The 72,089-nt window shown below is 45.2% G+C and overlaps 1 protein-coding gene and 1 long non-coding RNA gene across 40 annotated transcripts; both read right to left on the reverse strand.

Annotated features, from left to right (window-relative positions):
• Positions 1-9,109: 9,109 nt before the first annotated feature.
• On the reverse strand, positions 9,110-30,247 carry LOC142907054 (uncharacterized). 39 transcript variants are annotated; one of them, XR_012930697.1, is made up of 11 exons: positions 29,767-30,247; positions 24,108-24,210; positions 23,241-23,398; positions 18,265-18,393; positions 15,661-15,737; positions 15,345-15,397; positions 14,614-14,687; positions 13,978-14,082; positions 13,134-13,738; positions 12,091-12,248; positions 9,110-10,256 (listed from the first exon to the last, which is right to left on the reverse strand). XR_012930697.1 is itself a non-coding variant. In XM_076055982.1 (7 exons), exons 4-7 carry the CDS (start codon positions 18,330-18,332, stop codon positions 10,075-10,077), a joined length of 444 nt encoding a protein of 147 aa, XP_075912097.1. In that variant the 5' UTR covers positions 18,333-18,393; positions 23,241-23,398; positions 24,108-24,210; positions 29,767-30,088; the 3' UTR covers positions 9,110-10,074. The 39 variants fall into 39 exon arrangements, 9 of the variants coding, with proteins under 9 accessions (XP_075912097.1, XP_075912098.1, XP_075912091.1 ...); XR_012930699.1 differs by lacking the exon at positions 15,345-15,397 and having other exon boundaries at positions 29,767-30,245; XR_012930698.1 differs by lacking the exon at positions 15,661-15,737 and having other exon boundaries at positions 29,767-30,244.
• Positions 30,248-46,944: 16,697 nt separating this feature from the next.
• Positions 46,945-52,576, reverse strand: LOC142907055 (uncharacterized). Its single transcript, XR_012930720.1, has 2 exons — positions 49,809-52,576; positions 46,945-49,384 (listed from the first exon to the last, which is right to left on the reverse strand). It is a non-coding gene; the product is annotated as an uncharacterized LOC142907055 (long non-coding RNA).
• Positions 52,577-72,089: the final 19,513 nt, after the last annotated feature.

Here is a 72,089-nt window from a genome sequence, read left to right on the forward strand (position 1 = left end):
CACACGAGTGTTACACTCACACTAGTGTTACACTCACACTAGTGTTACACTCACACGAGTGTTACACATACGAGTGTAACACTCACACGAGTGTAACACTCACTAGTGAAACACTCACACTAGTGTTACACTCACACGAGTGTTACACTCACACTAGTGTAACACTTACACGAGTGTAACACTCGCACGAGTGTTACACTCTCACTAGTGAAACACTCACTAGTGAAACACTCGCTAGTGAAACACTCGCTAGTGAAACAATCGCACTAGTGAAACACTCGCACGAGTGTAACACTCGCACGAGTGTTTCACTCACACGAGTGTTACACTCACACGAGTGAAACACTCACACGAGTGTTACACTCGCGCGAGTTAAACACTCACACGAGTGGAACACTCACTAGTGAAACACTCCCACTAGTGTTACACTCACACGAGTGTTACACTCACACGAGTGAAACACTCACACTAGTGTAACACTCACACGAGTGTAACACTCACTAGTGAAACACTCCCACTAGTGTTACACTCACACGAGTGTTACACTCACACTAGTGTTACACTCACACTAGTGTTACACTGACACGAGTGTAACACTCACACGAGTGTAACACTCACTAGTGAAACACTCACACTAGTGTTACACTCACACGAGTGTTACACTCACACTAGTGTAACACTTACACGAGTGTAACACTCGCACGAGTGTAACACTCACACTAGTGAACGTGACACAAACACGAGTGTTACACTCACACGAGTGTAACACTCTCACTAGTGAAACACTCTCACTAGTGAAACACTCTCACTAGTGAAACACTCGCACGAGTGAAACACTCGCACGAGTGTAACACTCGCACGAGTGTAACACTCGCACGAGTGTAACACTCGCACGAGTGTAACACTCGCACGAGTGTAACACTCGCACGAGTGTTTCACTCACACGAGTGTTACACTCACACGAGTGAAACACTCACACGAGTGAAACACTCACACGAGTGTTACACTCACACGAGTGAAACACTCACACTAGTGTAACACTCGCACGAGTGTAACACTCACACTAGTGTTACACTCACACTAGTGTTACACTCACACGAGTGTTTCACTCACACGAGTGTTACACTCACACGAGTGTAGCACTCACACGAGTGTTACACTCACACGAGTGTTACACTCACACGAGTGTAGCACTCACACGAGTGTTACACTCACACGAGTGTAGCACTCACACGAGTGTAGCACTCACACGAGTGTTACACTCACACGAGTGTAGCACTCACCCGAGTGTAGCACTCACCCGAGTGTAGCACTCACACGAGTGTTACACTCACACGAGTGTTACACTCACACTAGTGTTACACTCACACTAGTGTTACACTCACACTAGTGTTACTCACACGAGTGTAGCACTCACACGAGTGTTACACTCACACGAGTGTAACACTCACACGAGTGTAACACTCACTAGTGAAACACTCACACTAGTGTTACACTCACACGAGTGTTACACTCACACTAGTGTAACACTCGCACGAGTGTAACACTCACACTAGTGAACGTGACACAAACACGAGTGAAACACTCACACGAGTGTTACACTCTCACTAGTGAAACACTCACTAGTGAAACACTCACTAGTGAAACACTCGCTAGTGAAACACTCGCACTAGTGAAACACTCGCACGAGTGTAACACTCGCACGAGTGAAACACTCGCACGAGTGTTTCACTCACACGAGTGTTACACTCGCGCGAGTGAAACACTCACACGAGTGTTACACTCGCACGAGTGAAACACTCACACTCATGTAACACTCACACGAGTGAAACACTCACACGAGTGGAACACTCACTAGTGAAACACTCACACTAGTGTTACACTCACACGAGTGAAACACTCACACTAGTGTAACACTCGCACGAGTGTAACACTCACACTAGTAAACGTGACACAAACACGAGTGAAACACTCACACTAGTGAAACACTCTCACTAGTGAAACACTCGCACGAGTGTTTCAATCGCGCGATTGAAACACTCGCACGAGTGTTACACTAGCGCGATTGAAACACTCGCACGAGTGTTTCACTCGCGCGATTGAAACACTAACACGAGTGTTACACTCACACGAGTGAAACACTCACGCGAGTGTTACACTCACACGAGTGTAGCACTTACGCAAGTGTTACACTCACACGAGTGTAGCACTTACACCAGTGTTCCACTCACACGAGTGAAACACTCACACGAGTGTTACACTCACACGAGTGTTACACTCACACTAGTGTTACACTCACACGAGTGTAGCACTCACACGAGTGTTACACTCACACGAGTGTAGCACTCACACGAGTGTTACACTCACACGAGTGTTACACTCACACGAGTGTAGCACTCACACGAGTGTAGCACTCACACGAGTGTTACACTCACACGAGTGTAGCACTCACCCGAGTGTAGCACTCACACGAGTGTTACACTCACACTAGTGTTACACTCACACTAGTGTTACACTCACACGAGTGTTACACATACGAGTGTAACACTCACACGAGTGTAACACTCACTAGTGAAACACTCACACTAGTGTTACACTCACACGAGTGTTACACTCACACTAGTGTAACACTTACACGAGTGTAACACTCGCACGAGTGTTACACTCTCACTAGTGAAAGACTCACTAGTGAAACACTCGCTAGTGAAACAATCGCACTAGTGAAACACTCGCACGAGTGTAACACTCGCACGAGTGAAACACTCGCACGAGTGTTTCACTCACACGAGTGTTACACTCGCGCGAGTGAAACACTCACACGAGTGTTACACTCGCGCGAGTTAAACACTCACACGAGTGGAACACTCACTAGTGAAACACTCACACTAGTGTTACACTCACACGAGTGAAACACTCACACTAGTGTAACACTCGCACGAGTGTAACACTCACACTAGTAAACGTGACACAAACACGAGTGAAACACTCACACTAGTGAAACACTCTCACTAGTGAAACACTCACTAGTGAAACACTCGCACGAGTGTTTCACTCGCGCGAATGAAACACTCGCACGAGTGTTACACTAGCGCGATTGAAACACTCGCACGAGTGTTTCACTCGCGCGATTGAAACACTCACACGAGTGTTACACTCACACGAGTGAAACACTCACGCGAGTGTTACACTCACACGAGTGTAGCACTTACGCGAGTGTTACACTCACACGAGTGTAGCACTTACACGAGTGTTACACTCACACGAGTGAAACAGTCACACGAGTGTTACACTCACACGAGTGTTACACTCACACGAGTGTTACACTCACACTAGTGTAACACTTACACGAGTGTAACACTCGCACGAGTGTAACACTTACACGAGTGTAACACTCGCACGAGTGTAACACTCACACTAGTGAACGTGACACAAACACGAGTGTTACACTCACACGAGTGTAACACTCTCAATAGTGAAACACTCTCACTAGTGAAACACTCTCACTCGTGAAACACTCTCACTAGTGAAACACTCGCACGAGTGAAACACTCGCACGAGTGAAACACTCACGCGAGTGTTACACTCACACGAGTGTAGCACTTACGCAAGTGTTACACTCACACGAGTGTAGCACTTACACCAGTGTTCCACTCACAGGAGTGAAACACTCACACGAGTGTTACACTCACACGAGTGTTACACTCACACTAGTGTTACACTCACACGAGTGTTACACTCACACGAGTGTAGCACTCACACGAGTGTTACACTCACACGAGTGTAGCACTCACACGAGTGTTACACTCACACGAGTGTTACACTCACACGAGTGTAGCACTCACACGAGTGTAGCACTCACACGAGTGTTACACTCACACGAGTGTAGCACTCACCCGAGTGTAGCACTCACACGAGTGTTACACTCACACTAGTGTTACACTCACACTAGTGTTACACTCACACGAGTGTTACACATACGAGTGTAACACTCACACGAGTGTAACACTCACTAGTGAAACACTCACACTAGTGTTACACTCACACGAGTGTTACACTCACACTAGTGTAACACTTACACGAGTGTAACACTCGCACAAGTGTTACACTCTCACTAGTGAAACACTCACTAGTGAAACACTCACTAGTGAAACACTCGCTAGTGAAACAATCGCACTAGTGAAACACTCGCACGAGTGTAACACTCGCACGAGTGAAACACTCGCACGAGTGTTTCACTCACACGAGTGTTACACTCGCGCGAGTGAAACACTCACACGAGTGTTACACTCGCGCGAGTTAAACACTCACACGAGTGGAACACTCACTAGTGAAACACTCACACTAGTGTTACACTCACACGAGTGAAACACTCTCACTAGTGTAACACTCGCACGAGTGTAACACTCACACTAGTAAACGTGACACAAACACGAGTGAAACACTCACACTAGTGAAACACTCTCACTAGTGAAACACTCACTAGTGAAACACTCACACGAGTGTTTCACTCGCGCGAATGAAACACTCGCACGAGTGTTACACTAGCGCGATTGAAACACTCGCACGAGTGTTTCACTCGCGCGATTGAAACACTCACACGAGTGTTACACTCACACGAGTGAAACACTCACGCGAGTGTTACACTCACACGAGTGTAGCACTTACGCCAGTGTTACACTCACACGAGTGTAGCACTTACACGAGTGTTACACTCACACGAGTGAAACAGTCACACGAGTGTTACACTCACACGAGTGTTACACTCACACTAGTGTTACACTCACACGAGTGTAGCACTCACACGAGTGTTACACTCACACGAGTGTAGCACTCACACGAGTGTTACTCTCACACGAGTGTAGCACTCACACGAGTGTTACACTCACACGAGTGTAGCACTCACCCGAGTGTAGCACTCACACGAGTGTTACACTCACACTAGTGTTACACTCACACTAGTGTTACACTCACACGAGTGTAACACTCACACGAGTGTAACACTCACTAGTGAAACACTCACACTAGTGTTACACTCACACGAGTGTTACACTCACACTAGTGTAACACTTACACGAGTGTAACACTCGCACGAGTGTAACACTCACACTAGTGAACGTGACACAAACACGAGTGTTACACTCACACGAGTGTAACACTCTCACTAGTGAAACACTCTCACTAGTGAACACTCTCACTAGTGAAACACTCTCACTAGTGAAACACTCTCACTAGTGAAACACTCGCACGAGTGAAACACTCGCACGAGTGTAACACTCGCACGAGTGTAACACTCGCACGAGTGTAACACTCGCACGAGTGTTTCACTCACACGAGTGTTACACTCACACGAGTGAAACACTCACACGAGTGAAACACTCACACTAGTGTTACACTCACTAGTGTTACACTCAAACGAGTGTAGCACTCACACGAGTGTAGCACTCACACGAGTGTTACACTCACACGAGTGTAGCACTCACACGAGTGTTACACTCACACGAGTGTTACTCACACGAGTGTAGCACTCACACGAGTGTAGCACTCACACGAGTGTTACACTCACACGAGTGTTACACTCACACGAGTGTAGCACTCACACGAGTGTCACAATCACACGAGTGTTACAATCACACGAGTGTAGCACTCACACGAGTGTTACACTCACACGAGTGTTACACTCACACGAGTGAAACACTCACACGAGTGAAACACTCACACGAGTGAAACACTCACACTAGTGTAACACTCGCACGAGTGTAACACTCACACTAGTAAACGTGACACAAACACGAGTGAAACACTCACACTAGTGAAACACTCTCACTAGTGAAACACTCACTAGTGAAACACTCGCACGAGTGTTTCACTCGCGCGAATGAAACACTCGCACGAGTGTTTCACTCGCGCGAATGAAACACTCGCACGAGTGTTACACTAGCGCGATTGAAACACTCGCACGAGTGTTTCACTCGCGCGATTGAAACACTCACGCGAGTGTTACACTCACACGAGTGAAACACTCACGCGAGTGTTACACTCACACGAGTGTAGCACTTACGCGAGTGTTACACTCACACGAGTGTAGCACTTACACGAGTGTTACACTCACACGAGTGTTACACTCACACTAGTGTTACACTCACACGAGTGTAGCACTCACACGAGTGTTACACTCACACGAGTGTAGCACTCACACGAGTGTAGCACTCACACGAGTGTAGCACTCACACGAGTGTAGCACTCACACGAGTGTTACACTCACACGAGTGTAGCACTCACACGAGTGTTACACTCACACGAGTGTAGCACTCACACGAGTGTTACACTCACACGAGTGTAGCACTCACCCGAGTGTAGCACTCACACGAGTGTTACACTCACACGAGTGTTACACTCACACTAGTGTTACACTCACACTAGTGTTACACTCACACGAGTGTAACACTCACACGAGTGTAACACTCACTAGTGAAACACTCACACTAGTGTTACACTCACACGAGTGTTACACTCACACTAGTGTAACACTTACACGAGTGTAACACTCGCACGAGTGTAACACTCACACTAGTGAACGTGACACAAACACGAGTGTTACACTCACACGAGTGTAACACTCTCACTAGTGAAACACTCTCACTAGTGAAACACTCTCACTAGTGAAACACTCTCACTAGTGAAACACTCTCACGAGTGAAACACTCGCATGAGTGAAACACTCGCACGAGTGTAACACTCGTACGAGTGTAACACTCGCACGAGTGAAACACTCACACGAGTGTTACACTCACACGAGTGAAACACTCACACGAGTGAAACACTCACACGAGTGAAACACTCACACTAGTGTTACACTCACACTAGTGTTACACTCAAACGAGTGTAGCACTCACACGAGTGTAGCACTCACACGAGTGTTACACTCACACGAGTGTAGCACTCACACGAGTGTTACACTCACACGAGTGTAGCACTCACACGAGTGTAGCACTCACACGAGTGTTACACTCACACGAGTGTAGCACTCACACGAGTGTTACAATCACACGAGTGTTACAATCACACGAGTGTAGCACTCACACGAGTGTTACACTCACACGAGTGTTACACTCACACGAGTGTAACACTCATACGAGTGAAACACTCGCACGAGTGTAACAGTCGCACGAGTGAAACACTCACACTAGTGAAACACTCACACTAGTGAAACACTCACACGAGTGTACAGCCTTAGCGCCGGCATTCCTAGCATCGGCTGGCCATAGCAAATGTTGTGGTAAAGCGGTGTCTAGAGTTGTGCGGTCGTGGTGGAAGTGTACAGCGTGTTAATTAATAGTCGTGTGGTAGTGTTGTGGTACAGTGCAGTCGTGAGGCGGCGCGCAGTTGAGCCAACTTGAAATTGATGTCGCCTGAAGCTTGACCCGCCACCGCACTTTCACCCGCCCCTCGATGTCCGTCGACTCCACTCGAGGCTCAAACCGCGTGCGTGCGGAGAGACGCCCAGAGACTTGGCGCTCTGCGCCGCGACGTAATAAGAGGGCGTGGTAGACGTCGTCCCCTTCCTTCACGCCCATAGACGCAAAGGGCGCTGTACGAAACGTTGCAGCGCAACAACCACACGAGCAGACGTGACACAAACACGACTGTATTCTTAGTTTTTTCGGTAAAGTCACGTTGAAGGGAAACAACAAAATAATAAAATATATAAAAAATACAAACACGACTAACGTACGGAGCCCGCCCGTCGCTTGACCGTTGGTCCAGCCTTAGCGACGGCGTCCCTAGCAACGGCCGGGTATAGCAAACGGCGTGGTTAAGCGGTGTAGAATGTAGTGTATTCGTACAACGTAATAAGTCGCACTGTGGTAGCGCGATTGTAGCTACTTGTAATTGATGTATCCTTCAACGTGACCTGATTCACACGTACTCACCCGCATCTGCTCCGCCACTTGGATGTCTGTCGTTTCGAATGTCGACAGAGCTTAAAACCGCGTCCGTGCGGCGAGACGACTGCGTGCTGCCGCAGCTGCCGCAACTTCCGCCGTTGTGCATTCTGTTGCTAGGCGACGGGTGACGTAGTAAGGGGGCGTGGTGAACAAGGCCACGCCTATCGACTCGCGCAAAGGTCACGTGCCCGCTTATGAACATCGCCAGTAAACGATGCACGCACTACCGCCATTCACCACTAGGTGGCGGCGACCGTAACCACGGCGAAGTGCAGAACATACCCAGGTGCCGTGGGCTGAGATGACTGACTGGAAGACGCACCGTGGTCCCAACCGCTAACCTTCTGGGTTTTAGCCGTATAGCGCTCTGCTCGTTGTCACTGGAGGGCGACTGCCTCCAACTCCCCAGCGGCGTCCTTCACGAACCTCCTCCACAGTGGCCGATCTTGACACCGCTGGTACCAGTAATCGGCAGTCCAATCAGCTCCGCATCCTTCTGCACCACTGTATTCCATCTCCCTAGTATGTGCCACACCCATTTAGCCCTATCTATCCGGCCAAACAGAAGCTGGCATGCAGGAGCTAGGTATGCAGGCTACATGTCACCGATGGAAGTGTCCAGATCTTTCAAGGTTCTGTGGGTTCCTCGCACAATCCAGTCTGGTTAAATCCAGAATGGATCGTATGGCTAGCCTGAAGGTTTAAAAGTTATGCAGATGTTCCATTAAGAGGGCTACACGTTTCACAAGCATAGAGGGCATAACAAGCCAGGTAGCTTCTACATAGCGTTACACAGCTGATGAAAAGATGTCACTCGACTGATTCAGAGACCTCGGCTTCCAAACCAAAGCTGGTCATAAGCACACTGCTCAAGTACAGAGACTTCTCTACTCTCCCCACAACTATCCCATCACTTATGAGGCGTTAATGGAGGGGAGCATGTGATGACATAAAATACCCAGGCAGGTACTTTGTTTTTGTGGGGCCAATGGCAAGGCGCTATTTCTGAAGTAGCATGCTCCAGGTTCAGCAGTAGGATCTGCAACTCTTTCTCAGTGGGAAGCAATCGCCAGATAATCCGCATACGTAGTATGGTTGACACAGACATGTAAAGATTCCCCCAACTCATGTACTGTACCACTAGGACTGCACTAAACAGCATCTTGGATGAAATACAATTTTATACAAAATTGTGTTGCCTTTAAGGACTAGCCTTATTCAAAATCACTCAAATTCACTACGGGGTTGCACAAAACTTTCAACATGCAAACCATAGGTTATCACATAATCCACATTCATAATTCTCAATTAATACTCAATTGAAAGTGTGCACTATTGACTTTTTAGGCTGAATTTGAAGAAATATCCTGACACAGCAGGTTGCTGGACGTATGTGGAACGTCTTTCGTACCATACATATCCAACCATGCTAATAAGTACTTAAATCAGTTCTAAATAATGTTAGTTAATGCTGGAGCACCTGGATGTAACATCTTTCAAAAACAGATATCTTGGGCCGTCATCATCCTCTTCCACACAAAACAGAGAGAATAGTGCGTGAGCAACATCTTCCATTTTTAAACCATGAGACTTTCTTTAAAGTAGCAATCACGGTACAAACGTGAAGGGACTGTGTTGGATACCGTCTCCTTTACTAAAACAGATGCTCCCGGCTTCCCCATCTCAATCTCTCCAGTCAAGTGGTTCAGGTGGACAAGCCTCTGAAGGAACCGGAATGACGCAAGGGTCACGTGCGGCTGCACCGAGCCCTGCTCCAGAGAACATGGGAGAGCCCACGTCTGCATAGACTGGCTGCTCAACACTTTTAAGATGCCCGGCGCTTGCTGTACACCTTTGTGATCACGCCATTAGTGCGGGTTCCATCCAAGGGTGAGGCGATGGGGGCGATCGCATCCCCCTTGAGACGCCAAAATTGATTTTCTAGTGTTATTTCTTCTTTCTACGTGGCTTTCCCAAAAGACCTAAATAATCTTTTATTGATATTTACCAGTAAGACGTGTTTTAAGCAGCTTAAAATGTCGGCGCTACCGTCTCTCCCGTTACGAAGTTTATAGACCCGCCTCTGCACTACTGTGCACTGCAACTCTAATCCAGTGTTGTTGCGCTGCTAGGTGTCATTCAGTGGGCAGGCAGGAACATCGAGACGTCGCTGCTGGGGTTCACTCGACACGTGGCTCGTGTGCAGCGCGTGTGGTCCTCGGTGGAGAATGGGGGTCTGGGACAAGTCCGTCGTCCACATCTTCACAGAAGAGGAATACTGTTTGGAATCGGAGACGTCCACATACGAATCTGCCAACATCACAAAACAAATATTGGCGATGAGTAAAATTCCATCTTTGGTCACAAATTTTCTTTTGAAATGTGAAAATAAGTACATTTAACTTCACATTGTTTTAGTGTAAGTGCTCATCTCAGAAATATCCACATGCAGCTGATTGCTCACACCACTGCCGGCGGAAGGAACTCAACTGGGGGAGCTCTGAAGAGCTCCTCGAGGATTATCAATTATCTTTCAAGATGGACAGGCGTCTTGGAAAGTACCCACATGCGTATTGCCGATAAACTCGTTGCAGTGCGCCTATTTTACTGCTGGGTGGACAGGCACTGTGAATTTAGGAAACTTGCTTTCACCTTTAGGTCAACCCAGCCTTAAATTAGTCTGAACCTATACTAGGTCTCCCCTAGGTCAAATCAGCCTTAAGTTAATACAAACCTATATTGGCCCTCCATTATGGTTTACTTTGGATACATACAAGGCACAATTATTACAACTAATACTCATAACCAAACTATCCACCCTACCCCTAAATCTATTCCGAACATTTGCTCCTGTCTGTAGCCGGAAGGTTACACTTCCTATGAAAGTGTATGTGCTTGGATTTTAGATGTAAATTTGCAGCATGGGTCTTGCAACGTTGTCATGTACATTCAGTGGGGAGAAAACTCGCTACGCAGGAAGTTGCCCATGGTGGAAATGGAACGATGAGATGGGCTGTGTGCAGGGGACGGGTCCTGGCATCACAGGACAGTGCAGGGTGGTAAGTAGCCTTGATCAGTGACCATCATGGCTGCTGATTGAGAGCATAGAGTAATGTTTCACGACGGATTACCACAACATTTTTTCTTATTAGTAGAGTTTTGTTATGGGTATAGTGCAACAAAACATTCCGTAAAAGTAATCTTCCTACAATATATACATTACAAGCAGTATTTGAACATGACTTTCACTAATTTTGTACAAACTTATTGTGTTTAAAAAGGAAAACATTTCATTTCAATGTTGTTTGCAATCTGTCCCTTTGAATATTATACGTATGGAAATTAACCAGAGAAAGCCCACAGAAACCACGGGATAACACTCAAGCTAAGTCATTCAGTACTACGTCGCATATCCGACTTGCTGGGGAGTGTGGTATAGGCAGATCGGTGAAACGTTTGTATATGTGACTGAACATCTATATACAATGACAGTCAATACATGCAAAGATGCTGCACTGGGTGTGGCCGGTGAATTGATCAGGACGAACATGCAACGTACTCTATGTCAAGCATACTTGCTGTACCAAATCCTACAGGTACCATCCCATCACCCTGCAGGCGCGTGCCCCCAGCAAACACGATGGCTCCATCTCCACAAATCCCACCAAACCCCAACTTCAAACCACTGCTTCACAGGCTCATGTCACAGTGGTTATCATGCTGATTTACCCAGCAAAGCGTCACTGAGCACAGTGACTATTTTTCAGAAGGGTCTTGCCAGGTTCTCACAGGAGGGGGTTACGATTGCTATGTATATTCCCAATTGAATCATTCGGGCACAACTGTTCATGAGAATAACATGACTCATGATGCCGCCACACAATGGCCTAACCTTGCGAATGACGTCACGGGATCTTTAATGTCCACTCTGAAGCAGACCGAGTGTATGTTTACAGTTAATAAACCCGCAGTATCAAATCCGAGCAGCCGCTGGATTCTAACCACGCACCTTCGTAATAAGCGGCAAACGCACGACTGCTAGGCGGTCACCGCCCATTTGATGATTTTCGACCTCCCATTATCTTTGCATGAAATAAAACAAGTCACTTTGTTGACGTTTGTTTTCGCCACTAATTTCACGAACCAAATGAACCGTGGCCCGGTGAATGTCACCGGAGCGCAGTGGCGACAACGGGGCCTCCAGACGGCGCTCTGCCAGGAGAAGCGCGGAGCGAGTCCCGTGAGCCAGGCCGGCTCCAGTGCCATCACTTTCCTCACGAAGAAGCGAGACGTCTGCACCATCTCGTTCAACACCACCCAAACGCGCGTGCACACAAGCACGCAGAGAGTGACCTTCGTTTAGAATTAAATACTGGAGGGGGCTGCTGTGGTGCAATGCCTAGCACGCTGGCCTGGCAACAGAGAGGTTGCTCGTTAGACCCTCTGGCACAGCAGTTGAAACAAATGGTCAAGTAATCTTAAATTCCCCTGCCTATCTACCATGCAGTAAAACATATGACCAGTGTGAAAGAGTAGACCAAATATTTTGTAAAGGGGCTCTCACACGAGCATCCTCGTGGAAATTCTGCCAGCAGAGGCATGAGAAAAAGCAATATCATGACTGTGCCACAGCTCCGCAATCCCAATTGTTTTGGCAAAGTGTTCAAAGAATGTTACTAATTAAAAAGGTTGCTTATGTATTTAACACGTGGGTGTTTAGAGGCCAGAGCACTGAACTGGCACCACCGAGTACCTGAGTTTGAATCCAGGCAGCTGCCTGTGATTAAAGCGGGTTCTCAATCGAGTGAGTTAATGGTCTCAGTCCGGTCGTCATTGACTACACAAAATAATGCATCACATTACTGTCATTCTGCACTTTATTGGGATATATTTCCAGCTATGAGAAGTCACAACATTATTACGACTAACATTACTCCCATATGAGGAACGGGTGGAAAAGTCCTGCCATTTACTATGTGGACGAAAGGTCAATTTAAAGGGTACAAAGTAGCTCTGTGATATCAGATTTAGTGGGCTATGATCTAACACAAGGCTTGTATTGCTCTGTAAGACACGAATGAATACTTGGGGACCCATGACATGATGGCGAGAGCACAGTCGCGGTAAATTGGGAAAATATGGAAAAAAATGCAGGTTTACAAATAAAAAACATTGCGGGTTTATTACCAATACAGTGGCTTCTTGGCATTGAGCACGGAGGTGGGTGTGGATGTGGAGCTGAAAGTCATCTCATACCTTCCTGTTCCACTAAAAAGTGTAAAATCAGAGTACTAGTCAACAGACGTCTACTGCCATTAATATCAACAAAAAATATATAACACGCACATTTGCATGAAATTGTCCACGTCTACAACATGGCCATGATGAACCCAGTGAGACAGTCAAAGCTGGGGACGGCATGAAGAATCTCAGCACTGTTAGATCAGTTTCTCTGACAAAGACACTGACCCAGAAGCATGTACACATACAAAGACAAAGATACTCCATATAGCCTTTACCAAACTTTTGGAACAAGTGGTGTTTGCAAGAACCCATGAAGTCCGGCTGGCATACTTGGAGCTGGGTGGCCAGCACCACGCCCGGCCGCCTTCGTCTCCCAAGTGGTTATGTTTACACACCGCACCAGGTACTGATTTCAGGTTGAGTCGACATAGAGGAGGCCGAAGACCGGTTCGGATAATCGTCACTGGTGTTGGCCATGAGCGGGACCGAACTCGGGTCACCAGGTTCGTAGTGCAGCTCACTAAGCGCTACAATACCACTCCCCACCACTGCACACATACGTACACTCACACACAAAACAAAAACACAAAGAGTCACATCGTTTATACAGGCTGCCAGGCAAGTGCTGCTGGCATGTGCCTATTAAGACTGGCAATGTGCACAATGGGGTGATGGGGCCAGTTCCAAGCCTAGCTCCCTTTGCTGATGTTAATACACGCTGAAACATGCACTTATTTGGAGCTGAGTCTACATACAGGAGACTCGAATTGGTTCAGACATCACTCACCACTGATGTGAGCCATGGCACGGAATCAAACTTAGGTCGCTGGATTTGTAGCCACTAGCCTCCTGCAACACATACGCCAATTTCTACACACGTACACTCAGACCCCTGAAAAAACAAACAGAAATTACCAGGGATCCAACCTCAGGTGTCAACAGTCCCAGCGTAGTGTATCTGACCCTGGACATTGTGAACTCTTTCAGAGCAGCAGGTAGATACCCCTCTTAATCCAGGAGCTCAGCAGTGCTCACTTCATGTAGGACATAGCCATTCTGATTGCCCTGAACCACACAACCAACTTTTCTTATTCTAAGCCAAACGTTCCATTATTGCATGTAGTCAGCTGCTTCTCTTTCCTTTCTCCGTGAGCTTCCATTCCGTGCCTCTTTTCTCGTCATATCCACCGTCCTCGTGTCTCGTGCCACCGCAGCCTCCCATCTCCCCCTCGGTCGCGCTGTACTCCTTTGGTGCTGCATCGGCAGCATCTCCATAGCAACTTTCCCTTACACCTCCTTTGTCTCTTCTCAACACATACCATCAAAGTCTAACCTCTCTAACCTTCGCGATAATCTCAATAACCCTTAAGGCACATGACCACTTCGTCACATTAAAACATGAGGCAGGATGGAGAAACTGCACCTGTAAGATTCACTGTGGTGCAGTTTTGCAGCATTGGTGAAGAAACCGGACACAATGCACGGGGTTGGCATCTCCTACTCACGCAGATGGAGCGGAAAACAAGACACACAACACACACATTGGGAATAGTGACTCAAATCCAATTCTTTGGTTCTTTCAGTAAAGTCACGTAGACAGAAAAATAAAACAAAAAATAATATATCACGACGTTAGGATCGCAACACAAGCGCTGCTGCAGCAGTTCCACTGCTGGATTATTTTTTACGCCTGAGGACGACCGCTTGTGTTGCGATCGAAACGTCGTGATATATATTTTTTAATTTTCTACCTACGTGACTTCACCGAAATAACCAAAGAGTATGGATTCCTGCAGTCACGAAAGACTCAAATCAAAATCCAATTATCTGTGATTCAATTTTCGCCTTATCTGTATTTGTCCACGGGTAAGAGCAGATAATGAGAAATTTGGCAATGTGGGAAATATCCTGGGTCAGCTGGGGATTTGATGAAGATAACGCTGCAAATAAAAATGGAAAGGAGAAGGGGAAGAGGGAGGAACTGATCAGTTGGTGGAAAAATGTGAACAGTTAGACGGGACTCTCCATGAGAAGAGCCTGAAGATCACGAAAGATGAAGAGCATCGTTCTTGGGCATCAACCCTCGGTTATGACGACGACAAGAGATGGACAGGAGCAATGAGATAAGAGTTGTCATGCAACATGTAACATTACATTTGGTTTTGCACTTCAGCCAGGCAGAGGTGGCGCAAGCCTGTGATCCAGTACTGTGGAGGCAAGAGTTGGCATCACACAAATGTTTGTTAGAATGCAGCACAGCACAAATCTTGACGCCACCTGTTCCATCTGTATGGGAAGGAATGTTGCACTCCTCCGCACTCAGAGACTGATCTAGGCAACCATACTATAGGAAAGTGTGCTACTTGAAGGTGAATTGCGATTAAAATTACGATGAACGCTTACAAACCACTGCATTGACATAGTTGGGAACCCAGGTAACCGCAACTACCGGTCAACCCGGTATGTTTACCTGTGACACTTGGATCGGACTCGCACGAGTTCAGCCCGTGAGTCTGTCACTCCACATGGTCTCAAAGTGCCCCTAGCCTGGGCAGAAGCAGACATCGTCGGGAAGTCATCTGTACTTGTAGAACATCTCGGAGAGATGGTTGCATCCCTCCACGGTTAGGACGGTGCTCGTGTACTTGTGGTTGAAGAGCTTTGGAATTTCTGGATTAAAAGTAGTTCTACAATTATTTGCTCGTGTCACTGCTGGCAGAAGGGCCTCCACTCGAGAGACCGTGCAGTGGCTGGTGCACCAAGCAGTGGCGAGGCCTTTGTGTTTCTGAGGTTGGTGATCATCAGTGTTGATTTCGTCAGCATTTCACTCGTTTAGTATTCGTCTACAATAACCTGCAACATTTTAGTCAACCCATCATCTGTTTTATTTAGACATTAAAATAAACATGCCAACTAAATGAAATCCACAGAATAAGACGTTACGTAAATTCCACAGGTATTTGGTAACTAACAAAATTAACGCTCCTGTTGATACATCAGAAGCCACCGACTACTTTTACTCAGAGTTGACCTACAATAATGGGAACAAAGCAGCATGGGTCAGTATAACCGTAGCACTGAGAACCAACACCGCCTGCTCATCACATGCAATAGCACGGCATCGATACTTGCATTTTAAAGCCACGCTAGCATCAACCACACAATCAACTCAAACCTCTATATCAAAAGTAGCAGATGTAATAATCCTCAGCTCTTCTCTCTTCTTCTTGATTTGCCAAGAAAAAGAATACCATGTGTAAGTATGTATGTTGAAACTTCTTTTGCACCATTCAAAGTCAACTGTGCTAATCGGAGGTGTGGAAATTTAAGGTGAATTGTGAATAAAAGTATGAAATAAAGACAATTAGGGCAGGAGATAGTGCTTTTGGAATATCGATTTGATCATCAAAAGCAGCATGACAAAGTGCCTGAACAATAAAGGTGGTTTCCAATCGGTACACATTACCCACTGTGAAAATGATCAGAAAACAATGACACTAAGCTGAAACGTATGCAAAGAACAGAGTTGCATTCTTGGGATTGCAGTGAAAGACAGATAGGGGAACATGTGATTCAGGGAACAAACACAATCAGAGAAATCTTATTGTAGATGTAGAGGTGCTAACTACTCACTGTTCGGTAACCTGCATTGCCACTAGGTATCAAAGGGGCAGTGCAGCGCTACCTCTGTGTGAATAACGGTTGGGGTCAGACGAGGTGAACTGGATCGTAGCCACAGTTTGGTAACAACCAATCAGACAGTTCCACGTGGGAATGTAGGATTGGTTACACCTGGCCACAAGCTGCTATAAGAAGGGTGAGCGCGCGAAGCGCGGGGAGTTCTCTCCCTACACGAAGACCGAAGCCCGGGCTGAAGATAGCCAGGACCCTGGACCCAGCCTTCCAGCCCTTCTGAGGGCTAAGGCTCGGCGTATCCAGTGGTCAAGACCCACCGGGCCAGCGGTGGGTCAGATAGCCTCCCCTAGGTCCCAGCCGGAGGACTCTAGGATAGCAGTAGACTCGAGAGTAAGTCCCGCCAAGACAGGAAGCTGTACCTCCTTAGGTTTGCAAGAGACCTGTGTGTAGGTCTCGCTAAGTCTGGAGGCTGTACCTCCTTAGGTTAGGAAGAGACCTGTGGGTAGGTCACGCTAAGTCTGGAGGCTGTGCCTCCTTAGGTTAGCAAGAGACCTGTGGGTAGGTCACGCTAAGTCCGGAGGCTGTAACTTCTTAGGTGATGGGACTGTATACCCCTTTGTGTGTTAAGGACTGTGTAAGAGAAGAAAGACAATAAAGAGTGTGCCTCAAGAAGTGTATTCATCATTATAAACACTACATATGTATGTACAACTTCTTTCGTACAGTATAAAGCCAACCACGCTAATCAAACTGTTAAGAAAAGCAAGGAGGGGCTTAGGCTGGACACCACTCGATGGGATGATAGCCGATGGACAAAACCGGTGCCGGAATTGCAGCCAAAGAAGAAAACAAGGGCAAGACAGAGCGATGAGATCAGTTCAATAGCGCAATGGATTGTGGCACCGCGCAGGGCAATGAGGGATGCCGATGGCATGGGGATCTGTTCATTCAGCAGTGCAGATACCAGGGCTGATGTTGACAATGTACATTTACATATACAGTACATTGACGATTTATTCTGTAGAGGGAGTACAGCTGTTCCATTACAATTACTGTCAATATTAGCTCATTACACCGAGGTTAAAACGTTCCTATATAAATAAGATAAATTGTTCTAACTTTCTCAGCAACCCAAGAGTAATGAATATTGGTGTAGTGTCCATTCATGTGCTTCATCGAATATAATGGCATAGTGGGCACAAAAAACAAAACTCAATTAACCCTCGCACAGCACTCACTAAACACTACACCAGGAAGCAGAGTGCATTAGACATTGTTTAAGGGAGGATGAGATACAATCCTGAACTGTATGACTGAAACCACTGCTGGCTGCAGGGCCTCAACTAGAGGGAACCCTAGAGAGGTGAGTGTGACAGTGAGACAGACCAAGGTGAGTGAGCAAGCGCGTGAGTCGCGAGCGAGGCAGCGTCCCTCTCACCGTTGCGTGGGTCGGGCACGAGGCTGTGGCTGCCACTGCAGGTCGTCAACCCCCACGCGTAGCTCCATCGTGTGGCTGGCAAAGATAGTTGTCACCGATGGTGGCCGTGAGCGGGAATCCACCTACACCCTACACATACATAGACCGAGTTGTCACTAAAATGGATCCTCGAGTTGTATTGATTTTATGGTTTCAGCACAGCCACCAATGATTTACATCGAGACCCAGTGTGTCGCACAAGACACCCATAGGTGCACATAGAGACACAGACTCCCAATGAGTTGTGATTAAACCTGATTCTCCATTTCAGTGAGTTGATGGTCTCAGCTCAATCACCAATGACTTACGTAGAGAACAATAGACTATTCTGGAGATACAATGACTCCTCTACTTAGCCTGGCACCATCAGTAAACCTCATGGCACCTGGGTTTCCCCCGTGACCTTCTGCACCTAGCATGGCACCATCAGTCAACTTCATGGCACCTGGGTTTCCCCCGTGACCTTCTGCACCTAGCCTGGCACCATCAGTAAACCTCATGGCACCTGGGCTTCCCCCGTGACCTTCTGCACCTAGCCTGGCACCATCAGTAAACCTCATGGCACCTGGGTTTCCCCCGTGACCTCCTGCACCTAGCCTGGCACAATCATTAAACCCCTTGGCACCTGGGTCTGTCATATGACCTGCTGCACATTGCCTGGTAACATCAGTTAACCCATAACACCTAGGTCTGTCACGAAACCTCCTACACCTAGCCTGGCACCATCACTCAAACCCTTGCCACCTGGGCCTGCAGAATGACCTTCTGCACCTTGCCTGGCATCATCAGTAAACCCCTTGGCACCTGTGTCTGTCCAATGACCTCCTACACCAAGCATGTCACAATCAGACAACCCAAAGTACCTGGGTCTATCCTGTGATCTTCTGCAGCACATAGCCTGGCATTTTCAACAACCCCTTGGCACCTGGGGTTGTCCTGTGACATCCGGTACTTAGTCTGGCACCACCAGTTAACACCTTGACACCTGGGTCTGTAGCGTGACCTCCTGCACATAGCCTCGCATAATCTATAAACCCCATGGCACAAGGATCTACCAGTTACATCCTGCACCTGGTCTGGCACCATAAGTCAACCCCCTGACACCTGGGTGTGTCCCGTGATATCCTGCACATAGCCTGGCACCACCAGTCAGCCCCATGGCACAAAAGTCTGACATGTGACCTTCAGCACCACTCTCCTGCCTGTACCCTCTCATCTCACTCTACCCCCCTCCACACACTCACCTGTCTCTCTTCTCTCATCTCACTTTACTCCCCTCCACAAAGTGACTTGTCTCCCATTCTAGATTTGAAGTTTGTTTTGACTGCAAGGATCCATACTCTTTGGTTCTTTCGGTAAAGTCACGTAGGTAAAAAATGAAAACTAAATCAAATCACGACGTTTCGGAGGCAACACAAGCTTCCGTCATCAGGTGGCAACAGTCACAGCAAAATTACTGTGGTGAGTCGAGAGAGCTGTTTGTGACAAGAGATTATATCGGGTAAGAAGGGGGGAGGAGCCAGGGAGGATGGATGCAGGGTGGGGGGGGGTGTTGGGGGATGGAGATTAGAGAAGTTCCTGGGCATGGTACTCATGTACCACAGATGGGGGGGGGGGGGGAGAGTGGGATGGGCGACAAATTTGCACGACTGAAACATTGCACGTCAAATTTCATAGTGATGGTAGTGTGTAAGGCTGGGAGTAAAAGACCGGAGATATGAATATAAACTATAAGGCAGCTAAAGTTTAACTCGGTTAATAACATCCTACCAATGATTGCTCAATTGCTCAACACTCTCGTCCACTCACCTACCTCTCCCCTCTCATATCACTCTAGTCCACACACTCACCTGTTTCTCTCCTCAATCTACTTCCCTCCACAAACTCATCCGTCTCTCCCCACTCACCCTACTCAACTCCCCTCCACACTAACCTGTCTCTCCCCTTTCATCTCTCTACGCCCCTCCACACACTCACTGTCGCTCCCCTCTAATCCGACTCTACTCCCTCCACATACTCTGCTGCCTGTCCCCTCTCATCTCACTCTACTCAACTCCACATACACAACTATCGTCCACTCTCATCCCATTGTACTCCCCTCCCCACACACACAATCACTCCCCCCTCATCTCACTCTAGGCCACAATCACCTGTCTCTCTCCTTTCATCTCATTCTACTCCTCTCCCCACTCACTGTCACTCCCCTCTCATACCACTGTAGTCCCCTCCACACACTCACCTGTCTCACCCCTCTCATCCCACTCTGCTCACCTCAATACACTCATCCATCTCTCCCCGCTCATCGCACTCGAAACCCTCCACACACTCTCCTGACTCTCTCCCCTCTCTTCTAACTCTACTCCCCTCCACAAACTCACCTGTCTCTCCCTTATCGTCTTAACTATACTACACTCCACACTCACCAGTCTCTCCCCTCATTTCCATGTACTCCCCGCCACACACTCACTGTCGCTCCTCCTGAATCCCCCTCTACGCCGCTCCACAAACTCCGCTTCCTCTGTACTCTCTCATCCACTGTGCTCCCCTCCCCACACTCACTAGGCTCTCCCCTTTCATCTCACTCTACTCCCCTCCACACACTAATCCATCTCTCTCCCCTCATCTCACTCTAGGCCACACTCAGCTGTCTCTCTCCTCTCATCTCACTCTAGGCCACACTCAGCGGTCTCTCTCTCCTCTCATCTCACTCGAGGCCACACTCAGCTGTCTCTCTCCTCTCATCTCATGCTACTCCTAACCCCACACTGTCACTTCCCTCTCATACCACTGCAGTCCCCTCCACACACTCCCCTGCCTCTACCCTTTCACCTCACTCTACTTCCATCCACACACTCACTTGTCTCTCTCTCTGATCCCACTCAAATCTGCTCCACACTCACCTGTCTCTCCCCTCATCTCAATGTACTCCCCTCCACACACTCACAATCACTAACCTCTCATCCCACTGTACTGCCCTCACGAACTCCCCTGCCTCTCCCCTTTCACCTCATTCTACTCCACTCCACACTCACCTGTCTCCCCCTCTCATCCCAATCTACTCCCCTCCACAAAGTCACCTGTCTCTCCCCGCACATCTCTCTCTACTCCTCTCCACACACTATCCTGCCTCTCTCCCCTCTACTCTTGGGTTCTATTCGGTAAAGTCACCTAGGTAAAAAATAAAACAACAAAAATCACGACGTTTCGGCCACAACACAAGCGGCATTCATCAGGTGAAAGGACCAGACTGTCTCGAAGACTGCGCTGGAGTGAAACAGAGCCAAGCTCAGACTACGACCTTTAGGCTGTGTGAGAGGGATTGAGGTGCCTTGACAAAGGAATAACCATAAAAAATTAGCATTTGATTGGCGGACTTAGCATGATGAAAGGTGTAGCACACGGCAGTGCACCTTTAAGCTGTGTGAGAGGGATTAAGGTGCCTTGACAAAGGAATTAGTGTAAAAAATTAGCATTTGATTGGCGGACTTAGCATGATGAAAGGTGCAGCTCAGTGATCGGCACCGGCAGTGCAACTGCCTGTGCTGTGAAAGTTTGAGGTACCACTACTTGAAAAAATATACTGTACCAATGAAAATTAGTTTAATGTTTGGTTCGATTTAGAACATCTTTCCAATGGTTGCTTAATTTGAAACCATCTTCTCGGTTGAAATTGTGTCTGTGTTTGTAGATCTGAATTGCCTCGTGATAAAAACCTGTGGGTTTGCAAAGAACCTTGGTATCGGAGAAAATTATATCGTGATCACCCACAGCGTTGTAACAGTGATCAGCCAAGGCAGAAGAATTCGTTCTGCCGTGTTTCAAATCAGGTTTTTATCAGAGATTTGTTCACGAGGCAATTCAGATCTACAAACACAGACACAATTTCAACCGAGAAGATGGTTTCAAATTAAGCAACCATTGGAAAGATGTTCTAAATCGAACCAAACATGAAACTAATTTTCATTGGTACAGTATATTTTTTCAAGTAGTGGTACCCCAAACTTTCGCAGCACAGGCAGTTGCACTGCCGGTGCCGATAACTGTGCTACACCTTTCATCATGCTAAGTCCGCCAATCAAATGCTATTTTTTTACGCTAATTCCTTTGTCAAGGCACCTTAATCCCTCTCACACAGCTTAAAGGTCGTAGTCTGAGCTTGGCTGTGTTCACTCCAGCGCCGTCTTCGAGACAGTCTGGTCCCTTCACCTGATGAAGGCCGCTTGTGTTGTGGCCGAAACGTCGTGATTTTTGTTGTTTTATTTTTTACCTACGTGACTTTACCGAGTAGAACCAAAGAGTATGGATCCTTGCAGTCACGAAAGCTTCAAATCTCTCCCCTCTCTTCTAACTCTACTCCCCTCCACAAACTCACCTGTCTCTCCCTTCTCATCTCACTCTACTCTGCTCCACACTCACCAGTCTCTCCCCTCATCTCAATATTCTCTCCTCTACATTCACTGTCGCTCCTCTCAAATCCCCCTCTATGCCCCTCCACACACTCTGCTTCCTCTGTCCCCTCTCATCCACTGTACTCCACCTCCACAAACTTCCCTGCCTCTCCCCTTCTATCTTACGCTACTCCTCTCCAAACACTCACTTGTCACCCACTCTCGTCCCACTCGACTCCTCTCCACACAATTGTATCTTACCTCTCATCTCAGTGCCCCTCCACACACTCCCCTGCCTCTCCCTTTTCACCTCCCTCGACTTGGCTCCACACACTCACCTGTCTCACCCCTCTCATTCCTCTCTACTCCCCTCAAAAAAATCACCTGTCTCCTCTCATCTCACTCTACTCTCCTCCACACACTCAACTGCCTCTCCCCTCTCATCCCACTCTACTCCACTCTACACTCACCAGTCTCTCCCCTCATCTCAATGTACTCTCCTCCACACACTCCCCTTCCATCTTACTCTACTCCCCTCCACAAACTCACCTGTTTCTTCCCTGCGAGTTCGCGTTGCATTGTAGCCATGCCAGCTGCCCCGGGGGGCGCCAGGACCTGCGCGCAGTTTCAGGTAGGCGAGTGGCGCCGCTGGTGTTGAGTTCCCACCACACTCGCCGCGCCACAGCTGGGTGCAGACCCCAGCTGCGCTGTGGGGGTGGGGGGCAGACACAGAGAGAAGCAGATTCTCGCCGATTGATTCGCTGCTGGGTGGACGACGTGGCAGCGGATCGACGTGCAGAGGGGGAGCACAGGAGGGAGGAACAGGATCAGGATCTGCCCAAGCAGACTCCCACCACAGGGAGTTCATGGAATATTCTTGATTCCTCACGGGATACGGTTGTTCTTGCTCTATTTCACCCTTGCAAAAGCTTCCAAGCTCCTCTCTCGAGTCCTCACCTGGTGACATAAAATCAACTCTGGGACACTTAAGAATCGTGTCTGGTTCACAGGTGTCTTTCTGGGTCGTGCCGCGAGGCGTGGTTCAGCACGATGAGCAACGTCTTGCTCCACGTGTTGGGAGCTCGTGCAGGAACTGTGGGGAAGGCGGTGTTGGTGGGCGGGGACAATCGGGGTGCGACGGCTTCACGAGTAGCGAGACAACAACATATGATGAGGACGCCTGTCTCCACGGCTGCATCCCATCGTAACAGCAATGCCGGCGATTGAACTAAGACACCTTGAGGCGGGTGCCGCCACATTTGGATGTTTGACGACAAATTCCATTACTCGTCACAGATTAGCATCATGTGGGAGGAAACCGGAGACCCCGGGAGAAAACCTGCCATGTGTAAGTGGAGACAAGAGGCTGATATTTAGGAATCCACTGCACACGTATCACGTGTCGCTGTGCACCACCTGCCCTTCCCGCACGCGTTCTGGGAGTAGCCGGTGAGCCGGTGGCTCCACGCGCCGGCGACGATCGTGCAGATCGACTCTCCACCACCGGGGGGTCCTGGTCCTGAAACAACAACAACAAACACGAAGATTCCCCCATAGCCTCAATGCTACGTTGGGGCAAGTGCCGAGTTGAAACCACGTGCTGAGTCTGTATGGCAGGGGTCGGCAACCTATGGCTCGCGAGCCAGATGTGGCTCTTTTGATGACTGCATCTGGCTCGCAAATAAATCTTAGCTGACATTTCTTTAGTTGTATTCAGTGTTAAAAAATATTATATGGCTCTCACGGAAATTTATTTTAAAATATGTGGCTTTCATGGCTCTCTCAGCCAAAAAGGTTCCCGACCCCTGCTGTATGGTGTCTCCCTTTTTTGCAGAGTGTAGAGTGTGAGCGAGTATATATGTGTTTGGGAGCGTGTCTGAGTGTGTGATAATGTACAAGTGTTTGCGAGTGGGGAGCAGTAGCGTAGTGGCGTGAACCCAGCGAACCGAGTTCTATTCCTGCTCATGACCATTATCAGTGACAAATATACAAACCTGTTCTGAGCCTCCCCTAAATCAGCCTTAAATGAGTACAGGCAGTTCCTGGGTTACGGAAGACCCGACTTTATGAAAATGAATTTTGATTTAAAGCTTTCGTGACTGCAGGGATTCATATTCTTGGTTCTTTTAGTGAGAATTCTATTGTTTTATGAAAATGCTCTGATAAATGCATGAAAAATTTAAGATGCAGAAGAAATGTTCGCATAAGTTAAGCAAGCGCAAATAGTGCAGCGCGGTGAGGTTGCGGATGAATACCGCGGAGGGACGCATAAGGCACGCCGCCTTACACCTCACTCCACCAAAACGCCTCCTTCACCAAGCCCCACCACGATTATGGGCAATGTAATTTTTGTATACCATTACATTATTGTTTGTTTCCTATGCTTCGAATTATCTTTTCCCCCATGTTTCTATTGTTAGGTTTTTACTGTATTTAATGTGCGTGCATGTGTGTTCGTGTGTATGTAAAGTCTAGGCCTAGCCTAATGCACGGTAAACAAACATTCGGAAGTGACTGCTTTCTGTTAACGATTTTTATTAAAATGTTTCGTGGTATTCAGAAACAATTGGATCCAGAATATGTTCCATTAGTTTAATTATGGGTAGTGTTATTCGATTAAATTAAAAACGAATATGAAGTGCAGAGTATGTACAGCAATAGAATATAGGTAGCAATAGAAAACAGCACAATACAGTCCTGAGGGAAAACGAACTAGTATTCAGGTAGGGGAGGCACAACTATTTCTGGCTATTGGATTTTAGCTTTATTTCAGGGAAAAATTGTTCAGTTACTGACATATGGAAAATTCGGGTTACGGATCGTTCTCAGGAACCTAACCCTTTCGTAACCCGGGGACGACATGTACCTGGTGCTGTGTGTAAAACATCAGCACTGGGGAGACTAAGTCAGGTGTGGTGTTGGCCACCCACCCTCACGTGTGATGTGTCGACCTTCACAGGTGCTCTCGAACAGCACTTTTCCCAGGTAGCGTTTGTCTGCAGATTGCCCGATGATATAATCACAACTTTCTGGACCACAGAGGACGCGTGCTGCAGGATTGGAAGGATACCTTAGTGGTCCCCTTCTATAAGGGGGATCGTACTACCGGAGCATCTTCCTACTCAGCGTGCCGGGAAAGGTCCTAGCAAAAAAATGTTCAACATCGCCCTCTCGCCAAACACACCGAAGGCTTGCAGTGCCCGAGTGTGGTTTCAGACGGGGCGGCCTGCACGGATGTAGTATTCTCTGTCCGTCTGCTATAGCAGCAGCAGATGCAGCCAAAGCAGCTCCACTTCTCAGGAAGAAATGCGAACTTGGCTTCCGATGAGGTGGACTCGCCGTGTTCATAATGCAGGTGGTGTCCACCTCCATGAAAACAACCCCTCAGTGTAATAGGGTTTTTCCCCTTTTTTCTGGCAACGAAACTGAAACCTTTTTACAAGGATTTATGTCTGGTCGAGCACCAATTGGGTCGAGGCTCGAAAGAAAGCCGTCCCTTGGTGTGGACCAATCAGTTTCAAGGACAATGCATATATTATCATAGTATGTTTTCCTGTTTGCATTTTGACTGCAAGTATTGTGGTTAATGCAGACATGAATCCTTGTAAAAAGGTTTCAGTTTCGTTGCCAGAAAAAAGGGGAAAAACCCTATTATTATATTTTGGTACTGGCAAAGGAGGTCTAATGATGTAGATGCTAACCCCTCAGTGTTTAGTGGCAGCAGTAGTAGAGGAAGGCACGCCATAAAGGAGCGCGCGTGACAGAGGGGAGCACAGAAATTGTTATAACAGTTTATTATAGTCATGAATAATGTTACCATCTTCGAAATATTATCGTTGTTTATCAAGTAGAATGCAATGTTGTTCATTTTATCATAGTTTATTGTTCTAAACAATGTTAAGAATGTTATAAAGGTTGTCAATGTTGATATAGAAGAATGCAATGTTGTTAATGTCGATTTAGTTCATAATAAAGTTGACTCAATTATCCGCTTGCGATTTATCCGATTTAAGGATTAACCACGCACCTGATATTGACACAAATTAAAAACTCATGGATGTTTCCCTTAATCCCAAATTAATATTCTAAAAACAGTGATACACTTATTCATGGAAGTGTTTATTACAAGTCACGTGCTCCGGTTAATCTGAAATCCATGTGATCGCCCCTACGGTACAGTAGTTGCATATCTTTACAACAGTGGGCGGAGTTTGATATTGATTGGCGTGGCTCTGCTTCTGTCCACTTAGTGGGCCGAGTCTTCTGCGCGGGAGCAGGAAAGTTATCCCTGAGCATGTGCATCGTTCGGTCGATCGTTAGCATTCGTTCTAAATCAAATACTTTTGTAACAAAAAACAAGATCAATACATTCTTTACTAAAAAAATGTAAAAAAATGTATTTAAAGCTTTCGTGACTGCAGTAATTCATATTCTTAGCTCTTTCGGTAAAGTCACTTTTAAAAATTCTCACTATTCCCCCCTATGTTCACTCGTGAGAATTTTTATTGTTTTATATATATTTTATTATTTTAATTGTTTCCCTTCAACGTGACTTTACCGAAAGAGCTAAGATTATAAAAAATGTTGTTCATTAACAAACTCAATTTCCTTAACTTAAACATAATGTATATCTATATTAGTGTTTTTTGGCAAAGAGATCCACGTAAAATGGATATTTTTGGATGGTCCGCAATTTTTAAATTAGCCACGGCTGTCCTCCTCGGCATTAGCACGGATAATCAAGAGGCTACTGTATTGTAAAATGTTACCATTTATCAATGTTGATACAGTAAAATGCAATGTTAATGGGGGAGAACATACAAACTCCACACGCTCTCTTATACTCACTCTTATATTCACTCACTCAACCTCTTGCATACTCACACTGCGGAATAGCGGGCGAACATACAGAATCCACATGCTCTGATACTCACTCGCACACACACACACGCTCTTACCAAATAAATACATTAATTTTAAAAATGTAAAGGTGCAACCCTGGAATTGCTTGCTCACGTCACTGTTGGTGGAAGGGGCCTCCAGTAGAAGGAGCTCTAGTAGAAAAGCCGTGATCCAGCAGTACATTGAACATCGCTGTAAATAGAAATGTGTGGCACCCATGAAATCATAGAAGTCATGTTACCGGCTTCCTGGACTACCTGGGACAGCTTTCCCTGACACTCCCCACCGGCTCGCGGTTGACGACGCACTAACAAACCAGAGTGACTATGCCAATATAGTAAACCTTCTCTATTCACGAGGGTTACAGCCTTGTGTTGCAGTCGAAACGTCGCGAGAATTGTATTGTTTTATATATATTTTATTGTTTCCCTTCAACGTGACTTTACCGAAAGAACCAAGAATATGTAGAAATCTTGTTCACAGTAAAAATGTGATAAGTTATTGATAAGAGAACACAGCACTGGGTGGCGATAGCCGCAACACTTTCCCCGATTGCATTCGCCTCATTCTTGATGGATCTCACAGTCCACGCCAAAATGTCGGCCTATCACAGACGTGCTCTCGAGTGCTAAAATGATAACTGTGCGTTGTTGTTATCAAACGCCTGCATCTCCCGATGAGTCGTCCACCTGAATTCCTCACCATCTCCATTGTCATCAAATCATCATGAAAGGTAATAAAAACGAATTGTCATTCATATTTTATTATTTATTGTAGTCAGTGGTATTAAACATTTACTATTCCCCCCTTTGTTCACTCGTGCCAGGAACGTAACCCCATTTTTCCTGGTCAACAAGGTTTCTACATTCGCGCGCGTTTTCAAGAACATAACCCTTGTGGTTTGAGAGGGTTTACTGTCCATATTTTATCCTGGAAGAAGCCAGTGTTATTGACGAATGCGTCCATGTATTTGTTGTTGTGCTTGTGTACCACTGCCAAAGTAGAAACACCAAGTCATTCGCTGTGCGCTGTGTACATGAGAGCAAACAGTCGGTGCGGTAGACCAACATTGTTAACATGGGTGAGGGAATGAATCTGACTGCTCACCCTTCATCTAGATGAATCATCGATTGTGCATTTCATATAGTGTACCGTCAAAATACACGACTGCATTCTTCTTCAGGGTCATTTTCAATGACGCGACAACTGGGTGGGATCGTTTTGCATTATTTCACCGATTTCAGGCTCACAGCCTTGCAGGTCAATGCTGCGCAAAGAACACATTGGCAGTTCAAACGTCTTTTGTGCATTCCATGTCGCCTTGGGTCTCATAAAGCCATCCTCACTGTCGATGTGATGGTAATGTCTGTCACTAATGGCTTCTCTAGGCCAGTGGCTCGCAACCGGGGGGGGTACGTGAGGTGATTTATAAATGTGTGAAATTATAGCAAACATGAGTCACTGGTGAATAATCACGTATGAATCTGCCACGCTAACATCGAAGTCCATATCGTGACCTAGATCGGTATAAAAGACCTTTCTAAATTAATTATCAACAATGTTGTTTCCAAAAGTAACCAGCGAGCGCGAACAAATTACGCCGTTGATTTTTTTATCCGCTTACAAGTTACTGGCTAGTTAGGGATACCTCACAAAATGGACAACTGGTTAACATTGATGTCCATTAGTCATACATTTATTTCTCAGAGCCGTGACGGGTCAGGCAAGCGAGGGTAATCGGTTGAAACACAATTCTACAAGAGGGCTAATAGTAGCCAGAGAAGGTTGCATTCTTTATCAACGAATCTAGACAGAATATATTCAAACCTACGAACATAAATGTACAAAAGACACTTAAATTGACGACTTGGTTAAGTTTGACTTTTAAACGCTTATCTTAACACTTGTTTTCGATAGAAAGTAAAATAAACATTGAGTGAACCTCTAGGTGGGGGGAGGGGGTAACGCGCAAAACGATTCTGTGATATTTCCACGAATGTTAGTACAGTAGCATTTGTCCCGCCAAAATACTGTACACGTGAGTTACTCAAACTTGCCGCTATCAAAAACTGCAGCCCTTAAGCGCCGGGCACAAAGAGAAGGCTACATACCTGATATATAAAATCTATATGTAACACAACAATAATATATGCATAGTCAAGAGCTTACTTACCGACCGCTGTTGTTTGCGAGGGCTGGCAATTTGCGATGGCGGCCCCGCTCGCCGATCCTCGGGTGTGGGTGGGGTGGCTCACACCACGCCCGGCCGCCTTTGTCTCCCCGGTGGCGATGTTTACACACCGTACTCATTTGATGCCGAGTCGACCTCGGAGTGTCCCAGGACCACCTCGTACAATCGTCACCCGTGTTGGCCGTGAGCGGGAGTCGCGAGTAGCTCCCCACGCGCCGCCATGACAGTGCCGCCACCAACACCACGTGGCCCCCACCTGGGTCACGTGCTCAGGCAGCACGCGCAGCACAGGAGAGTGAGAATCTGACGGCTGGGCGCAGGGCACGTGGTAATACGATCCCATTGTTGTAGCGTAGCGGCCCTTGCCAACATGGGACGCGTTTGGTTGATCGGCCTCCGCTTGTTTCGGGAACATGTTCTCGTGTTGCGAACAAATTGAGCGTTATAGCAGACTCTCGTGAAGGAGAACGCTCGTTAAGCGAGACGCGCCTGTGGTTGGGAAACGAAACGACGTGAATGCAAATATTGCAATGAAACCACAAATATACAAATGAGCGATCAAATCACAGCATCCGTGAGAGATGGTGTGTGCAAGATGAGTTTGTTGAAGTTGAACTGCCGGCTCCACTCAATTTCCAAAGTGTCTTTCCACTTGGGCGAAGACTCACCACCTCAGCTGCCTGGACGCACACTTCGCAAGCAATTTCCCTGATTTCGACGTGAAAAGGTGTCACTAGGCACGAAACCCATTTCAATGCCCAGCCTAAAACAATGGATGTGACCGCGGCTGAAACGAAACAACTCGTTGAAATGTCACGTGATTAGTTGTTTTTTTCTCACGGAAAAGAGAGAATCCGCAAACCCCGACATCTTAACGCGTGCCTCGAAACCGATGGTGCCCTTTGCAAGCATGTAGTGTACACGTGAGTGAGCGCACTGACTTTGGATGTGACCGCTGAAGGTGGGATGTGCAATGTCAGCCACACCGCAAGATTTTGAGAAGCTGTGTCGCATGCCTCAAGCAACACGCGTCTCGACACTCGACCTGGTGAGTCCAAATTATTGCTTCATTTCTTTATAAAAAAATAAGAATATTTGTTGTTCTATAATACCGACACAAAATTAACGTGCAGAATATCCTGTCACTTGAAATGTTTTTAAATTATGGTTATTGTCAGTTTAATAGGAATTTTGTATTCAAATAGGGTCATATTGCAAAATTGTTTTGAAAGTGCTGCTATACAGTGCGGTTAAATTGCAATCTTCAGAATCGAATATTAGTGTAATTCATTAATTGCAAATATTGGAGGTTATTCCACACAATCAAAATATTCAAGTTGATCTGTGCAGAGTCCCAAAGACGCCAAGCGTCCAGCAACAAACAGCACCATCAAATGTCAAAGGAATGAGACCCACGTGAGTATTGAACACATCGAACACAGAGCCTAGGACGAGAGTGGGCGGGGCAGAAGTGGTGGTTACATCGAGTTTCCCCCTCCCAAAGGAATGTGGAATATTGACCACCTTGCTGAGATGCATACAGAATGGCATTGCACCCCATGCTCGTTTGGAGCAGCAAGACTCAGATTTTTCAGTTTATGCCAAAACACACTTTCATTTACAAAAGCAAACCTTACAGCTCATTTGCGAGTCCACTGCTGTACAAGGGCCTCCACACACCGTGTCGGACATTTTTGTTGTTCGACCATACTTGACCATGCTGCTCGGTATGGGTTGGGGGGGGGGGTACAGGATCTGTTCAGATGTCACCGATGTCAGCCATGGCCAGGAATCAAACTCAGATGGCGCAGTGCATGAACCACTGCATCATCACTCCATCCATTATCTTGGATCCAGCTAAAGGTAAAAACAATTGCTGTAACATTTTTTTGTTGCAGCAGGAAACCATGAATAGCGAATACAGTACTATAAAGACAAAATCGGTAGCACACGGATACCTTGAGTTTGCTATATCGCAGGTGAGTTCGTTGTCACATTGTGTTTGATATGCCGTTATGTGACACGCACTTGCGAGATCATATGGATTTGTTTTACTGAAATCATGTGTTTTTATAGTGAATTCCTGATTTAGACCCCCACCCCGCCCTCAAGCTGGGCGATGGGTCTTCATCTTCTTTCGCATGGCTAATGTAGACACAGAGCAACAACTGCAATCTCACATTCAGGTGGTCAAGCCAGACAACCGCGCCAAGAGCAGTGGAGTGTATCATCACTGAGATGTCTCTTTCGTATTTGTGGATCGGGCGTTGCGTCGTTATATGCTGTACGGTCTGTTCTGGATGACCACAGTCACACACTACTGGGGAGTTTTTAATTTTCCACTTGTGCATCAGGTATCCGCATCTACTGTCGTGGTTTGTGCAGTGGATACAGTTAGGGTGGACCATGAGCTTCGTGGAAGATCAAACCCAGGGATCTTCTTGCGTTGGCTCTTTCACAAGGCGGTGTTTGTGGGCGATGGGTGAGGGGCATGTCTAGTATGCGAGACTGAGACTGCGAGCGCAAGACATTGAAACGTCTCCTCGTGGTACATGCAGGCAGTGGTTTGCAAGGCTGGCACGGCCCGGTTTTATTTATTCGGGCTTTAATCGGTTTTTATATAAAACCGGAGCACCTGGATCCTGCCCAAATCCGGTTTTATTCGGTTTTATTAAAGTGAAGTCGGGATTTCAGTCGCACGCACCCATTAGCGGCGTTCGGGCCGGGGCCTGGGCTCAGCCGCCGTGCGCACGGCGGCATGGCCACGTCGACCGCCGCTGCTGCTGCGTCTGAGCTAAACTTCTCGACGATGGGATTGATCCATTCCAAGTTGAGGAACAGCCTGGCGCCCAGCACAGTCGAGAAGCTCGTCTTCATTAAGTCGAACCTCAACGCGTTCTACGACTACCCCACGCCCGGCGACGGCCACGACAACACCGAGTCCAGCGGCGAGAGCGACGACGAAGACGACGCGGCGGCGGACGACGACGACGAGGAGGAGGAGCAGGATTGAAGTGTGCACGAGACGCCGATAATACAACCAGGTTTTAATCGGCAAAATCGGGTTTAATTCCATTAAAAGCAATAACCCGATTTGTCGGGCAAAAAAATCGGGTTTTTCCCACCCTTGAGTGGTGGTGCTGGCCTATTTGGTGACCCCGAGCAGAAATGGTTTTGCCCCTACCCCTTTCCTATCCATAAACTCATTGTGAGGCGACACGGAAGATGTAGCAGTTTTATATTGAATCGCTTTTTTAAATATTCCTTCGAAATTGAAATCGAGCTTAAATTTAGTCGACCTCTAGTGTCCTGAGTTCAAGACCCTGCATGATTATACAGTTCTATTCCCCTATAACGCGGTAGTTGCGTTCCTGAAGAACACCGCGTTATGGAAAATCGCGTTACAATAAATAATGTACGGGGTGCTTAAATTGTTTTAATACTTGTGAGAATGTGCAACAATACCAGCCTCCGGGCTCTGGAGATCACCTAGAGAAGATTCCAGGCATGTGTTGACAATGATGGCGAGCAAGTGGAGACTCTTTGTGACTTTTTGCAGCTATTAACATACATTTCTTTATCATGTTACAGTGTATTATCCGTTCTTTTTCCATTAAAAACGATAGTCCCATATAAGTGTTAAAAACATGTTGAAGCACCCTGCATAATATAGGGTAAAGCAATGTCTGCGATAACACGTGATGTGCGTACGCAGCCTGAACAAAGACTGAGGCGTGTGGGTAGCATCAAGAGCATCCAGCAGCATCCCACCTTGTGTGATGCTACACCGAGGTCGCCTTACAACTGCTTGTTCCTACTCACGCAACGTAGTTCTGTTCACTCGATTGCTTTATAACCAATTCGTATGCGCGTTATAAAAATGTGTTCCCTAATACATTCATAGAATTATATCCAATTCGCCTTATGAAAACACGCAGCATTACAGAACAGGGGTTGCGCAATCAGAGGGGAGGCTGAGCGCGTCGCTGCCTCACCTCTCGTCTCTTCCTGCATTTGCAGCGGAGCTCCGCAAATTTGGCGACTTTGACTATAAAAATGTTTGGAATAGTACAGAAATGACATTTATAACACAGATCAGTGGGAAAATGTAAATTTTTATTTGATTATTCTTTTTTTTCGTAACAGCTATTCTCATCGGAGTATGACAGGTGAGGCTGTGCCTCCCCTGACCGCACGTCCCTGCGCTACACGTACATACAAGTGTATTTGATTTTACATTGAGATATGCTGTGCTGTATATAAGTTGTTGATCCTTGTTATGGAGGTGGTTTTATTGGAGACTAAAGAGAAGCCATTGAGTTTCAACAGCTCTCTGTGCCACCCCGCCCTCTATAACCCTATATATTGCACGAATTTACAATAGCTTGACATCACATGCCAAGCTATTGTAAATGATAGAGCAGCTAAGCAGTCCGAGGGGCCCGAAACGCCAAATTAGAAGATTGATCAGGTAAAAAGTATTTGTATTGTTTTAATATAATATAAACTACTTTAGTTTTAAAATGACTCCTTGTTAATTGAATTTCGTGGAGATTATAGAAACAAACGTACAGCCAAGCATACAGATTAGCCACTTATAGAGTAGATGCCCTCCAGTTGGCCAGTGGACCTCCACTAACCGATACATTTCAAATAAACCACCCCACCTCAGAAACAATTACGGCGTGTTTCAAGGTACCTACTGAATTTCTCTCTGACTACACAGCACGATAGCATGATGCATGAAAGAGCCATTGTTGTCACGTCTCACATGCCGACTGTAAATACTTTTTTTTCGTAACATTTTTCACCTCGTGCGCATCACTGTTTATGTGAATACACACAAAAAGTCAAAAACACGGTTAAAATCAAAACAATTACAAGAGCAAATTTTGAGTTAAAGCTTTCGTGACTGCAGTAATTCATATTCTTAGCTCTTTCGGTAAAGTCACGTTGAAGGGAAACAATAAAATAATGAAATATATAAAACAATACAAAATTCTCACGTTTCGACCATAACACAAACGGTCGTCATCAGGTGTGTCGGTTTGCATAAATGTATTTATTTTTAAACGGTGTATTTATTTATTTATAAAAAACGTCAGCGCCACGCGCAGCGATTTGGCAGTTTATTTAGAAGGACTAGTCCATCTATGTTCTGAAAAGAGGAGGGGGGAGACGAAAAATTAATGTATGCTGTCTGAAAGCCACTGTAAGCGTGAACAATCAATTAAGACCTGAAATGGTTTATGGTTTATCTTGGGAAAGAGACGATGGGAGGGAATGTCGGCGTCACGGTCCAAATTGTGCAAATTGTCTGCAAAAGCCACTCATTGGGAGAAATGCACAGCAACATCACCCCCCCTTCCACTCCCCCCCGCAAAACTCCTGCGGGTCTGCGAGACAGAGAGAATTGGATCGTCGCTTATTAATGCTCGTGGCTGGCGATCGCGAGAGTCGGCGGAGTGGCGCTGTGGCCCTCCAGCTGCGCTCACCCTGGGGGTTGTAGCAGTCCTCGGCCATGCAGCTGAGCTGCTGCCCGGAAGGGCGCGCAGCGCTGTGCGTGTCGGGGCGCTGCACGCGCGTGGGCCACACGCCGCCTGGCACCGCGAGCACGGCGATGTGGGCACGCCCATCTGTCCCCAGCCGCTGCTCACAAACAAGCAGAATATTGATTTATACTGGAGGAATCCCATGAGCTATGAAACTCTTTTTCACAAATGTCCAGTTAGGGGCGGATCAGAACGTTACAACCACAAATAATACAAAACACGACAGCAGGACAAATTAGGGGCAGTTTAAAACAATATATAGTTGGTAAGGCCTTCTGAGCCATGAGCGCCCAGGGCATCAGAATACGTGCCACGCTTGGGGAAGGTCTTGACGACCCCATCGATTTGTTCCATGCTTGTGATCACTTCAGAAGGTTTATTTGATACGTCTTCATTATTCATCTGTTGTTTATTTTGATAATTCTCTATATTTACTACTTCGTAATCGTATACAAAATACATTGCGCTAATTATTTTCAATTATTTTCGTTCTCATCATCAGCAGCCATGTTCAATCCACTGCCGGATGAAGGCCTCCCCCAAACAATTTAATAATCCACCGAACACGAGCACCTGTGCGCGAGCCAATGTCGTCGCTCCATCTCCGCAGTGGACGCTCTCTGAGATGCGTTTCATTCCTTGCCTGCTGCCACTATCTGTCCTCAACACGGCTTTTGTGGTTCCAGAGGATTTGCTCTCAGTTCGCTTTCACACCCCCCACTTTATACTCTACATCACTATGCAAATGTATTTGAGTGGCGACATCCTTTTAAATGGTTTGCTCCTCTCGTATTACGATATACATTTTTTATTTATAAAACACCGAATCTCATGCGCACACGCGCACAACTCGCGTAAGCTTTGCGAATCAATGCATCAATACACACATACAAGCTGTCCCTTTTATCGCCGTCAACCTGAAGGTGTTATCGCAGGTTGTGCAGTTGAAGAGCGCTCCACTCCCCCACTCCCTGTCCCGTGGCACTGGCTGGTACTTCCTGTTGCAGTTCCTGCACTGGGACACCTGCACAGCAAAGACAACGAATGATCCACACCCCGATCAGCAACGGTGGAAGCAACAGAAGTTGTTGTTGGCGGTGGCATTGCCGCTCGTTGGCAAGGTTCACGATTCATCCCCGTGGCCACCCTGGTTAATGCCGTGGGTGTATTACCAGAAAATATATGCCGTATGCTCCACAGTGGATGTGACAAATCCCGTGACGCGATTAGGAAAAAGAGTAGGCCACGTGCACTAGGGTCATGGTTCAAATAAATACAAATATTTGCAGATTACCCAATTGATAAAACCCATAGAAACATTTCGGGCAACTGGCAAACTACTACCCACTTGCAGCCTGGGGCTGTGTTCACCTTGTGCCATATGGGGACAGCTGCCATCAGGGGCTCTCCTGGGTTAAAAATAAAGTTAAGTATTGGAATGATTGAGATGAGATGGAAGATGCGAGTTTCTGAGGCAAGCACCTTATAAATGGAACTGCAAATCCTACTCGATCTAATTTATATGAGGCAAGGTTCCAACTCACTGCACACTCACTATTGGCGTTCACCTAAGGCAGGGGTGGGTTACCTTTTTTCTGCCAAGGGCCATTTGTATATTTATAACATCATTCGCGGGCCATACAAAATTATCAACTTAAAAATTAGCCTGTTATATTTGGTCAAACATTTAATTAACTCGCCCCTAATGTGATGGCTGGAACTGCTTCTCTTTGGCGAGGCGTGTGATGATGTTGGCTGCTATTGATGATGTTGCTACTCGCAACTGCTTGTCCAGGTTTGCTCCTAGATTTATTGAATTTCGAGTCCTGCCTGCGGTTGCCTTGGCAGGGCCAGAGACCAAATGATTTCGCGGGCCACATACAGCCCACGGGCCGGACGTCCCCCACCCCTGTCCTAAGGTATGGGCTTCGAAGGAAAGACGAGTAAATAATACATGAGGGGAAAAAAGGGAAAATTAGTTCAGTGACGATGAAAGATTTGAAAAGAGAAGTGGAGTGAGCAGTGTGGCTGGCAGGTGGAATTACTTCTAGACAGTGGAGGCAACAAAGGAGAAGAAGCGACAGAGTGGGTGAGATTTACTGGAGAAGAGGACAAATAAGCCAATTGGGAATCAATTCATGATTGATCTTGAAACGTTGAAGGCAGTCGTGTAGCTGATCTGGCAGTGGCTTGGCAGCCAGTGAAGAGATCTGAAGATTGGGGTGATGCGGTCGCACTCATTACACACAAAGTCCTTGCCACAAATGAGCCACAATACCTTGCTGATTTCGTCGCAGTGGCTTTTGGCTGGCCATCGAACAAATACGGTCACTGCATTGCACACTTTCAGATGCGCTTCTGCAACCGTCTGGAATGCTCTGGCTTCCGATATACGGAAGCCACTGGAGCTCTGCGCTCTTAAATCATCTCGATTGGAAACTTTTTTTAACTGCTTTTTGTGTTTAGTTTGTTGTCCTTCCCCCGCACATACGATGAGCATAGTTGGCTTCATATGGTGCAAAAGAAGTTCAACATACATTTATAGGCGAGTTAAAGCATGGTGCAGATGAGTCTCGTGATGGGATTAAAGTTCAGACCATTGTCCGCCGTGGCACGCGTCTCCATCACATGCTATCGTAGATGCTGCAACGCAAACTGGCAGTCAATTCTAGATTTGAAGCTTTCGTGACTGCAAGGATCCATACTCCTTGGTTCTATTCGGTAAAGTCACGTAGGTAAAAAATAAAATAAAAATCACGTTTCGGCCACAACACAAGTGGCCTTCATCAGGTGAAGGGACCGTGCTGTCATGAGGACAGCATTGGAGTGAAAACAGCCAACCCCAGGTCGTGTCCTTTAAGCTGTGTGGGAGGAAGCAAAACGCTTGACAAAGGAATTAGCATAAAAATGAGCACGATGTACGTAGGAGGTGCATGGGCCATGATGGACCAGCAGCGGGGGGGGGGGGGGGGGGGGAGTGAGTGGAGTGAGTGGAGTGAGTGAATGGAGTGAGTGGAGTGAGTGAGTGGAGTGAGTGAATGGAGTGAGTGAGTGAGCGGAGTGAGTGAAGTGAGTGAGTGCGGTGAGTGGAGTGAGTGAGTGAGTGGAGTGAGTGAGTGGAGTGAGTGAGTGGAGTGAGTGGAGTGAGTGAGTGGAGTGAGTGAGTGGAGTGAGTGAGTGGAGTGAGTGGAGAGAAATAAGCAGCTGTGAAAGTTTGGGATACCACTACTTGAAAAATTTTTACTGTACCATTGAAAATTAGTTTAATGTTTGGTTTGATTTAGAACATCTTTCCAATGATTGCTTAATTTGAAACCATCGTCTCGGTTGAAATTGTGTCTGTGTTTGTAAATCTGAATTGCCTCGTGGACAAATCTCTGATAAAAAACCCGTGGGTTTGCAGAGAACCTTGGTATCGGAGAAAACTATATCGTGATCACCCACAGCGTTATAACAGTGGTCAGCTACGGCAGAAGAATTCGTTCTGCCGTGTTTCAAGTCTGATTTGTGCTCGCGAATTCGGTCAGAGACATGTTGTTTCGTCTCCCCGATATAGCAATCACCACAAGTGCAGCTCAATTTGTAAACTCCGGGGTACTGTAAGTCAGGAACGACATCCTTCACGGAAGGGATCAGGTCACGGATTTTGTGTACTGTATTGAACCGGACCAGGATCTTGTGTTTGTTTAGAATTTTGGAGATCTTTTTAGTAACGCCTGCTATATATGGTAGTGTGATGGTTTTGACCGGCGTATCAACTGGTTGTTTCTGTATGGAGGGAGAAACAGCTTGGCGGATGGTACGGTCAGAGTATCTGTTTCTCTTAAGGGCCAGGTGTACATGTTTTAATTCACTGGTCAGGTGGTGTTGGTCCGAAATGCAATGTGCCCTGTGGTATTACGTTTTGATGAGATAATTCTTCTGAGCTGGGTGGTGGTGGGAATCAGGTTTCAAGTAGGAATCTGTTGGGTGGGTTTCCTGTAGACAGAATGTCCCAATGAGCCATCAGGTATCCTCTCAAACAGAACATACAAGAATGGCAGCTTGTCATCTTTCTCCACTTCTATGGTGAATTTGATGGCGGGGCGTCTGGCATGAATGTGGTCTAGGAAAAGGTTCAAAGCTGGGAGGCCATGTGGCCAAATGACGAAAGTGTCGTCTACATATCTCTTCCACAGGGAAGGTCTGAGGGTGGAAGTCTGGATGGCGTCTGATTCAAATTTCTCCATGCAAACATTGGCTATCACTGGTGACAAGGGGGAACCCATGGGGGTACCCTCATTTTGTTTGTAGAAAGTGCCATTCCAAGTAAAGTAGGTATTGGTGAGGCAGTGCCTAACCAGCGCAGGTGTATCGGGGTCTAGTCCATGTTGGACCAAATTTTTTATTATTTCAATGGTATCAGGTACTGGGACCTTGGTGAACAGAGAGACCACATCGAAGCTGACAAGGATATCGTCAGGGGACAGTACAAAGTCTTTGACCATAGAGACCAATTGGGCTGAGTTAAGTACAGCTATTGTTATATTCATCGGCATGTTGAGCCTCGTTTAGTTTGTCACTGTTAATGTACCATATTATTGAGGGACTGTGTGTTAGCTTGGTGTGACGTTTTCCTTTAACGTGCATTCATTGACAAAGATATGACAGAGCATAGAACAGCAAATAAAATATATTCAAATATATTGACTAGAAACCCCCCATTACTTATTTAGGAACTACCAATTGATTATTTTGCGTGACGCATGAAGGCTGAGTGCTTGTACACATTTCTAAGTGTTGTTTTTAAACATATACAACCACTTGCTATAAATGTGTAAATGCAGTGTTTTCTAAGTGTTCACTAACCACCAGATCCGCGCCTTGTTCAGCCACATAGAGAATGACTGCTGCAAGTCCTATGATCGTTATGAACAGGAAACCTGCACACAGAAGGATTAGTGTCCTAGTACTTGGAGTAATTTGTGGAGTGGGCAAAGTAGGCCTTTTGGATTGTAGCTGGGATGCTGTGGTCTGTTCACTAGTTGCCCAGTCTTCAGATTTGTTTTCTTGTGTTGTCTGGATGAAATGTTGATTGTATGTATCATTCAAGCCTATGAAATGAGACATAACATGTGTATAATATCAAAACACATGCTAAATCGTGATAACATTTATTTTTAAAATGCTCTATATTAATCAATACTGGGAACTCTTGGATTAGGTCGCATAAATGTAAAAGTGTTGTACACTGACCTCCAGTACTGTACCATTGGAACCTCCTTTGCCAGTAGCAAAATATGATAAGTCACATTTTTTTGTGTCAGTTTTGACGCCAAAACGCGCCGTGCGCCTTTTGGCGTCATCTGGTCCAACACCGTGTGAGACGAGGCTTCTAAGAAAAGCTGTCTCGGGTGTGAACCAATCAATTTCAAGGACAGTGCATACATTATCAGAGTTATGTTTTTTGTTTGAACTCCGACCGCAGGTATTCTAGTCAATGCAAACATGACTCCTTGTAAAAAATGTGTCAGTTTTGTTGCCAGATAAAAGGGTAAAAAAAAACAATTATCACTCCAGTAGTGTTAAATAAATGGACAGTGAATAGGCCTTAAACAAGGCCTTGTTACAATAGTAATAATGTGTATTTACAAAATGACCATTGCAAAAACGTTACATTTATAAAATTGGTGGTAGAGTACAATGGATTAATTCCTACAGCTGTTTGAGATATAAATGTGTTTTTATATCGAAGCATCATTCATGCAAACAGCATCTCACAACTCTGCACAACACATAACACATGGAGCGGCATATATATTCGGATGTTTTCAGCCAATTAATGAGTGATTACACGTGTGGGAGGAAACCGGGGCTCCTGGAGAAAATCCACCCATGCGAGGACGCAACACTCGATCCCGTACAGATGGGACAGATGGAGATTAGTCTACTCTTGCTGTACCGCCTTCTCCTGGCCAGTCAGGGTACTGCAACCTCTACCCTCACGGGAAGGGAATTTCGCAACATTTGTCTGACCCACCAACCCTCACTGGCTCCACAGTGCTGGATTACATGAGGGCAAATTGGTACCTATTTTATTCACCCGTGGCCTGAGACAACCCACAACAAATATTTAGTTCACAATACAGTATTGCTAAACTGTTAGCATCACCTGATGAAACAATGTTAACTCCTTTAGTATTTTTTTATAAATACGCATTGAACTATCCCATCATTTATATCCTGTACAAACCTTACTGTTAAACTGCATAGTATTTAATATGAGGTGCAAGGCATTGTATGCACGTGTTGTGTAACCGTGAACACAAACCCTTGGCATATCTTTAGAGGACAAAACTTGAGGAATGCATTTTTTTTTCCGAGTGCAGTATTCTAAAAATGCAAATATTAGAATTACTGTATTGGCATGCCTAGTGCAATCGCCACATCAGATTTGACACGTTTCTATCGTCTGATTAATGCCGCCGTACCTCTAAAGTTAAAATAGATCAAACTTGAAAACTGTGACACGCGTGAGAAGCATTATCGCGTGAGTCACTTATAAACAACATAAGCTGGAAAAGCAAAACATTTAGCCTCTAAATCTGGAGTTACCTACAGCAAAGATGATAATCATTTACATCTGATTCCATGAAATTATTTTACAAGAAGACTTTGCACATCTATAGGATTAACAGCTAAGGTGGAGAAATTGAAATAAATTCGTCCCATTTAGACAGACAAATAGATAGCATCTTCTCATGTTGAACATAAATGTTGGCACTAACTTTTAATTTATGGTAGATACGTGGCTAATTTTGATGCTGTACAAATTGTACGGTGAGTGTATGTATAAGCTATGCAAATGGAACGAATTGTCCTGTAAGCTTCAACATAAAACAACACTTTAATAGTACTGTATACAACAGTATAAAATTATCCATGCAATTGTCTCCTTAAAACTCAGCTTCTGTTGAAAGTTCACATATTTGACACTTTCTTCATTCTCGGCAGAATACATTTTACTGAATGCAAATGGTGACTTTTTAAATTTATTGTAAACCAGTCAAAATGTCTCCATGCTCCGATGCTTGCTGGAGCATTGCTCATGTCCATTGGCAGTCCCGAGTGACCGCGTAATGCACCGTTGCACATTCCTGTGCTGGAGGGTAGTTGTGAGGGACACGGGCCCCCGGCTCCCCCTCCGGGGGAGGGTTGATCTCGGGAGGGCTGCAGGTTCCGGACTCCTCGCTCGTGTGAGAACCGCCGCTATCCAACTCCTCGCTCGTGGGGAGAAGGCTGCCGCTCCCCGGCTACTCTCCTCGTGCCGCAGCCCCTCGGGTCCGCGGGTTTTGTTTGGGGGGCATAGCTCGGGGCTGGTGCACGGCTGCCTGGAGTCAATCTGTCACTTCTCAGCCACTCAAACGCGACGTATCCGTTCACACAACCCCGCGCACAACTCGCACGCGCTGAACCGAGGGTCATGGGTCAGAGGGCAATGACGTCCTTCGCACACGCGTTACGACCGAGGGCGGGCAATGGAGATTGTTTAAAGGGCTGTAGGAATAATCCCACGTGTACCCAGGCGAGTCCACCGTCACTCACCGCGGGCACACGCTAAACAAAAGCCGTATGAATAATCTCGCGTGTACGCCGCCCGTCTACCTCACGCACACGTTAAACACAAGGGCGTATGAGTAACCTCACGTGCCCCTGTACGAGTCCGCCGCCGCTCGCCACACGCACACGCTAACCACGAGCTACGCGCAGGGGCGAGCGCAAACACGTGGGTAAATACACACTCGCGCGCAAACACAGGGTACGACGCAGGAACCCCGGTCGGGGGTGCACACAATGGCCGCCTCAACAGAGTTACCCGCGCGCAACTCCCCGTACCACAACGAGTGGACTCACACCCCCATGCGCCTGTTTCACACTCGCAGAAACCACACGACAAGGTTTATTAATCACTGACGATTTATTTCCGGCGTGTCTGCGGGCTACTATTACCCGAGTGAGTCCGAGTCAGCAGGGCAGGTCTAACCTATCTCCCGATGGTCTAAACCCGATCTACCTCGTCCTTTTGGAATTAAAGTCCCCACTCTCTCTTTCGTACTCACGTTTCGCCTCGGATGCGCGGGCCGTCGCGGAGAAATGAGGCTGCACGAGGTTCTTGCGGGGAGCGGGGCCTGGCTTCGCTGAGACTCGTCCCACGGACGACCCAGTGGCCAGCAAGCTGACTGCTCCGATCGCTCACTTGAGGAGAATGCGAACCCCCATCGTCGCTATTCTCTCTCATTTGATCCTTCTCTACATCAAAGGTCTGCCCGGCTAACCCACGATACCTCACCGCCATTGGTGCGCCCGCCTCGGTGCCTTCACAGACATCCGCTTCCTTCTCTCCCCATCAACAGGGGCCGCCGTTGGGTCGTTGCCATTGGCCACGGCGTGCAAGCATACTTTTACGGCCAATCGGATGCTTCCCCTTGTGCTCGTGTGGACCTAACCGCGGTGACTGAGTAGCCTCGTCGTGACCATGCAATTGCACGTCAATTCATGGCTCCGCGGTGTAATTCAACCTGGGGGAAGTCGTCCAATTCCCTGGCCCCAGGAAACCGTGGGGGATCTCCCTACGAAGAGGGCCCCTGGGTGAAAACCTGGAGGCCAGGTGACTTCCCCACGAGGTCCTACGTGGGGGTGTGTGTGTTGTGTGTGCTCATTTGGGGGGTGGTGAGGGAGAAGCAGCGTCGGCCCGGACACTCTCCCGTGGTGGCGTTGCAGGAACGGCTCCGACGGAGCGGCTTCGCTGTTGTGGCACCACATAGTCTCTCCAAAGGGCCACTGATACTCATTCTTATCCAAGTGCTCCTTGTCTTACCCCAGAATGGACGATGGGTTGAGTCAACTTCCGACTAGCATATGATCTATCTGCCTGTTGTGGGATGGATGCTCTGCTACCTGGCGAGATGACTTATCATGTAAGATGAACTGATGCGATGTTATTTACAAAACAGCCAATTCTGGCTGTCACCTGATAAGGCTGGTTGTAATTACTGTCGAAACGTCGTACTCGACTTTTTAATGGTGTGGGTTTACTCTCCAACACACAACCGGTGTGCTGAACGAGTAAGGGAAAAAAGTGGGAAAAACGTATTTGATCCCCTGCTGATTTTGTACGTTTGCCCACTGACAAAAGAAATGATCAGTCTATAATTTTAATGGTAGGTTTAATTGAACAGTGAGAGACAGAATAACAACAAAATCCAGAAAAACGCATGTCAAAAATATTATAATTTGATTTGCATTTTAATGAGGGAAATAAGTATTTGACCCCTTCTCAATCAGAAAGATGTCAGGGACAAGATTGTAGACCTACACAAGGCTGGAATGGGCTACAAGACCATTGCTAAGCAGCTTGGTGAGAAGGTGACAACAGTTGGTGCGATTATTCGCAAATGGAAGAAACACAAAAGAACTGTCAATCTCCCTCGGCCTGGGGCTCCATGCAAGATCTCACCTCGTGGAGTTGCAATGATCATGAGAACGGTGAGGAATCAGCCCAGAACTACACGGGAGGATCTTGTCAATGATCTCAAGGCAGCTGGGACCATAGTCACCAAGAAAACAATTGGTAACACACTACGCCGTGAAGGACTGAAATCCTGCAGCGCCCGCAAGGTCCCCATGCTCACGAAAGCACATATACATGCCCGTCTGAAGTTTGCCAGTGAACATCTGAATGATTCAAAGGACAACTGGGTGAAAGTGTTGTGGTCATGAGACCAAAATGGAGCTCTTTGGCATCAACTCAACTCGCCGTGTTTGGAGGAGGAGGAATGCTGCCTATGACCCCAAGAACACCATCCCCACTGTCAAACATGGAGGTGGAAACATTATACTTTGGGGGTGTTTTTCTGCTAAGGGGACAGGACAACTTCACCGCATCAATGGGACGATGGACGGGGCCATGTACCGTCAAATCTTGGGTGAGAACCTCCTTCCCTCAGCCAGGGCATTGAAAATGGGTCGTGGATGGGTATTCCAACATGACAATGACCCAAAACACACGGCCAAGGCAACAAAGGAGTGGCTCAAGAAGAAGCACATTAAGGTCCTGAAGTGGCCTAGCCAGTCTCCAGACCTTAATCCCATAGAAAATCTGTGGAGGGAGTTGAAGGTTCGAGTTGCCAAACGTCAGCCTCGAAACCTTAATGACTTGGAGAAGATCTGCAAAGAGGAGTGGGACAAAATCCCTCCTGAGATCTGTGCAAACCTGGTGGCCAACTACAAGAAACGTCTGATCTCTGTGATTGCCAACAAGGGTTTTGTCACCAATTACTCATGTTTTAAGTCATCTTTTGCAGAGGAGTCAAATACTTATTTCCTTCATTAAAATGCAAATCAATTTATAACATTTTTGACATGCGTTTTTCTGGATTGAAAATGGTCTTGCTGCCGCTGCCGCTGCCGTTTATTTGATTGGAAACTTTGGCATTAGTTCCAGCTTGGTATTTTTCTCCAGTTTGCACTGTGATTGTGTATTGCTTCACCCTAAGTGCTGTAATCTCCATATATATAAAATGGAAATTTGTGATTGTGTGTCTTTCAAATGTTTAGCGTTCTTCCCGACATGCAACAAACTTTAAATTTGCCATGTGGGTACTTTCCAGACTGTACACCATGCAAAAAGTATAAAACAGACTTTGGTATTTTGGGGGGGGGGGGGGGCTCAATAATGCATGTATTTTTTTGCACAGCTAGTGAGCTGTGACGTCACATCTGTCATGTGACCCGTGTGCGGAAGCGAAACGGAGTGTGCCTGCTGATCGCGGCTGAAGTGAAATACAAATGTGTTGCAGGTCTAAGGCGTTCTTCGCGCAGAATTCCTTTATTATTTCCGTCGTTTACTGCCGAACGCACCCTGAAAGTTGTGTGTGTCTGCACAAAGACAATGCCACTATCAGGACATTGAGAGCTCGGGGTGAGCAGCTACATCATGGGACCTCCCTTGCCAGTATCAAAATATAATAGGTTTGACCCTTTCTGGCAATAAAACAAATTCTTATATTTTGATTGTCTCTGTGCTGTTCGCCCTTTGGCTTCTTCTGTCTAACTGTTTGAGACTTGGCTTTAAAGAAAGCGATCTCTGGTGTGGATCAATCCGTTTCAAAGACAATGCATATACTATCAGAGCACGTGTTTGTTTGCATGTTCACCACAAGTATATGTGCTTGATGCAGACATGGATGCTTGCAAAATGTTTCAGTTTGGTGTTTTAACATCTTAACACATTTTATTATATGAATTCCTGCAGTCACGAAAGCTTTAAATCAAAATCTTAACACCTGTTTTATTGCCAGAAAGGATAAAACCTATTATATTTTGATACTGGCAAGGGAGGTCCCATGATGTCTGGTGATTGTTGAGGGTGGGCAACATAGCAAGGGTGACACTAATGGTGGAATAACAACCAGTAAGTAGAGTGGAGAAAGGCCAGGGCTACCCTCTACTCCATGCAAAACAACCTAAATAGGCCATCATCCTTTACAAGAAAAAAACAAGTGATTTTCAACAGCCAAAGTAATGCAGTATAGTGTATCCTTTAAGTAATGGGTGAATACACAAGTCCGACATTTTTAAAATCTTTATTGTCGAGCACATGTCATCCACAAAGTTTAAGGCACTTCGGCAAAGTTTAAACCATACTTTTACAAACAGACATACCCCGATTTACGCCCAGGATGCATCCCTAAAAACCAGAAATTTAATCGAAGTAAAGAGATGGGATGGTGGATCAGTCAGGGACGCGAACGCTTCGGTGCCACCTGGCACGTAAATGTCGCTAAACAGCGTAAACAATGTTGGGTCTAAATGGTAAAGTTCGTAAATCTCGAGTATGTTATCGCAACATGCCACAGTATGTTAAACGGGATAGGGTATAAATAAGTTGAGTACGTTCTCGTTAACGTACATAAAACGGGAGAGCATACAGACTTAAAAACACTCGTAAAATAATAAAAATACATTTTTTGGATTTTTAAAAACCAGTAATATCATCTTCTTTCGTATGGCTGATGTAATGATCCCCGCTATGGGGTAAACAGTTCGATGAGAATAAGAGGTAAGGGCATCAAGTGGCCCAGCTGGAAAGTGGCAGGAGTGGAAAAAGTTGACAACCCCTTATCTAAGTAGGGTTGTTATCCTTTGAGCAAGTACAGGCAAGTTATAACATCCCCTGGTCGCATTTCTTTAGGAACCGACAGATTAGTGGGATGCCATCACCAAAACCCCAGACAAGAACTTTGATCACTCTGCACACCCCTATCCTCGACCGGCTAGAGGCACCGAAACTTAATTATAGACTAGAAGCATACCGTCTTGTGGACAGTGAGGGATTTTGGATTATACGCAGCATTAGGTGTGGCACATAGTCTCTTGCCTGCTGTTCCAGGCTCACCTTTATCGGTGTTACTATTATATTTTCGGTAAGCCAAGTCACTCCTGTGTATTGTGGGTCAAGTCTAGTGAGAACAGTCGTGCCCATTCACCTGAGGCGATTCAATAGGGTTGGTCTGTCTTAAAAACTTTTAGACAAGCCACCCTGCCAGTCGTCACGCAGTAGCGTATCTCTAGGACAACACAGTGCGCTCACAATGTTACAGGATGACCCCTTTATCCCGACACTCACACCTAAGCCTACACGTTCCCAAACACTCACACACCCTTAAGGCACTTTTAGCCTTAGATGACGTTCACCACCCACTTTGGGCTTTGTGTGGTGGGGTGGTCCATATTTATCGGAAGCTGGGCACACTCAATTGTGATTGACACCTTGTTTGCTGCACACTTTCATAATTTTCAATTACTCCCTTTCCCTATACAGGTGGACCACATCCTCCCCATTATATTTTCCCTTGTTACTTGTACCATGTGACACTAGAACACTCTGGAATAAGCTCCTGGGCCAGGACATCCTCCAACAGAAATTAATTCAAATCTGCCAGGCCCCTGTGTCAGGCCCTAGATCGCTACAAATAAAGCTTATCCAATTCAAATGTATGCACGGCACCTATTTGACCATTGAAAGAGCAAATTCACAGAAGCTTCCCTAGACTGCCCTTTATTCCCTCCAGGCATGGCTCAGACAGACCTTAATGCCTTTTGGTCATGCCCAGATATACTGAAATTCTACTCCGACATTACGAATTATTTTAAATAACATCTGTGGCACTAACCTTAGCCCCTCAATCAAATCAACGCGATGGGGCCTCAAACCAAACGGTGCATCAAAACACACCAGCACGCATGACTAAAAATCGTTCATCTCACTGTAAGGAAGACTATCCTGGCAAATCGGACGAATCATGAACCTCCCTCCTGGAAAATGTGGCCAAACGCCTTCCTAGCCCTTACAGGAACAGAGCAACTTAGCCATAAGCTTAGGGGCAGGAAACGGGAACTTAAGGCTAAATGGTCCCCGTCCCTATTGAACCTGCCGTGAAGGTGTGCATGATCGAGGAGACCGGTGGAGGAGACAGACTCTTGATGCACCACTCCATGGACATGACATAAGGTAGTTGGTTGCCCTACGAGATTTATATTGATGATGACACGTTAACTCGGTGTGTATGTTAGTTTACTCGGTAGATCTCTACTCCCTTTTTCATTGCTTGTGCTCTGTACCGGCCTCTTTTTTCAATGCAAAAATAAGTTAAAGTTAGCATTAATGAAAGGTAATACATTTTTTTTATTTGAGTAAGATTATATGAATTCTAGATTTAAAGCTTTCGTGACTGCTAGGATCCATACTCTTTGGTTCTATTGGGTAAAGTCACGTAGGTGAAAATAAAAATTGTTATTTTATTTTCACCTACGTGACTTTACCCAATAGAACCAAAGATTATATGAACTTTCGAAAAGAGATGGGATAATTCCAAAGTCGAGCAGTGCTATGGAAGAAGCAGAAAGAGACACGGACTGGAATGAATCAGTAAGTGCTGCATTTGTTTAGGGTTCCAATTCTTGGTGATGACCCGCACTATGTAAGAAGCAGGTGTAGCCAAATCTTCCTGCACAAAAGTAAAAAATAATGGTTATTGAATTATATTGTGACCACAAATCCTGACAGTTAATTTAATTATTGACTAGTATTCAGTCACAAAAAACGTATATTTTACAGCATTATATAATAGCTATTTCGAAATACAATACATTATGATTGTATAAAACCATGTTGAAAGTATGCTCTTGCTAGCAAGCGATATCAGGGTTCTTGTCTATGTTACTACACAATCCATGGTTTGGTAATAACCCACGCATTCCTGGAGGCTGGCAGCATTTAACAATTCACTTAAAACTTGTGGAGTGGTAAACTTGCCAACCACGAAGCTATTCTGCCACCGATTTGTTTTCTTTTTATTACACATTCATTTAAAAACATGTATTTACATAAATAAGCATTTAATTACAATCATTTATGGAGGATTTACTCACCTCAGTTTATAGGAGAATTAGAAACCCGATTCAACCGTTCACAGTGATAAGATGGACTGTAAAAAAAAAACAATCATGATTACTTTAAGAATAGTTTGCAATTCCAACTTTTTAATTTCCTCCCGAAAGAAAATACCCACAATGATGGAATTGATTAATTAATCCAATTAACTAAATTAAATACTTATACTCCAAAGTGTATGCTCCCCCAACCTGTACTGACCAGAATAGTGTAGTATAATCAAGTTTATCCATATTATTTCCTATGGTTTACAAACATCAACAATGCAGAGAATCAGAAGTTATGTGATTTTGCCATTTAATTGCTTTGTTTGAGAAATGGCGAATTCATATTTGGGGGAGTGCGAAGTTACCCGGTCCATGGTTTGGAGTTCAATAGCCATAGTTGCACACAGAAAAGAGTCGGTAATTTAGGTATCAGCATTTTCCGTTCATGGATCCGAGTTACTCCTGCCCATTGTTAAGGTGAAAGTAAAATAAACAACTAAGTCGTAAGAATGACCATTAATAAACATCAACCGCACAAAAATATCAGTGTGCAGCAAGTGTGTGGTTTGCCAAGGATGAAATTAGTGATGCAACTATTATTTTATTTTGTTTAACCTTAAATAGTGGATAATTCAATAAAGTTAAAATATTATTTCAGTGAGTGTATCAATTTAACTAATAATATATTCATTTGGCAGGGTGGTCCAGTGGTTAGAGTGCATGGCTGTCTGTTATAATTCTATGTGTTCAGAATTAAACTGAAAGCTGACTCAGCAATTTATCCCTCGGGGTTTGAGAACAATTTTTTACGACCTTGTGGGAAGAGACAAGTCAACCTCCGTTGGAATCGCATGGGCCCGCTATAAATGCAGAGTGTTTAGCACGAGCTTGAAGATACAAGGAAATAAAACAACATCTTGAGATGCATTCAGACGCAAAATCGTATTGTAGCATAGAAACTCCACCCCATTTTTGAGTGGGAAACTACTTTGACACTGAACTTTATTATCTGAGATGTGTCAAAACGTGTCCCGTTTGTATTAGATCAGTAAGACATACTTAAACATCCAAAGTGAATACATAGGTTAATAGACATTAAAGTTAAATCATATATATTTTAATACAAAACACTTCCAATGCATTTTTTTAAATGAATTCTGATAATTAACCAAACCGAAAATATACAGAATAACATAGTATCGGTAAACATGTTTGCGGCTCTAGGATGAGTCATCAAATACAATAAATACTGTTGTAGTTGTCACATCCGAGACATTCCCTACAGCCAACACAAGGCAGTGTAATAGGATAAGCAGCCTAGAAAAGCACAATGCACCACAGAAAGCACCCTTCCTGGTCATTAACCACAGAAATATTCATTCAGAAACTGTGGATTGGCTTAATACATGTAAGTATGGATAAAAGGTGAACATCACAATTGGGAATGAAATATGACTCCTTCCACAGCAGGGTGGTTGCTTATGCAGAGAAATGGATGAGCCAAATGCGAAAACTTTACACACCACCCTGCTCATAAACACCACAGTTATGTCAGAAGAGACCCGTGGAGTGATATAAACTTACCTTAAAGAGTTGCAGCCATTCATTAAATTGGTCTAATTTAGATCGTTGCTCTGGCACGTAGCTGAAGACTGAATTTCATCACAATTCTCATCCATTTCATAAGCGCTCTTCCTGTAACGGTTCACACTGAAAGGCATGAGGTACTGTATGTATTAAATAAGGTACATTCGGGACAGTTTTTAATTACCGATGTGAAATGGCCATTGCTCAATGGAATTAAATGTGCGATGAAACACATTTATTTGCATGTTTACCAAAGTATGCAGAGTTTAAACATGAATGGGGCACGCACTATAATGTAATAAACATGGATACAACAAAATATTAATATAGATTTGTAACCCTTTCCAACATTTTCTGCTGGATGAGGACCTCCACACAAAGTGGGGGTCGTGTGAGTTAATTGACCATACTTCACCAGGCTAGTCGGTGCAGGTTAGTGAAGGCTTCCAGTATATAGATGTGGGAGCGTGGAAATGGATGTTGCTGCACTGCCCTCTGCTGCAAATCACGCAGCACTCCAGCTTCTTCTAAAGAACCTGCTGTGGTGGGTGCTCTTTCAAGCGCTATCCACCAGGCTCAACACTAATTCGAGATTAGATGCATCCAAGGCAATTGGTTATAGACCAGAAATAGATTAAAAGCCTTGATATCGACCCTGAAGGTCTACATTTGGATTTCATATTGAACCTTTTCTTTATGAAATACCAATTAAGAGCTCTCAAATAACTTTGGCTGGCTACACATCAGCACACACCTTAGCTATATAAAATAACAGGGAAAACAAAGTGCACGCTGACCAAGCATAACAAAGACTGCACTGATTGAGTGTGCTAGAATTAGAAAGTGTTTCCCGGTCAAAAATATTCCCCTGTAGCACCGGATAAGTGAGGCTAAGATGCTTGCCGTTATGGATAAGTATGATTTGTGGGTAGTTTTGAAGTGGTCAGCGTCATGTGGCTGGTAGCCATATAAAATTAATTTGTGGTCAATATGTTGCCCACAGGCCGTAAGTTCCTCACCGCTGTCCTAAAAGCAAACTGATGCTACGTCTCTGCGATTACAAACGAGACGCAAGCTGCGCTGTTCCTGGATTTGATTGGCTTGGTTCTTATCCCAAGATTGACTTGGATTAAACCCCTTCCCTGCCATCCCCTGCATGGCTGGAAGGCAACAATCCATAAAAAATATATATATAAAGAACTTATGTTTGGGTTGTCTCAATGTTTTGAAAATGTTTACTATGAAGTCACCACTGTTTCCATCCTAGCTAAAGCAGGTCGAGTGGCCCGATCACAGCTTTCTTGACCTCGTGCCCCACTGCCGTGGGAACCCCGACTTGACCCACTTTTCCAGTTCCCAAACATAGGTCAGTCCACTATTAAATACATATGGGAATGCGGTGTATTTTTTCCCTATATGAAGCTCTGTGAAGTGGCTAAATCTGCCTTTTTATGCAAGTTCCTTGCTATCACTTGTATTTACTGACACCATCTGGTCAAATAGTTACAAAAATGAAACATGGAGAAAAAATATTCTCCATGGAAATACTACAAGGACAAGAAACAACAGCAGACCGAGGGGTAGAAGGAGTAGTCTGGATATCTGTGGAAACAAAAAAAGCAGCCACCTTGAGACATACAATGTAATCGGTTTAAACAGTTTTAAAATACAACACTACAATTGATACACAGTGATACCTCTGTCAACAAATAATCTGGGAAACGAATTCCTTCATAATGAAGTCAACCATGCAGGGCCCCTTCTGCCCTATTTTTGCAAGAAAAATGAAAAAAATATCTTCAGAAATAATGCACAGTGATTTAAGAGTAAAAGGTTGAATGCTGGGTGTGCACATCACTTTGGACATTTGGACATCTGTGAAGAGCTTTATAGATCATTGGATTCCTCCAGGATAAATTAATATTCTGATTCTGACTGTGTCAGCAGCCAGTGAAGAGCTGTGCAAGTCTGCCTCACTTGGACCAGTCATCAGCAAGTTTCACCAGTCTTCCCTCATCCCGCTAGCCAGTGCTAGAGCTCAAATTTATATTTAAAGCTTTCGTGACTGCAGGGATTCATCTTCTGGGTTCTTTCGGTAAAGTCACGTAGAATGGAGATAAAATAATAATAAAAATAATTACAGAATAAAATTCTCACGACGTTTCGGCCACAACACAAGTAGCCTTCCTCAGGTGAAGAAACAGGACTGTCCGGAAGACAGCGCTTGAGTGAACCCTGCCAAGCTTGGAAGCGTCTTTTAAGCTGTGTGGGAGGAACAGAGCGCCTTGACAAAGGAGTTTTACATATACATTAGCATGTAACTGGGGAATTAGCATGATGTTGGTGTGAGGGATTAGCACCACGGAGAGCGACGAGCTCGGACCGGAGGAGGGAGAGGAGTTTACATATACATTAGCATGTAACTGGGGGATTACCATGATGTTGGTGTGAAGGATTAGCACCACGGAGAGCGATGAGCTTTGTTCAGACGGACGAGTCCATCTACACTATGTATTATTCTACTAACCCTACTGTATACCACACTGCTGTATATTCACTATACAATTACGGTACTATATATTGCCTTATGAAGTATGTTAAACATTACACTTTCGATTTAAAGCTTTCGTGACTGCAGGGATTCATCTTCTTGGTTCTTTCAGTAAAGTCACGTAGAATGGAAATAAAATGATAAAAATAAAACATAATAAAATAAGATTCTCACGACGTTTCGGCCACGAAACAAGTAGCCTTCCTCAGGTGAATAAACAGGACTGTCCAGAAGACAGCGCTCGAGTGAACACTGCCAAGCCTGGACCTCGTCTTTTTAAGCTGTGTGGGCGGAATTAACATATGAATTAGCATGTTACCAGCACCAGCACCACCGGATCGGGGGAGGGCGGGTACACAGAAAAACGGAAAGAAAAAAGGAATAGGATAGGTGCACTGCTCTGTCCTGTATTGCGTTAATAACTATGCTATAAACTGGACTACTATACAATGTAATATTATACCTTCAATCTAAACTACATGGTATATCATATCCATAGACAAAAAATTCACCTTTGAATTATACAATGCGTTACTCTACACTGCCCTATACTTTAGACTATAAAATATTAGACTTGTAATTTTACACTGTCTTATTTTATCAACCCCACTATATGCCACACTGCTCTATATTCACTATACAATTACGATAACTATATATTGCCATATGAATTGTGTTATTCATATTTGGAAAGGAAACTGCAGATCATAAAGAGGAGGGGTAGAGGCGGGAAAGATGAAAAGTGAAGTGACCCATTCGTTGGGGTTGGTGCCGTGCACCTTCAGGACCATTTTAAACCAAGCAGACGAAGTGAAGGCGACTGTGCAGCAATGTTTTCCTATTGTACCCCCTTCTCTGAAGTCCGGAAACGCATCCCCTATGCCTCAGATGTTATACCTAACTCTGGTAACGACGTTTCTGATAACAAAGTGACGTCATGGAATGCATTTACTTCGTTAACCGAGGTATTACTATACACACACTATGTATTAACAGATTATAAGCTGCATGCACACAGGTAAGTCTTAGCTCTACGATTTCTTTTATTTGCCAATCTTAAGACTCCCTAGGGAAGGAGTTCTTAAATCCTATTTTAATATGACCAAAACACATGCGATGAGTAGAAATTTTAACTATCGATAGTGTAGTCAATAGTTTGATGAGAACTGTAGAGTAGCTATAGTTCTTGCCCATCGTGCCCCTGCGGCTTGACCATCCACAGTTGACCATGAGATGCCTTTATGCATCATAAAGAAGTACTGTACTCTAACTGCACTGCTCCCGATGATGAGACCATGAAATACACATGAAATCATCTTTCATAGTATGTAAAAGTATTTTTAGTTCATGTTTTAAACTGCAAAAAAAAGTACGTGTTATTAACCTCATCTTAATTTTCATATTTACTTTAGCGTGTACAGTACAGCACTAGACATTACACTAAAACATAATAATCATATTTTACATTTAAATAAATACTTCCCGCTCCATGGTTGGGTTAATGTAGAGTAACATAAAACAAAATGAGCAGTTGTCGTATTACAAATCAAACCCTATTTGTCTTATGCCTCAGAGTTTGTGGATTTCGTATTTGCCGATTGTGCCAGGGACCCTTGTTGACTCCAGTATGAAGGAGCGTAGATGGCTCGATTTTTTTTCCCCCAAAAGTATTTAATCAACAAAACGATATCAGGTACAGAGGATGTGAAAGGGGGTTGACACCAGTACAAACACACGTTACGAATTACAGTTCAATGGAAACCTGTCTAAACTGCATGTTTAAATACAATCGACAACCCCAGTCTTCCTAAGCTCTGATACCCCTGTAGGAAAAAAGGGAGGGGGGGAAGTGCCTAAATGTCCTAATGAATACTCTTAAGAATCAATGTCCACTGGAGGAGAGGTCGTGAAAGGGTTCCATGGTTGGTGGTAAGCTTCTTAGTTTGGCACTTAGATGCTCTAGTGGCAAATTTTGAAAGTTTATTGGCCCATTCCTGCACTGTTGGGGGAGCATGCTCTTTGCAGTTGGCTGTAATGGTGCGTTTTGCCATAACATTGAACATTTGGAATACAGTAATGTATTTGCCCCCCTGGAAAGGCCTTGAGGTTTCAACCTCAATAGGGATGTGTCTGGTGAGGGTGAGACGCTCGTTTTGTGAATGTGGTTAAAGTAGCAAGTGTTGATTTGAAAAAAACTTGTTAATGTCTGGACATTCCCAAAAGGCATGCCTGTATGTTTGAGGGGTATCCGGGGGGCATCGTGGACAGTTGGAGGTTTGGATGACAAATGTTGACGAAATACATTTCTGTGAAATAAAACGTTTATACCAAAGTGACACATTTTTTAAAGATCATCAACAAACTATCCATCACAATTATAAACTAACAATCAGTGTAGTTATTTAAAACATTAAGTACCATTTATATGCCATTATTTCTGCATCTATTCAGTTTTTTCATAAATCCACTGCATATGATTAAAACTTCTCCCCAACAGTCTGCACATAACAATAGCCCCTATGTCATAAAGCAGGAGTTTTTGCTCACCTCTGGGATTTACATCAAGACTTATATTATCTTTCACCACTGCAAGGTTTTGGAAGTGTTATTTGGAAAATATATTCCCCACTTTCATTCTTCTGAACGTTGCTCAACGTTATTGTTGCTTTGCCCTTAAGGATGTATCCAGACCATGCAGTATTCTTTCGAGCAGATCATAGGTGTTCAAGGTAACCAAGGACCAAAGCAAAGAACATTTTTTTTATTTACTCATTAACGGTCTTTGAAATGTGAATTGTGGTATAAAATATTAAGTGCACCGTTAAAGACACGCAAAATAATGCACGTGCTAAAACTAATCATAGTAATTGTCAATGTTTTACTTTAAGAAAAACGTGAGCATCCAACAGCAATGTTGGTAATGCTCGTCATTGAAAATGGATAGATATATGGCTACAGAGCACCATTCCTGAGTAGATATCAAGGATAATGTTCAGGAAATGTACAAATTAAATTAGAAAACGAGATGACTCAGATGTTAGTGTTGAGTTAACACCACTCAGATCCTGGCTTTTAATGCCTTTAACTAAATCTAGGTTCTCAAGGTAGTGAGTTTATGGTCGCAACCTAGAGATCAATGATTGCACTAAAATATCTATATAAAGACCTTAATCTGCATGTCTCAAAAACCTCGAGGGTACTTCTCGACATGGTAAAAATCTGAAATTAGGCACAAAGGTAGCTTTGAGGACAAATGACAGGAAATATGAGAATTTGAGATTTTTCATTTGAAGGCCCCATAAAAGTACCCCCTAAAAATGTTTGTCATTCAGAAACCGTTCAAAATATAAGATTGCGGTTTTTTTCGTTTGATAGAGCATTAAACATCAAATAACATTTAATCGAGAACCATTGTTTCATCTTTTATTGTTTTTTTTACATATTTCGGACACATTATGATGTTCAAATTTGAATACTAAAACAGTAAAAGATAGGAGCTTCCCCTCGTAGTATTAAGGAAGCACCCTTGCTGGTCATTGACCACAGAAATACATTCATTCAGAAACTGTGGATTGGCTTAATACATGTAAGTATGGATAAAAGGTGAACATCACAATTGGGAATGAAATATGACTCCATCCACAGCAGGGTGGTTGCTTATGCAGAGAAATGGATGAGCCAAATGCGAAAACTTTACACACCACCCTGCTCATAAACACCACAGTTATGTCAGAAGAGACCCGTGGAGTGATATAAACTTACCTTAAAGAGTTGCAGCCATTCATTAAATTGGTCTAATTTAGATCGTTGTTCTGGCACGTAGCTGAAGACTGAATTTCATCACAATTCTCATCCATTTCATAAGCGCTCTTCCTGTAACGGTTCACATTGAAAGCCATGAGGTACTGTATGTATTAAATAAGGTACATTTGGGACAGTTTTTAATTACCGATGTGAAATGGCCATTGCTCAATGGAATTAAATGTGCGATGAAACACATTTATTTGCATGTTTACCAAAGTATGCAGTTTGAACATGAATGGGGCACGCACTATCATGTAATAAACATGGATACAACAAAATATGAATATAGATTTGTAACCCTTTCCAACATTTTCTGCTGGATGAGGACCTCCACACAAAGTGGGGGTCGTGTGAGTTAATTGACCATACTTCACCAGGCTAGTCGGTGCAGGTTAGTGAAGGCTTCCAGTATATAGATGTGGGAGCGTGGAAATGGATGTTGCTGCACTGCCCTCTGCTGCAAATCACGCAGCACTCCAGTTTCTTCTAAAGAACCTGCTGTGGTGGGTGCTCTTTCAAGCACCATCCACCATGCTCAACACTACTTCGCTTCTGAGATCAGATGCATCCAAGGCAATTGGTTATAGACCAGAAATAGATTAAAAGCCTTGATATCGACCCTGAAGGTCTACATTTGGATTTCATATTGAACCTTTTCTTTATGAAACACCAATTAAGAGCTCTCAAATAACTTTGGGTGGCTACACATCAGCACACACCTTAGCTATATAAAATAACAGGGAAAACAAAGTGCACGCTGACCAAGCATAACAAAGACTGCACTGATTGAGTGTGCTAGAATTAGAAAGTGTTTCCCGGTCAAAAATATTCCCCTGCAGCACCGGATAAGTGAGGCTAAGATGCTTGCCGTTATGGATAAGTATGATTTGTGGGTAGTTTTGAAGTGGTCAGCGTCATGTGGCTGCTAGCCATATAAAATTAATTTGTGGTCAATATGTTGCCCACAGGCCGTAAGTTCCTCACCGCTGTCCTAAAAGAAACTGATGCTACGTCTCTGCGATTACAAACGAGACGCAAGCTGCGCTGTTCCTGGAATTGATTGGCTTGGTTCTTCTCCCAAGATTGACTTGGATTAAACCCCTTCCCTGCCATCCGTAGCATGGCTGGAAGGCAACAATCCATAAAAAATATATAAAGAACTTATGTTTGGGTTGTCTCAATGTTTTGAAAATGTTTACTATGAAGTCACCACTGTTTCCATCCTAGCTAAAGCAGGTCGAGTGGCCCGATCACAGCTTTCTTGACCTCGTGCCCCACTGCCGTGGGAACCCCGACTTAACCCACTTTTCCAGTTCCCAAACATAGGTCAGTCCACTATTAAATAAATATGGGAATGCGGTGTATTGTTTCCCTATATGAAGCTCTGTGAAGTGGCTAAATCTGCCTTTTTATGCGAGTTCCTTGCTATCACTTGTATTTACTGACACCATCTGGTCAAATAGTTACAAAAATGAAACATGGAGAAAAATATTCACCTTGTTTATAATGGCAATGGAAATATTGTTAACTACAAGGACAAGGAACAACAGCGGACCGAGGGGTAGAAGGAGTAGTCTGGATATCTGTGGAAACAATAAAAGCAGCCACCTTGAGACATACAACAATGTAATCGGTTTAAACAGTTTTAAAATACAACACTACAATTGATACACAGTGATACCTCTGTCAACAAATCATCTGGGAAACTAATTCCTTTATAATGAAGTCAACCGTGCAGGGCCCCTTCTGCCCTATTTCTGCAAAAAGAATGAAAAAAATATCTTCAGAAATAATGCACAGTGATTTAAGAGTAAAAGGTTGAATGCTGTGCGTGCACATCACTTTTGGACATCTGTGAAGAGCTTTATAGATCATTGGATTCCTCCAGGATAAATTAATATTCTGATTCTGTGTCAGCAGCCAGTGAAGAGCTGTGCAAGTCTGTCTCACTTGGACCAGTCATCAGCAAGTTTCACCAGTCTTCCCTCATCCCGCTAGCTAGTGGTAGAGCTCAAATTTAAATTTAAAGCTTTCGTGACTGCAGGGATTCATCTTCTGGGTTCTTTCGGTAAAGTCACGTAGAATGGAGATAAAATAATAATAAAAATAATAATAACAGAATAAAATTCTCACGACGTTTCGGCCACAACACAAGTAGCCTTCCTCAGGTGAAGAAACAGGACTGTCCGGAAGACAGCGCTTGAGTGAACCCTGCCAAGCTTGGAAGCGTCTTTTAAGCTGTGTGGGAGGAACAGAGCACCTTGACAAAGGAGTTTTACATATACATTAGCATCTAACTGGGGGATTAGCATGATGTTGGTGTGAGGGATTAGCACCACGGAGAGCGATGAGCTTTGTTCAGACGGACGAGTCCATCTACACTATGTATTATTCTACTAACCCTACTGTATACCACACTGCTGTATATTCACTATACAATTACGGTACTATATATTGCCTTATGAAGTATGTTAAACATTACACTTTCGATTTAAAGCTTTCGTGACTGCAGGGATTTATCCTCTTGGTTCTTTCAGTAAAGTCACGTAGAATGGAAATAAAATAATAAAAATAAAACATAATAAAATAAGATTCTCACGACGTTTCGGCCACGAAACAAATAGCCTTCTTCAGGTGAATAAACAGGACTGTCCAGAAGACAGCGCTCGAGTGAACATTGCCAAGCCTGGACCGCGTCTTTTTAAGCTGTGTGGGCGGAATTAACATATGAATGAGCATGTTACCAGCACCAGCACCACCAGATCGGGGGAGGGTGGCGACTGGTACACAGAAAAACGGAAATAAAAAAGGAATAGGATAGGTGCACTGCTCTGTCCTGTATTGCGTTAATAACTATGCTATAAACTGGACTACTATACAATGTAATATTATACCTTCAATCTAAACTACATGGTATAATATCATATCCATAGACAAAAAATTCACCTTTGAATTATACAATGCGTTACTCTACACTGCCCTATACTTTAGACTATAAAATATTAGACTTGTAATTTTACACTGTCTTATTTTATCAACCCCACTATATGCCACACTGCTGTATATTCACTATACAATTACGATAACTATATATTGCCATATGAATTGTGTTATTCATATTTGGAAAGGAAAATGCAGATCATAAAGAGGAGGGGTAGAGGCGGGAAAGATGAAAAGTGAAGTGACCCATTCGTTGGGGTTGGTGCCGTGCACCTTCAGGACCATTTTAAACCAAGCAGACGAAGTGGAGGCGACTGTGCAGCAATGTTTTCCTATTGTACCCCCTTCTCTGAAGTCCGGAAACGCATCCCCTATGCCTCAGATGTTATACCTAACTCTGGTAACGACGTTTCTGATAACAAAGTGACGTCATGGAATGTATTTACTTCGTTAACCGAGGTATTACTATACACACACTATGTATTAACAGATTATAAGCTGCATGCACACAGGTAAGTCTTAGCTCTCCGATTTCTTTTATTTGCCAATCTTAAGACTCCCTAGGGAAGGAGTTGTGAAATCCTATTTTAATATGACCAAAACACATGCGATGAGTAGAAATTTTAACTATCGATAGTGTAGTCAATAGTATGATGAGAACTGTAGAGTAGCTATAGTTTTCTTTAAGGAAGACTCCAAATTTGAATTATTGAAATCCAATAGCATTGTTTAACAAATACAGATTCGATTGCAGGGCCTTCGGCCCTCTATAAAATTAAGAATTAAATTTCGCCAGCAAGCGTACAACATTTCTAAATTAATTATCAACAATGTTGTTTCCAAAAGTAACCAGCGAGCGCGAACAAATTACGCCGTTGATTTTTTTTATTCGCTTGCAAGTTACTGGCTAGTTAGGGATACCTCACAAAATGGACAACTGGTTAACATTGATGTCCATTAGTCATACATTTATTTCTCAGAGCCGTGATGGGTCAGGCAAGCGAGGGTAATCGGTTGAAACACAATTCTACAAGAGGGCTAATAGTAGCCAGAGAAGGTTGCATTCTTTTTAAACGAATCTAGACAGAATATATTCAAACCTACGAACATAAATGTACAAAAGACACTTAAATTGACGACTTGGTTAAGTTTTACTTTTAAACGCTTATCTTAACACTTGTTTCCGATAGAAAGTAAAATAAACATTGAGTGAACCTCTAGGTGGGGGGAGGGGGTAACGCGCAAAACGATTGTGATATTTCCACGAATGTTAGTACAGTAGCATTTGTCCCGCCAAAATACTGTACACGTGAGTTTTACTCAAACTTGCCGCTACCAAAAACTGCAGCCCTTAAGCGTCGGGCACAAAGAGAAGACTACATACCGGATATATAAAATCTATATGTAACACAACAATAATATATGCATAGTCAAGAGCTTACTTACCGACCGCTGTTGTTTGCGAGGGCTTGCAATTTGCGATGGCGGCCCCGCCTGCCGATCCTCGGGTGTGGGTGGGGTGGCTCACACCACGCCCGGCCGCCTTTGTCTCCCCGGTGGCGATGTTTACACACCGTACTCATTTGATGCCGAGTCGACCTCGGAGTGTCCCAGGACCACCTCGCACAATCGTCACCCGTGTTGGCCGTGAGCGGGAGCCGCGAGTAGCTCCCTACGCGCCGCCATAACAGTGCCGCCACCAACACCACGTGGCCCCCACCTGGGTCACGTGCTCAGGCGGCACGCGCAGCACAGGAGAGTGAGAATCTGACGGCTGGGCGCAGGGCACGTGGTAATACGATCCCATTGTTGTAGCGTAGCGGCCCTTGCCAACACGGGACGCGTTTGGTTGATCGGCCTCCGCTTGTTTCGGGAACATGTTCTCGTGTTGCGAACAAATTGAGCGTTATAGCAGACTCTCGTGAAGGAGAACGCTCGTTAAGCGAGACGCGCCTGTGGTTGGGAAACGAAACGACGTGAATGCAAATGTTGCAATGAAACCACAAATATACAAATGAGCGATCAAATCACAGCATCCGTGAGAGATGGTGTGTGCAAGATGAGTTTGTTGAAGTTGAACTGCCGGCTCCACTCAATTTCCAAAGTGTCTTTCCACTTGGGCGAAGACTCACCACCTCAGCTGCCTGGACGCACACTTCGCAAGCAATTTCCCTGATTACGACGTGAAAAGGTGTCACTAGGCACGAAACCCATTTCAATGCCCAGCCTAAAACAATGGATGTGACCGCGGCTGAAACGAAACAACTCGTTGAAATGTCACGTGATTAGTTGTTTTTTTCTCACGGAAAAGAGAGAATCCGCAAACCCCGACATCTTAACGCGTGCCTCGAAACCGATGGTGCCCTTTGCAAGCATGTAGTGTACACGTGAGTGAGCGCACTGACTTTGGATGTGACCGCTGGAGGTGGGATGTGCAATGTCAGCCACACCGCAAGATTTTGAGAAGCTGTGTCGCATGCCTCAAGCAACACGCGTCTCGACACTCGACCTGGTGAGTCCAAATTATTGCTTCATTTCTTTATCAAAAAAATTCATATTTGTTGTTCTATAATACCGACACAAAATGAACGTACAGAATATCCTGTCACTTGAAATGTTTTTAATTATGGTTATTGTCAGTTTAATAGGAATTTTGTATTCAAATAGGGTCATATTGCAAAATTGTTTTGAAAGTGCTGCTATACAGTGCGGTTAAATTGCAATCTTCAGAATCGAATATTAGTGTAATTGATTAATTGCAAATATAGGAGGTTATTCCACACAATCAAAATATTCAAGTTGATCTGTGCAGGGTTTCAAAGACGCCAAGCGTCCAGCAACAAACAGCACCATCAAATGTCAAAGGAATGAGACCCACGTGAGTATTGAACACATCGAACACAGAGCCTAGGACGAGAGTGGGCGGGGCAGAAGTGGTGGTTACATCGAGTTTCCCCCTCCCAAAGGAATGTGGAATATTGACCACCTTGCTGAGAGCTGCATACAGAATGGCATTGCACCCCATGCTCGTTTGGAGCAGCAAGACTCAGATTTTTCAGTTTATGCCAAAACACACTTTCATTTACAAAAGCAAACCTTACAGCTCATTTGCGAGTCCACTGCTGTACAAGGGCCTCCACACACCGTGTCGGGCATTTTTGTTGTTCGACCATACTTTACCATGCTGCTCGGTATGGGTTGGGGGGGGGGTACAGGATCTGTTCAGATGTCACCGATGTCAGCCATGGCCAGGAATCAAACTCAGATGGCGCAGTGCATGAACCACTGCATCATCACTCCATCCATTATCTTGGATCCAGCTAAAGGTAAAAACAATTGCTGTAACATTTTTTTGTTGCAGCAGGAAACCATGAATAGCGAATACAGTACTATAAAGACAAAATCGGTAGCACACGGATACCTTGAGTTTGCTATATCGCAGGTGAGTTCGTTGTCACATTGTGTTTGATATGCCGTTATGTGACACGCACTTGCGAGATAATATGGATTTGTTTTACTGAAATCATGTGTTTTCATGGTGAATTCCTGATTTAGACCCCACCCCGCCCTCAAGCTGGGCGATGGGTCTTCATCTTCTTTCGCATGGCTAATGTAGACGCAGAGCAACAACTGCAATCTCACATTCAGGTGGTCAAGCCAGACAACCGCGCCAAGAGCAGTGGAGTGTATCGTCACTGAGATGTCTCTTTCGTATTTGTGGATCGGGCGTTGCGTCGTTATATGCTGTACGGTCTGTTCTGGATGACCACAGTCACACTACTGGGGAGTTTTTAATTTTCCACTTGTGCATCAGGTATCCGCATCTACTGCCGTGGTTTGTGCAGTGGATACAGTTTAGGGTGGACCATGAGCTTCGTGGAAGATCAAACCCAGGGATCTTCTTGCGTTGGCTCTTTCACAACAAGGCGGTGTTTGTGGGCGATGGGTGAGGGGCATGTCTAGTATGCGAGACTGAGACTGCGAGCGCAAGACATTGAAACGTCTCCTCGTGGTACATGCAGGCAGTGGTTTGCAAGGCTGGCACGGTCCGGTTTTATTCATTCGGGCTTTAATCGGTTTTTATATAAAACCGGAGCACCTGGATCCTGCCCAAATTCGGTTTTATTCGGTTTTATTAAAGTGAAGTCGGGATTTCAGTCGCACGCACCCATTAGCGGCGTTTGGGCCGGGGCCCGGGCTCAGCCGCCGTGCGCGTGAGTCACGCGCACGGCGGCATGGCCACGTCGACCGCCGCTGCTGCTGCTGCTGCGTCTGAGCGAAACTTCTCGACGATGGGATTGATCCATTCGAAGTTGAGGAACAGCCTGGCGCCCAGCACAGTCGAGAAGCTCGTCTTCATTAAGTCGAACCTCAACGCTTTCTACGACTACCCCACGCCCGGCGATGGCCACGACAACACCGAGTCCAGCGGCGAGAGCGACGACGAAGACGACGCGGCGGCGGACGATGACGACGAGGAGGAGGATTGAAGTGTGCACGAGACGCCGATAATAAAACCAGGTTTTAATCGGCAAAATCGGGTTTAATTCCATTAAAACCAATAACCCGATTTGTCGGGCAAAAAAAAATTCGGGTTTTTCCCACCCTTGAGTGGTGGTGCTGGCCTATTTGGTGACCCCGAGCAGAAATGGTTTTGCCCCTACCCCTTTCCTATCCATAAACTCATTGTGAGGCGACACGGAAGATGTAGCAGTTTTATATTGAATCACTTTTTTAAATATTCCTTCGAAATTGAAATCGAGCTTAAATTTAGTCGACCTCTAGTGTCCTGAGTTCGAGACCCTGCATGATTATACAGTTCTATTCTCCTATAACGCGGTAGTTGCGTTCCTGAAGAACACCGCGTTATGGAAAATCGCGTTACAATAAATAATGTACGGGGTGCTTAAATTGTTTTAATACTTGTGAGAATGTGCAACAATACCACAAGAAATGTGCCTCCGGGCTCTGGAGACCACCTAGAGAAGATTCCAGGCATGTGTTGACAATGATGGCGAGCAAGTGGAGACTCTTTGACTTTTTGCAGCTATTAACATACATTTCTTTATCATGTTACAGTGTATTATCCGTTCTTTTTCCATTAAAAACGATAGTCCCATATAAGTGTTAAAAACATGTTGAAGCACCCTGCATAATATAGGGTAAAGCAATGTCTGCGATAACACGTGATGTGTGTACGCAGCCTGAACAAAGACTGAGGCGTGTGGGTAGCATCAAGAGCATCCAGCAGCATCCCACCTTGTGTGATGCTACACCGAGGTCGCCTTACAACTGCTTGTTCCTACTCGCGCAACGTAGTTCTGTTCACTCGATTGCTTTATAACCAATTCGTATGCGCGTTATAAAAATGTGTTCCCTAATACATTCATAGAATTATATCCAATTCGCCTTATGAAAACACGCAGCATTACAGAACAGGGGTTGCGCAATCAGAGGGGAGGCTGGGCGCGCCGCTGCCTCACCTCTCGTCTCTTCCTGTATTTGCAGCGGAGCTCCGCAAATTTGGCGACTTTGACTATAAAAATTTTGGAATAGTACAGAAATGACATTTATAACACAGATCAGTGGGAAAATGTAAATTTTTATTTGATTATTCTTTTTTTTCGTAACAGCTATTCTCATTGGAGTATGACAGGTGAGGCTGTGCCTCCCCTGACCGCACGCCCCTGCGCTACACGCACATACAAGTGTATTTGATTTTACATTGAGATATGCCGTGCTGTATATAAGTTGTTGATCCTTGTTATGGAGGTGGTTTTATTGGAGACTAAAGAGAAGCCATTGAGTTTCAACAGCTCTCTGTGCCAACCCGCCCTCTATAACCCTATCTATTGTACGAATTTACAAGAGCTTGCCATCACATGCCAAGCTATTGTAAATGATAGAGCAGCTAAGCAGTCCGAGGGGCCCGAAACGCCAAATTAGAAGATTGATCAGGTAAAAAAAGTATTTGTATTGTTTTAATATAATATAAACTACTTTAGTTTTAAAATGACTCCTTGTTAATTGAATTTCGTGGAGATTATAGAAACAAACTTACAGCCAAGCATACAGATTAGCCACTTATAGAGTAGATGCCCTCCAGTTGGCCAGTGGACCTCCACTAACCGATACATTTCAAATAAACCACCCCACCTCAGAAACAATTACGGCGTGTTTCAAGGTACCTACTGAATTTCCCTCTGACTACACAGCACGATAGCATGATGCATGAAAGAGCCATTGTTATCACGTCTCACATGCCGACTGTAAATACTTTTTTTTCGTAACATTTTTCACCTCGTGCGCATCACTGTTTATGTGAATAAACACAAAGTCAAAAACACGGTTAAAATCAAAACAATTACAAGAGCAAATTTTGATTTAAAGCTTTCGTGACTGCAGTAATTCATATTCTTAGCTCTTTCGGTAAAGTCACGTTGAAGGGAAACAATAAAATAATAATATATATAAAACAATAAAAAAATTCTCACGACGTTTCGACCATAACACAAACGGTCGTCAGCAGGTGCGTCGGTTTGCATTAATTTATTTATTTTTAAAACGATGTATTTATGTATTAAAAAACGTCAGCGCCACGCGCAGCGATTTGGCAGTTTATTTAGAAGGACTAGTCCATCTATGTTCTGAAAAGAGGGGGGAGACGAAAAATTAATGTATGCTGTCTGAAAGCCAGTGTAAGCGTGACCAATCAATTAAGACCTGAAATGGTTTATGGTTTATCGTCTCCCCCCTCCTCTTTTTCCCTTCAACGTGACTTTACTGAAAGAGCTAAGAATATGAATTGCAAGAGCACTTTAAAAAGGAGGAAAAAACCTCCCGCCTGCCCTGATAAGTCCGGTATGCCCGATACCTTAGATGCCCCTTGGAACTGCTGCCCGGAGTGTCAAAATATTGCAATGTATGATGCGAGGGAGGATGTGGAATAAAATATTTTTCACGAATAAAAATTTGGGCCAAAAAAGAAATGGTCAAATATCCTCAAGCAGTGCGGTTCACGAGGGATGTTTGACCATACTTCACTCAGCTTGTCAGTGCTGTTTAACAAAGGGGGCATCCAGGACCAGTTCAGATACCACTCTGCACTGCTTTTTAGCGGTGGCCGGGGATCGAACTTGCTTCGCTGGGTTCACAGCGCAATGCACGAAAACCACCGCGCCGTTCATCCACCCCCATCTTCGATAAACAAGGGGTCATCGTTGGCTTTAGAAACGCAGTGTAAATATTGTGCTTCGTCTTCTTTGGTTCTTTCGGTAAAGTCACGTAGAATGAGAATAAAATAATAAATTGATAAAATAAAATAACACAATAATATTCTCACGACGTTTCGGCCACAACACAAGCGGCCTTCATCAGGTGAAGGGACGAGACTGTCTGGTAGGACAGCGCTGGAGTGAGTTGTGGCCGAAACGTCGTGAGAATATTATTGTGTTATTTTATTTTATCAATTTATTATTTTATTCTCATTCTACGTGACTTTACCGAAAGAACCAAAGAAGATGAATCATTGCAGTCACGAAAGCTTTAAATAGAAATGTATTGTGCTTCGGTTAAACGCAAATCAACTGTAGGCAAGTGCTATTTTTTAAAAGCTGAAGAAAACAAGGCACTTTCACAGCTCGATTTAAAAACACGACCCAACGCAAAGGCGCCGAGGAGGCTCGCGCGTTACTCGCGTTGGAACCTCGCTCGCGGCACGCTCAGTGGCGCCGATTCTCGTCCTCCTCCAAGAGGTCCTGCTCGATGAGGACGTCCTCGTGCTCCACGAGGCTGCCCTGGCTGATGCACGTGGCCACCGTGGAGGCGCTGCTGACGTGCGGCTCGCTCGCGTGCACACAGCACGTGACGCGCCTCGTCACGTGCAGGGTGCGCGCGTGCACACAGCACGTGACGCGCCTCGTCACGTGCAGGGTGCGCGCGTGCACACAGTGCGTCCCGGGGACCCGGGGGCCCTGCCACGCGTGCTCACGGTGCACAAAGCACACCGACCTGAGACTCTCACCACACTACCACCAGCGTATCGCAGTCGTCTACGGTTGGCCACGTACGGTGCTAAAGAAGTTCAACGTACGTACGTCTCTACTACTATCCTCACCACTGCCATCGTTACAAAGATGCTCACCACCATCGTCGTCAGCCAATTCCTATCCCTCCTCACCACCCCCATGATGACGCAGCCAATCTCCGTCTCTCGTGATCGTCATCCAACGTCAACCATCTGCCGAGACTTGTCATCATTGTTACCCAATGAATATGTATGTTGAACTTCTTTCACGCCGTACGTAGAGAACGTGCTAATCGGGGGTGCGGGGGTAGGAGAACAAACTAAATAGGATTGGTTCAAGTGTCGCTCACGTTAGCCTTGGCTGAGAATCAAACTTAGGGTCACGGGGTTTTCATCAGTGGTACGTGTTAAATGCTACTGTACTGCTCCACCCAAACAATTACAGTAACAAAACTTATTGGGTTGGTTATTTATGCATATCATGATGTCTTAAAGTGAGGTTTGTGTTTATATTATGCTGATAAAACGATAGCGGTATAGAGAACGGATCAGAGAATTATGTCGATTCACTCACGCGCTTTACTGCAGTGTTAATTTCTTCATCGGGATGCTGTCGGTAACTACCCCCGGAACAATATTCTGCCTTGACCAAATCTTTTTTTCTATCATAGTTGCTTAGCACAGGCCCAAAATGCCCATCGGCCATCAACAAACAGCACTCCTGAAGTTGAAAAAACCGAAATATATTTCTTGCATTGAGCGAGGTTACAAGATCTTGGGAAAGAGACGATGGGAGGGAATGTCGGCGTCACGGTCCAAATTGTGCAAATTATCTGCAAAAGCCACTCATTGGGAGAAATGCACAGCAACATCACCCCCCCTCCCACTCCCCCCCGCAAAACTCCTGCGGGTCTGCGAGACAGAGAGAATTGTATCGTCGCTTATTAATGCTCGTGGCTGGCGATCACGAGAGTCGGCGGAGTGGCGCTGTGGCCCTCCAGCTGCGCTCACCCTGGGGGTTGTAGCAGTCCTCGGCCATGCAGCTGAGCTGCTGCCCGGAAGGGTGCGCAGCGCTGTGCGTGTCGGGGCACTGCACGCGCGTGGGCCACACGCCGCCTAGCACCGCTAGCACGGCGATGTGGGCACGCCCATCTGTCCCCAGCCGCTGCTCACAAACAAGCAGAATATTGATTTATACTGGAGGAATCCCATGAGCTATGAAGCTCTTTTTCACAGATGTCCAGTTAGGGGCGGATCAGAACGTTACAACCACAAATACAAAAACACGACAGCAGGACAAATTAGAGGCAGTTTAAAACAATATATAGTTGGTAAGGCCTTCTGAACCATGAGCGCCCAGGGCATCAGAAGACGTGCCATGCTTGGGGAAGGTCTTGACGACCCCATCGATTTGTTCCATGCTTGTGATCACTTCAGAAGGTTTATTTGATACGTCTTCATTATTAATATGTTGTTTATTTTGATAATGCTCTATATTTACTACTTTCGTAATCGTATACAAAATACATTGCGCTAATTATTTTCAATTATTTTCGTTCTCATCATCAGCAGCCATGTTCAATCCACTGCCGGATGAAGGCCTCCCCCAAACAATTTAATAATCCACCGAACACGAGCACCTGTGCGCGAGCCGATGTCGTCGCTCCATCTCCGCAGTGGACGGTCTCTGAGATGCGTTTCATTCCTTGCCTGCTGCCACTATCTGTCCTCAACACGGCTTTTGTGGTTCCAGAGGATTTGCTCTCAGTTCGCTTTCACACCCCCCACTTTATACTCTACATCACTATGCAAATGTATTTGAGTGGCGACATCCTTTTAAATGGTTTGCTCCTCTCGTATTACGATATACATTTTTTATTTATAAAACACCGGATCTCATGCGCACACGCGCACAACTCGCGTAAGCTTTGCGAATCAATGCATCAATACACACATACAAGCTGTCCCTTTTGTCGCCGTCAACCTGAAGGTGTTATCGCAGGTTGTGCAGTTGAAGAGCGCTCCACTCCCCCACTCCCTGTCCCGTGGCACTGGCTGGTACTTCCTGTTGCAGCTCCTGCACTGGGATACCTGCACAGCAAAGACAACGAATGATCCACACCCCGATCAGCAACGGGTGAAGCAACATAAGTTGTTGTTGGCGGTGGCATTGCCGCTCGTTGGCAAGGTTCACGATTCATCCCCGTGGCCACCCTGGTTAATGCCGTGGGTGTATTACCAGAAAATATATGCCGTATGCTCCACAGTGGATGTAACAAATCCCGTGACGCGATTAGGAAAAAGAGTAGCCCACGTGCACTAGGGTCATGGTTCAAATAAATACAAATATTTGCAGATTACCCAATTGATAAAACCCATAGAAACATTTCGGGCAACTGGCAAACTACTCCCCACTTGCAGCCTGGGGCTGTGTTCACCTTGTGCCATGTGGGGACAGCTGCCATCAGGGGCTCCCCTGGGCTAAAAATAAAGTTAAGTATTGGAATGATTGAGATGAGATGGAAGATGCGAGTTTCTGAGGCAAGCACCTTATAAATGGAACTGCAAATCCTACTCTAGCTAATTTATATGAGGCAAGGTTCCAACTCACTGCACACTCACTATTGCCGTTCACCTAAGGCAGGGGTGGGTTACCTTTTTTCTGCCAAGGGCCATTTGTATATTTATAACATCATTCGCGGGCCATACAAAATGATCAACTTAAAAATTAGCCTGTTATATTTGGTCAAACATTTAATTAACTCGCCCCCTAATGTGATGGCTGGAACTGCTTCTCTTTGGCGAGGCGTGTGATGATGTTAGCTGGTATTGACGATGTTGCTACTCGCAACTGCTTTTCCAGGTTTGCTCCTAGATTTATTGAATTTCGAGTCCCGCCTACGGTTGCCTTGGCAGGGCCAGAGACCAAATGATTTCGCCGGCCTCATACAGCCCACGGGCCGGACGTTCCCCACCCCTGTACTAAGGTATGGGCTTCGAGGGAAAGACTAGTAAATAATACATGACGGGAAAAAAGGAAAATTAGTTCAGTGACGATGAAAGATTTGAAAAGAAAAGTGGAATGAGCAGTGTGGGTGGCAGGTGGAATTACTTCTAGACAGTGGAGGCAACAAAGGAGAAGAAGCGACAGAGTGGGTGAGATTTACTGGAGAAGATGACAAATAAGCCAATTGGGAATCAATTCATGATTGATCTTGAAACAGTGAGGGCAGTCTTGTAGCTGATCTGGCAGTGGCTTGGCAGCCAGTGAAGAGATCTGAAGATTGGGGTGATGCGCTCGCACTCATTACACACAAAGTGCTTGCCACAAATGAACCACAATACCTTGCTGATTTCGTCGCAG

This window comes from Petromyzon marinus, chromosome 74 (genome assembly GCF_048934315.1).
Source record: "Petromyzon marinus isolate PM22_M1 ecotype Great Lakes invasive population chromosome 74, UKy_Petmar_22M1.pri1.0, whole genome shotgun sequence".
Lineage (NCBI taxonomy): Eukaryota > Metazoa > Chordata > Hyperoartia > Petromyzontiformes > Petromyzontidae > Petromyzon > Petromyzon marinus.

Bases quoted from the DNA above. Each gene is read 5' to 3' on its own strand.
- LOC142907054 (XM_076055975.1), bottom strand. From the start codon at position 27,812: ATGGGTGCCACACATTTCTATTTACAGCGATGTTCAATGTACTGCTGG. The intron at 25,742-27,707 runs GTGAGCAAGCAA...CCAATCCTGCAG, and splicing joins CCCCTTCCACCAACAGTGAC to CACGCGTCCTCTGTGGTCCA. The intron at 10,257-23,240 runs GTGAGTTTGTGG...TGATGTTGGCAG, and splicing joins AACTCGCAGGGAAGAAACAG to ATTCGTATGTGGACGTCTCC.